This window comes from Lolium perenne, chromosome 2 (assembly GCF_019359855.2).
Source record: "Lolium perenne isolate Kyuss_39 chromosome 2, Kyuss_2.0, whole genome shotgun sequence".
NCBI lineage: Eukaryota > Viridiplantae > Streptophyta > Magnoliopsida > Poales > Poaceae > Lolium > Lolium perenne.
The window spans coordinates 286,176,404-286,248,492 of record NC_067245.2 but is presented as its reverse complement, the minus strand read 5'-3'; the positions used below and the strand labels follow the sequence as shown (position 1 = coordinate 286,248,492).

The window sequence follows — 72,089 nt, the reverse complement described above, 5'->3', positions numbered from 1 at the left end:
TTCTCCATCCAACGGTGCGTCGATTCACCGCACCTCTACTTAAGGTCGTCGTCTTCCTCCTTCCACACTTTCGCTCGCACCGCTCCTCTGCTCTCCTCTGCAAAATCTGAAGGAGATATGCCCAAGAGGCAATAATAAAAGTGGTTATTATATATCTTTATGTTTATGATAAATGTTTATATATCATGCTATAATTGTATTAACCGAAACATTTGTACATGTGTGATATGTAGACAACAAAGAGTCCCTAGTATGCCTCTTAACTAGCTTGTTGATTAATGGATGATTAGTTTCATAATCATGAACATTGGATGTTATTAATATCAAGGTTATATCATTATATGAATGATGTAATGGACACACCCAATTAAGCATAGCATAAGATCACGTCATTAAGTTATTTGCTATAAGCTTTCAATACATAGTTATCTAGTCCTTATGACCATGAGATCATGTAAATCACTTATACCGGAAAGGTACTTTGATTACACCAAACGCCACTGCGTAAATGGGTGGTTATAAAGGTGGGATTAAGTATCCGAAAAGTATGAGTTGAGGCATATGGATCAACAGTGGGATTTGTCCATCCCGATGACGGATAGATATACTCTGGGCCCTCTCGGTGGAATGTCGTCTAATGTCTTGCAAGCATATGAATAAGTTCATAAGAGACCACATACCATGGTACGAGTAAAGAGTACTTGTCAGGAGACGAGGTTGAACAAGGTATAGAGTGATACCGATGATCAAACCTCGGACAAGTAAAATATCGCGTGACAAAGGGAATTGGCATCGTATGTGAATGGTTCATTCGATCACTGAAGTCATCGTTGAATATGTGGGAGCCATTATGGATCTCCAGATCCCGCTATTGGTTATTGGTCGGAGTGAGTACTCAACCATGTCTGCATAGTTCGCGAACCGTAGGGTGACACACTTAAGGTTTGATGTTGAAATGGTAGAACTTGAATATGGAATGGAGTTCGAATATTTGTTCGGAGTCCCGGATGAGATCCCGGACATCACGAGGAGTTCCGGAATGGTCCGGAGAATAAGATTCATATATAGGAAGTCATATTCCAAGTTTGGAAATGATCCTGTGCATTTATGGCAGGTTCTAGAAGGTTCTAGAAAAGTCCGGAAGAAATCACCATGGAAAGTAGAGTCCCGGAGGGACTCCACCTTGCATGGCCAGCCAACCCTAAAGGGGAGGAGTCCAAGGTGGACTCCCCAAGGGTGGCCGGCCAACCCCCCTCATGGAAGGGGGGAATCCCACCACAAGTGGGATTCCCACCTTGGGTAGGTTTCCCTACACATGGAAGGTTTTTGGCTCGGGTCTTATTCGAAGACTTGTAGTCCAACACTTGGGGCTTCCACCTATATAATGAGGGGCATAGGAGAGGGGGCTGACCACCACAAGCCCATAGCTTGGCCGCACCCATAGGTGGCCGGCCACCCCCTCTCCCAAACCCTAGCCGCCCCCTCTCTCCTCCTCTTCTCCCGCACGCTTAGCGAAGCTCCACCGGAGATCTCCACCGCCACCGCCACCACGCCGTCGTGCTGCCGGATTCAAGGAGGAGCTACTACTTCCGCTGCCCGCTGGAACGGGGAGAAGGACGTCGTCTTCATCAACACCGAACGTGTGACCGAGTACGGAGGTGCTGCCCGATTGTGGCACCGTGATCAAGATCTTCTACGCGCTTTTGCAAGCGGCAAGTGATCGTCTACCGCAGCAATAAGAGCCTACTCTTATAGGCATTGGAAATCTTCAAGGGTTAGTCTTGATCATCCCCTCGTTGCTCCCGTCTTCTAGATTGCATCTTGGCTTGGATTGCGTTCTCGCGGTAGGAAATTTTTTGTTTTCTATGCAACGAATCCCTACAAAATCCTCCATTGCGCCCCACAGCTCTTGAGCTCAACCACGCTCACGTTTTTCTCCTCCGCTCTCGTTGATGCCACCGCGTGCGTGGCTCACCAGGCACAGCACACCCGAGTCCAAGATGGCCGCTGAAGATCTGGAGTGGGAGAGATCCAAAATCTCCAATCAAGATATGAACCTGCTGAACAAGCTCGGGTTCACGAAGAAGGAAAACGCCCTGCGCTTCCCCAAGGAAGAAAGCTATCCATCGCCTCCAATCGAATACCGGGTCAGTTTTGTTGACCATATCATCCGCGGTCTTTCTCCCCCTATCCACGAGTTTCTTCGTGGTCTCCTCTTTGTCTACGGGCTTCAGCTGCATCAGCTGACGCCCAACTCCATCCTTCACGTGTCCATTTTTATCACACTTTGTGAATGCTTCCTCGGAGTCCAACCTAATTGGGCTCTATGGAAGCGCATCTTCTGCCTCCGCCGCAATGGCTCTCACAATGTCGCCTATAACATCGGCGGCGTTGTCATTTGCGTGCGCTCTAATGTCGAGTACTTCGACATCAAGTTCCCCGACTCCGTCCAAGGGTGGCGCAAGAGATGGCTCTATGTGCACGAAGAAAGCTCCGACTCAGTGGAGTACAATATTGCTCCTTTCGACGGAGGAGCCAAGATTCTTCGCCGCCGTTCCTGGGATGCTGAAGCCACCGAAGAAGAGAAGTTGGCGACAGAGGCGCTGATGACTCGCATCCATGAGCTCCAGAACACCCGTGGCAAAGAACTGTCGGGTATCTAGATCACAGCCTACTTCCTTAGGATTAGAGTGCAGCCTCTCCAAGCTCGCAAAAATCCCCTTTGGATGTACGCTGGTGAAGAAGACGTCGACAGGCTCTCCAAAGACCTTCCTGTGAAGGATTTGGAGAAACTGATCCGAAGAATCTCGTCGCTCAGCAAGAAGGATACTATTCCATCCTCTTGCCGCATTAAGCCATATAGTGGCACCAATGCCCTTCCCGAGGTAATTTTTCTCTTGACTACTATCTTGTCTTCTCGATTTTTTAATATTTGTCGACTACTATCTTGCTAGCGTCTTTTGCATAACTTTTCGTCGACACTCCTTGTTTTGTGCAGAACCACCCTGTTATGGCTTCTCTTCCTCCTCTTCCTGAAGGTGGAGAAGTCGAAGAACGTACCGTTGTCACTGATGACAACTAGGGTACTTCTCGCCCTGACAGTGAAGTCGTGGGTTCTCAAAAATCCGCGGCTTCCTCTGAAAAAGAAGCCGAGTCTGAGGCCACTGCCTCGAGACGTTCCCTTCCTTCCGTTGTTTCTCCAAGGAACAAGAGGAGAAGGGACGAAGGTGCCGATTCTAGCACTTCCAAGGCCGGCGCACCTCCTGCCGAAGAAGTTGGTCCTTCTGAAAAGAAGACAACTTTCAATCCTTACGAGGATGCCCTTGTCAGCTCGTAAGTTCTCTATTGCTCTTTGTTGTTTGTTCTCGATGTTCTTGTCTATATTGATTCTTATATTGTCGCCTTTATTGTAGCGGTGACGAGGATGAAGATCAACCTATTGACGCGACTGCTCGAACGAGTACGTCGCGCACTTTAGTTGTCTCTGAAGCTCAGCCTGATGGAGATGAAACCTCGCCTCCTCCGCAAAACATCGAGCATCCTACTCCACCTGCAAGCCCCCGTGCCCCTTCGCCAAAGAGGGCAAGGGTCGAGCCAGCCAAGGAGCCTACCTTACTACTTGGTAGCTCCACGACTCCTTCTTTGGATGATGTAAGTTGTTCACTTCTTCTCTTTTGTGCCGAATATTTCAATGTTGTCGACTTTTCTTTGTTTTTTGCTTCTCTTTTACTTTTTGCTGTCGAACTTTTTTACCTTATTGATGTTTCTTTCTCTATCTTTCCTTGTCAGCCTTTGATGAAGGAATTCATCCATCTCGGTACCCAATTCGTCGGGTACCGTGACCATGCTAAAAAAGCCGAAGGTACTATTTTGCTGCTTCTTCTGGTAAATGATCTCTCCATCATTTCTTATCATGACTTTGATTGTTGTCGACTATTTTGTCAGAAAATCTCGTAGAGGCCAACAAACATGCTGATTCACTTGCTCGTAAACTGGAGCAAAGTGAAAAGGCTCGTAAGAAAGCTGAAGAAGATGCTGCCGCTGTCGAAGATCTTCGACAAAGACTTCATGACAAGGAAACTGCTTTGAGCGACAACATATCCGAGCAAGCTGCTCGTGAAAGAGAAATCCTCAGTCGTTTGCAGTCGCAGAGTCGATGTTTTGTTAGTAAGTACTCAAATCTCTGCTACTTCTTCGGGTTGTCAAATTTATCCTTGCGTAATCTTTGACGAGCTTTCTTTTGCTTCTTTGTAGGGAAGACACATCAGGATTTTGACTTGGAATGTCCTGAAGGTGATCAGCTTCTTGACGAGCTTTCTCTTCTTGAATTTCATGGAGAGGAAGCACGCGAAGGCCTTGCTGAAGCCAGAGCAGGTATGTCGCGTCTTTTTCCTTATTTCTTCCCGAAGAAAGAAGAGCCCAAGATTTTCACAACTCTCGCCAAGTGCTTCAACTCTCAAGAAGATCTTGGGCTTAAACTTCGCCAAGAAGGCCTGAAGATTGGCGTTGAAGGCACCATTGCTCTGGTTGCGGACAGCCAACAAGACATCGACTGGGCTAAAGTTGGCGATATAAAGGAGATGGAGACGAAGAAATGGCAATCTTTGATTAAGGCTGCCAAGCCCAACTCAAAGCCGATCCTTGCCTTCCTTGGCTGCAAACCAACTCCTGCTCCTAGCTCGTCGAAGCCGGAGGTCAAGTAGACCACCTTGTCTTTCTTTTGATGTTGTCGCCAGAATAGCTTTGGCGACACTTATCTCATTAGTTTGATAGGATATCCTCCTTATGTAATGCCTTGTAAATATTTTGAGAATCAATGGAAATCTATTTTGCTTGATGATTGATGTCGAAACTTTTATTTTCAGTTGATATTTGATAACTACACTTCAACTCCTCGTCCCTCCGATGTTTTTCCTGCGTCCTCCCACTTGAAGAAAACGCATGTTGATAATGATTTTGTTGAAGATTCTTCGAGTAAGGGTTCAGCACAAGACTTGGAGGAACTTCGTCAACAGCTTCAGTATATGAAGAAGCAAACACTTATTATAATGGACCAGTCTCGAAAGTCATCCGAAAAGGAGAAAGTTGCACTGCAGCAGGTTCAAGAGGCCATAGCTGCCAAAGAAGCCGCCATTTCTGAAGCTGCAAAGGCTACCACCCGAGAGAATTTTATGCTCGAGTTGATGACTGAAGCAAGTTTGGATATGACAGGTATGCTCTGTAAACCAAAACTTCCTCTGTTTTTTCCCTGTTTCCTCCTTTGAAATTCTTGTACTGTCACCAAATAGGTTCCTTTCTCGACAGTGCTGCTGAGGACCAACGGGTAGACACAAGGACAAATCTCCTTGTTAATCTTTCACTTGACCATGGTTCTCTGTTCTGGGCTACTCCAGAACGCACCCGACAAATTGTCAGATTGCAGGACCGCGCTTGTCAAGTTCGTGAGTTCCTTGATTTCTGTACAAGAACCTTGTCGCTAGTTTATAGTACCATGTTTCCTCGGAACAAAATACCGGACACTCTTCCTGCTCTGATGGAGAAATTTCGGGATGCCCCTCGTATCCATAATTTTGTGCGAGCTCAACTGTCTGCTGGGGCAAGATTCGCCATGATTATGATACAGATCTTCTACCCGAAATTAGATCTGACGAAGATTGTCGCCAAGTGTCTGGCCAAGCAGTCGAAGCGAAAGAGGAACATTGATAAAATTAATGACACTGTAACTCCTGTAGCCGAAGAAATGATGGATGAACTTCTTCGGATGGACTCAGAGTTCTTTGTCAAAGGTAGCTATGCTGAACATACGACTGGTGCTGCAGACAACAAAAGTGTAACCATAGATGATATATTAGGTAGCAACTGAGTTGTACTATATTGCGGGAATTCATATATATTTTTTGTGTCGAATTTATCTTTGATGACGAAGTTGTCTATATTGTGAAGTATAATCTATATTGTAAAGCCCCCGAGCCTTTTGCCGGAGCTCCAAGCTATTTTTACTTCTCGATGAATTTACTATTTTGCGAGAATATATATATTTGTTGCCACGGGTTATGAGCCCCCGAGCCTGTCGACGAAAGAAGATGTATGTCACCAATATCTTTTACTATATTGCAGCACTGCAAGCCCGCCTCATTAAAAACCTTCCAGCCCCACTCGGTGCCCTGAAAGGAAAAGAGTACGTCTGAAAACTCGCGGGCGTTTCAGTACATTGTATTTTTACAAGGAGGACTATATTTCGATTCTAGGCGTAAAAATGCCTTAACTGCGCCACGTTCCAGCGGTTTTTCTCGGGAGCCCCCGTCTTCTTGTCCTTTATCATGTACGCTCCTCCTTCGATTACTTCTGTGACGATGTAAGGGCCAAGCCATGGCGACTCGTGTTTTTCAGTACTGTTTTGATTAAGTCGTAGAACTAAGTCTCCAACTTGAAAGGATCTTTGCCGCAAACGTTGACTGTGGTAGTTTTTCAAGTCTTGCTTGTACTTAGTGACCCGTGATAATACTTCGTCTCGTGCTTCGTCAAGTGCGTCGACATCGTCCTCTAATGCTCTTCTGGAAGTTTCTTCATCGTATTCCGTGACTCTTGGAGAATCATACTCTATTTCTATCGGCAGTACTGCCTCGGCTCCATGGACCAGAAAAAATGGAGTCTCCTGTGTCGCTGTATTTGGTGTTGTTCGAATACTCCATAATACACTCGGCAACTCTTCTGGCCAAGTGTGTCGAGCTTTTTCCAGTGGTCCTAACAAGCGCTTCTTGATACTGTTGCAGATGATGTCATTGGCTTTCTCAACTTGACCATTGGTCTGCGGGTGCCCAACTGACGCGAAGTGCAATTTGATGCCTACTTATGCACAGTATGCCTTGAATTCCTTGGATGTAAAATTACTGCCATTGTCCGTGACGATGCTATGAGGTACTCCAAACCGAAAGACAATGCTTTTTACGAACTTTATTGCTGACGCTGCGTCTGGTGAATTTATCGGCTTTGCTTCTATCCACTTGGTGAATTTGTCGACAGCGATGAGCATATACTCGTATCCTCCTGGCGAGGCCTTGTTTAACTTTCCCACCATATCGAGACCCCATTGAGTAAAGGGCCAAGACAACGGTATTAGCATCGGCTCCGTTGCCGGAGAGTGAGGCTTCGCGGAAAATCTCTGGCACGCGTCACAAGTTCGTACTATCTCCTTCGCATCCTCGATTGTTGTCAACCAATAAAATCCAGCTCGGAAAACCTTGGCCGCAATAGCTCGACTGCTTGCGTGATGACCACATATTCCCTCGTGTACGTCCTTCAGAATTATCCTTCCTTCTTCGGGTGTGACGCACCTTTGTAACACACCCGAAATACTTCGCTTGTATAACTCGCCTAATAACTCGCCTTGCTTTGGATCGTCTAATAACTCGCCTTGCTTCAACTGGGTCGTCGGGTATTTCTTTCCTTAAGATGTATGATATGTATGCTTGCATCCATGGGACCTGCACCATCATCACTAGCTCTTGTTCCTCTTCCTCTTCTAGTGCTTCTTTAGAAGCCGTCGAGGTTTTCTCATCCTTCTTCTTCTTCTGTGCTTTCTTCGGCTTTGTAGACCTCTCGGTTATCTCTTCCCAAAACACACCTGGTGGAATTGCGAGGCACTGCGACCCGATGTTTGCAAGAACATCAGCTTCATCATTGCTCAGCCTGCTGATGTGATTTACTTCGCATCCATCAAATAACTTCTCAAGCTCATTGTACACTTCTTTGTATGCCACCATGCTATCATTGACTGTATCACATTGGTTCATGACTTGCTGAGCCACCAATTGTGAGTCGCCAAAGATTTTTAGTCGAGTTGCACCACAAGCCTTTGCCATCTTCATCCCGTGTATAAGAGCTTCGTATTCTGCCTCATTGTTAGACGCGTTTGGGAACGTCATCCGTAAGACATAATTTAATTTGTCGCCTTCAGGTGATATGAGTATCACACCTGCTCCAGCTCCCTCTAATCTCTTGGACCCATCAAAGTTCATAGTCCAAGTTCTCGATAAATCCGGGGGTCCTGTATTTTGTAGCTCCATCCACTCTGCAATGAAATCTAGCAGAATTTGCGACTTTATTGCTTTTCTTTTTTCATACGTGATGTCCCGAGGGGAAAGTTCTATTCCCCAAAGGAAGACACGAACCGTAGCTTCTGGATTGTTTAGTATGTTGGATAAAGGCGCCTCGTTGACCACTATTATCGGATGCGCCGAAAAATAGTGTCGCAATTTTCTTGCGGTTGTAAACACTCCATACGCTAGCTTCTGGTACTGCGGGTACCGCTGTTTTGAAGGCGATAAAACTTCACTGATGAAATATACCGGCCTCTGCACTCCATGGAGTTTTCCTTCCTCCTCTCTTTCGACAACGAGTGTCGTGCTGACCACCTGAGGTGTAGCTGCAATATATAACAGGAGGGGTTCCTTCTCTTTAGGCGCCACCGGGATTGGTGGTGTCGAAATTGTGCGCTTGAGATCTTCAAAAGCTCTATCTGCCTCTTCGTTCCACTGGAACTTCTCTCCTTGCTTGATTAAAGCATAGAACGCTAACGCCTTTTCTCCCAGCATGGCGAGGAATCTGCTTTAAGCTGCGACTTGCCCAGTTAACTGTTGTATTTCTTTCAACTTTATTGGCTTCCTCATTGTTACGATAGCTTGAATTTTTTCTGGATTAGCTTCAATCTCTCTTGCTGAGACTAGGAACCCGAGAAGTTCTCCTGCAGGGACGCCGAAAGAACACTTCGTCGGATTTAGCTTGAGACAAAACTTGTCGAGGTTGTCGAAAGTTTCCTTCAGGTCCTCGATTAGCGTTGCCCCCTTTTTTGATGTTATGACGACATCATCGATGTACACTTGTACGTTTTTCCCAATCTGTGTTGCTAAGCACTTCTGCATCATCCGCTGATATGTTGCTCCCGCGTTTTTCAGACCAAAGGGCGTTGTTCTGTAGCAAAACACGCCATAAGGTGTAATGAACGCTGTTTTGACATCATCCTCTTCTTTCAACCTGATCTGGTTATAACCAGAGTATGCGTCCAGGAAGGAAAGATGTTCACATCCTGCCGTGGAGTCGATAACTTGATCGATCCTCGGGAGGGGAAAGTGATCCTTTGGACAGTGCTTGTTAAGACACGTAAAGTCGACACGCATGTGAAGGACTTTAGTGTTTTTCTTCGGGACCAACACTGGGTTTGCTACCCACGTGGCCTCTGTATGCAGCTCTTTAATGAAACCAGCTTCTCTGAGTCGATCAATCTCTGACAGCATAGCTTTGCGGTTTGGCTCCGAAAAACGCCGCAAAGGTTGCTTAATTGGTCTTGCTATTGGATCCAAGTTTAGGTGGTGCTCAGCAAGTTCCCTGGGTACTCCTGGCATGTCAGCTGGACACCATGCGAAGATTTTCCAGTGCTCACGGAGGAACTCGATGAGCGCGCTTTCCTATGCGAGGTCCATGTCTGTCGCGATGGACGTCATTTTCTTCGGATCTGTCGGGTGAATCTGCACCTCCTTGGAATCTTTCGCAGTGTTAAAAGTTGGTTCTTTGTTAGGCCTCCCTACATCTGGCAGCACATCATAATCAGTCGTGAGCCTTGACGCCATGTATTCTGCTTGCATCCCGAAAGTTTCTGACAGTCGATGAAAATCCTTATCACATTTATCGGCTAACGCGAAGCTTCCTTTGACTGTGATTGGTCCCTTAGGTCCAGGTAACCTCCATAACAAGTATGTGTAATGTGGTACCGCCATAAACCTGGCATATGCTGGTCGTCCCAACAAAGCGTGATATTGCGACAGAAAATCCACGACTTCAAACTCCAGCCTTTCTATTCTGTAATTTTCTCGGGTCCCAAACTGAACATCGAGATTGATCTTCCCCAATGGATAACTTGGCTTCTCCGGTGTGATACCGTGGAAACGTGTGTCGGTTGGTTTCAGATTTGCTAGGGAGATGTTCATTTTCCTTAGCGTATCTGCGTACATAAGGTTTAGATTGCTGCCACTATCTATGAACACTCGAGATACGTCGAATCCTGCAATTACTTCTGGTAAGATAAGTGCTGACTGCCCTAGTCGAGGAACTGATGTCTACTCACGCTTCTTTTCCTGTAGACAGTGTTGGGCCTCCAAGAGCAGAGGTTTGTAGAACAGCAGCAAGTTTCCCTTAAGTGAATCACCCAAGGTTTATCGAACTCATGGAGGAAGAGGTCAAAGATATCCTTCTCAAGCAACCCTGCAATTACGATACAAGAAGTCTCATGTGTCCCCAACACACCTAATACACTTGTCAGATGTATAGGTGCACTAGTTCGGCGAAGAGATAGTGAAATACAAGAGATATGGATGAATATGAGTGGTAATAACAATCTAAAATAAAGATGGCAGCAAGTAAACATGCGGTAAAACCGTGAATAAACGGAGATTCGATGTTCGGAAACAAGGCCTAGGGATCATACTTTCACTAGTGGACACTCTCAACATTGATCACATAACTGAATAGATAAATGCTACTTTCTCTACACTCTCTTGTTGGATGACAAACACCATTCATTGTGTAGGGCTACAAGAGCTCCCTCAAGCCGGAGTTAATTAACAAGCTCCACAACATCCGGTGTTCATATTTAAGTAACCTTAGAGTGAATAATAGACCATTGCAATTATACCGAGTACTAACATAGCATGCACACTGTCACCGTCAGGCTATGAAAGGGGGAATAGATCGCATCAATACTATCATAGTAATAGTTAACTCCATAATCTACAAGAGATTACAATCATAACCTATGCCAAGTACTACATGATGCACACACTTTCAACATTACATCATGGAGGAGGAACAGAGTACTTTAATAACATCACTAGAGTAGAACATAGATTAATAGTGATACAAAGCTCATGATCACATAACGATCACATGGGAGAGAGATGAACCACATAGCTACCGGTAGAGCCCTCAGCCTCAGAGGAGAACTACTCCCTCCTCATCATGTGAGACAACAGCGGCGATGAAGATGGCGGTGGTGTCGATGGAGAAGCCTTCCGGGGGCAATTCCCCGTCCCGGCGGCATGCCGGAACAGAGACTTCTGTCCCCCGAATCTTGGCTTCGCGATGGCGGCGGCTCTAGAACTTTTCTCGTATCGTGGCTTATTGGTATCGAAGTTTTAGGTCACCAGGGCTTAAATAGGCGAAGAGGCGGATTCGGAAGGGTCCTGGGGGCCCACACAGTAGGGGGCACCCCCCTCTGGCCGCTCTGCCATGATGTGTGGAGGCCCTGGGCCTCCCCTCTAGTCCCTCTTCGGTGTTCTGGAAGCTTCGTGGAAATATAAGATCATGGGCCTTGATTTCGTCCAATTCCGAGAATATTTCCTGTGTAAGATTTCTGAAACCAAAAACAGCAGAAAACAGGAACTGGCACTTCGGCATCTCGTTAATAGGTTAGTTCCGGAAAATGCATCAAAACGATATAAAGTGTGAACAAAACATGTAGGTATTGTCATAAAACAAGCATGGAACATCAGAAATTATAGATACGTTGGAGACGTATCAGCATCCCCAAGCTTAGTTCCTACTCGCCCTCGAGTAGGTAAACGATAACAAAGATAAATTCTGAAGTGACATTCTACCAACATAATCTTGATCCAATAATGATGTAAAGCATGTGAGCTGAGATCAAATTATTCAAAGCAAATGTCTATATTGATATAAGAGATGATAATGCAAGAGTTAAACAAGCTAGAAGTTTTCATGAACTATTGCTTTAAAGACATGAAACCATACAAAGTTCATTAAAGATGTTTTAAGTATCCAGCATAGAAGTTCTATCCTTCATTCCAAGCATCAAGCAAATTTTCACAACAAAGAAGGATTCAGTCAAGTAAAATTAAACATGAACGTCATGAATCAACTGTTTCGAAGTCTACTCAACCGGTGAGCGCAAGCATTTGGTATTGGCACCAGGATGTTATGGCAAAAAGAATGTTAATGGGGGTTTGGAAGGCCAATGAAAGAAAGTTTTACAAAGCTATAAGTGATCATTAGACAAGAGGAAGTCTTATGATCGAAGCTATGCAAGGAGTAGTGATTGCCATGCAACGGATGCACATAGAGCTATATATGTGTATGAAAGCTCTCTAATGGAACTAGTGGGGGTGCATCCAACTTGGTTGCTCATGAAGACCTAGAGCACTTTTGAGGAAGCTCGTCATTGGAATATACAACCCAAGTTCTATAGTGTAAATTCCCCACATAGTTATACTAGTAAAACATGAAAACTCTCTCATATGGAGTGTAGGTGCTAAACATGAGCACAAATGATAAATATGAATACTGCAGGTGCTAAAACATGAGCACAAGTGTGGATAAAAGATAGTAATGTTGCCCCCTTTTTCTTTTTTTCTCTTTTTTTTCTTTTTTCTATTTTTTTCTTTCTTTTCTTTTTTCTGTTTCTCTTTTTGATGGCCTCCATGGCTCTTTTCACTTTTAGGGGCAACATCCTAATATGACAACACACTTTTTGGTACAAATAACTCATAATGAATAAAACATGATGTATAAAACTGTATGCCTCTGCCAGTGTAGCAGGATGTGCAATGATCTAGCGTAACATGGGTAAACCAGACATCAGCTGTATAGGATCATGCAAAGCAATATATAAATAATAAATGACAACAAGTCATGTAATGTAAAATGGAAGTTGCATGGTAATATATCTCGGAACAGCTATGGAAATGCTGTGGTAGGTAGGTATAGTGGCTGTTTTGAGGAAGATGTATGGGCTTATGTGTAGGAGAACAAGAGAAAGTCCTCCCACGGGTTTGGATGTACTGGCGAAGTATGCACAATTCTCAATGTGAGCAAAAGGCAATGCACAGTACCGAAGAGGCTAGCAAATTTGGATGGTGGAAGTGCCAAAAACCGTAGCTTAACATTAGTCAAAAAGAACTCACAAGCTTATTGCAAACAACTAGCAGGTTCATCATTAAGAGCATGATTAAAATGTAGGATAACGTTGCATAGAAAACAAAAATTTTCCTACCGCGAACACGCAATCCAAACCAAGATGCAATCTAGAAGACGGTAGCAACGAGGGGGTATCGAGTCTCACCCTTGAAGAGATTCCAAAGCCTACAAGATGAGGCTCTTGTTGCTGCGGTAGACGATCACTTGCCGCTTGCAAAAGCGCGTAGAAGATCTTGATCACGATCGGTTCCGGCGCCACGAACGGGCAGCACCTCCGTACTCGGTCACACGTTCGGTTGTTGATGAAGACGACGTCCACCTCCCCGTTCCAGCGGGCAGCGGAAGTAGTAGCTCCTCTTGAATCCGACAGCACGACGGCGTGGTGTCGGTGGCGGTGTAGAAGTCCGGCGGAGCTTCGCTAAGCTACGCGGGCAATATGGAGTGGAGGAGCAAAGCTAGGGTTTGGGAGGGGGTGGCCGGCCACTCAAGGGGGGGCGGCCAGCTTGTGGTCTTGGGGTGGCCGGCCCCCTCCCTTGGCCCCTCATTATATAGGTGGATCCCAAGTGTTGGTGTCCAAGTCTTCGAATAAGACCCGAAACCAAAACCTTCCATAGGAGGGGGAAACCTAGCCCAACTAGGACTCCCACCCAAAGGTGGGATTCCCACCTCCCATGTGGGGGGTGGCCGGCCCCCTATGGTGGAGTCCACTTGGGACTCCACCCCATCTAGGGCTGGCCGGCCATGGTGGTGGAGTCCCATGTGGACTCCACCTTCCTTGGTGGTTTCTTCCGGACTTTTCTAGAACCTTCTAGAACCTTCCATAGAACCTTCCGCGACATTTTATTTCACATAAAATGACATCCTATATATGAATCTTATTCTCCGGACCATTCCGGAACTCCTCGTGATGTCCGGGATCTCATCCGGGACTCCGAACAAATATTCGAACTCCATTCCATAATTCAAGTGCTACCATTTCAACATCCAACTTTAAGTGTGTCACCCTACGGTTTGAGAACTATGCGGACATGGTTGAGTACTCACTCCGACCAATAACCAATAGCGGGATCTGGAGATCCATAATGGCTCCCACATATTCAACGATGACTTTAGTGATCGAATGAACCATTCACATACATGACCAATTCCCTTTGTCTCGCGATATTTTACTTGTCCGAGGTTTGATCTTCGGTATCACTCTATACCTTGGTCACCCTCGTCTCCGGACAAGTACTCTTTACTCGTACCGTGGTATGTGGTCTCTTATGAACTCATTCATATGCTTGCAAGACATTAGACGACATTCCACCGAGAGGGCCCAGAGTATATCTATCCGTCATCGGGATGGACAAATCCCACTGTTGATCCATATGCCTCAACTCATACTTTCCGGATACTTAATCCCACCTTTATAACCACCCATTTACGCAGTGGCGTTTGGTGTGATCAAAGTACCTTTCCGGTATAAGTGATTTATATGATCTCATGGTCATAAGGACTAGGTAACTATGTATCGAAAGCTTATAGCAAATAACTTAATGACGAGATCTTATGCTACGCTTAATTGGGTGTGTCCATTACATCATTCATATAATGATATAACCTTGTTATTAATAACATCCAATGTTCATGATTATGAAACTAATCATCCATTAATCAACAAGCTAGTTTAAGAGGCATACTAGGGACTTCTTGTTGTCTACATATCACACATGTACTAATGTTTCGGTTAATACAATTATAGCATGATATATAAACATTTATCATAAACATTAAGATATAAATAATAACCACTTTATTATTGCCTCTAGGGCATATCTCCTTCAGTCTCCCACTTGCACTAGAGTCAATAATCTAGTTTACATTTGTAAAGATATAACACCTTGGCCTTCTGGTGTTTTATCATGTTTCGCTCACGGGAGAGGTTTTAGTCAACGGATCTGACAAGCTCAGAACCGTATGTATTTTGTAATTCATTTGTGTCTCAACGCATCACTCATTTCCAAATGAGTCGGCATTAAATAAGTTTGGTCTTCTGGTGGAACCTTAATTCCGCGGTCTGAAATATGTCACTAATATTGTCACATACAATATAGCTTCAAAGTTCTGACTCTGTCGGAAATACACCAAGTTCTCAAAGAACCTCTTGACTTAACATCCTTTGTCATTGTCAAAACAATGACATACTCGCCTTCTTGAGTAGATTCCGTCACAATATTTAGAACTCTTCTAAATCTAGCATAGACAACTTCTAGCTCATTGTGCTACTTTTAAAACAACACTTAGTCTAATTTGAGATTGAAATTATATTTTATATATGACAAAACCAATATCGGTGTAACACCTTACAGCGATTTGTTTGTCATTTCTTCATACAAAAAAATATATATATCCTTAGTTCTTCTAAAGTACTCAAGGATATTCTTACTGTCGTCCCATGATCATCTTATGAATCATTCCGGTATATGCTCAAAACATTTTATAGCACATGATATCTGATTGTGTACATATTATTCGTGATCTATAATCACTCATGTGTTTTTACTCATTGAGTGTCAGATACACTCAAGTCTTGTTAAACCTTCACATGACAAGAACATTTTCTTAATATTTCTATATTGAACTATTTCAATATCCATTCTATGTACTTTGACTTAAACTTATTATGTGTTTCAATCTATCTTCATAGATCTTGACACTAAATATGTTTTAGTCCATATCCTTTCATTGAAGTTAATTTCAATGAAACATTTTAATCAAGTATATAATTACATTATTTATAACCAACTATATGTCATCTACATAAAGTATTATAAATATGTCTCAGCGCTCCCACTTAATTTCTTGCAAATGCAAGCTTCTTCATCGTCTCTGATGAAATCAAAAAACTCTTTGACTATTTCATCTGGTGAAGATTCCTACTCCGCAATACTTACTTCATCCAATTGAAGTTCGTATACCTATCTAGTATTCCACAGACCAGCAAAACTCTTGGTTGTATCTTGTATACACCTTTAATACATACTTCTGATAAGTAATGTATTTTGCCATCCTACTAGCATATCTCCTAAAAGAAATATGTAGTGATTACTAGAATAATCCACATAGACTATAAGCATTGCTACGGAAGATCTAATCTTATCGTAGTCAACTCTTTGAACTTTGTTGTAAACTATTTTTCAACAAGTCGAGCTTTCTTCAAGGATATTTCATCCAAGTCTATAGATCCATTTACTTTCAAAAAGTATTCATCTATTATGGATTTCAAGGCGCATGGCCATTTTAACGGAGTCAGGGCCCATCATAACTTCTTTGTTTGTAGTTGGTTTATCATTGTTCAAAATCAATCCTTTGTCCACAAATCATTTATTTAATCACAAAGTAAACCATACCTACAATAGGTTCAATATGTACTTCGATCTCCATGGCTAAAACACTTTGTAGTCATGGGAGCCATGATCGTCGTGGCCGCTTCCGAAACCAATTCCGATGCTGCGCTACTCTGATCATTATGCTCAGGTTCATAAACCTTATCAAATTATATTGTCCTCCCACTCAAATACTTCACTAGAAACAATTTCTTGGAAATAAGAACATTGACAAACACTTTTGTCTTTGTCTTGTGGGAAGAATTCCCAATTAAATCTCTGGGATAACCAACGAAGACATTCATCCGATTTTGGTTGTAAACTCTTAGACCAAAATTTAAAGAAAAGACTATTAGGGTTTATACCCATGTCATAACTTGTATGATGTCATTTCATCGGATCATGATGATGCTCTATTCAGTGTAAAAGCGGTAGTCACTAAAGCATAATCCACAAAAATATAATGGCATCAATATTTTATCTCATCATTGATCCAACAAGATTTGGATACATATCTCGGATACTATGTCATCATTATGATACTCCAAGAAATGTGAGTTGTAGAATAATTTCATAACTCTCTTAGATGTTCGCTAAAACTCGTAATTCAAATATTTCCACCATGATCCAATCATAGATATTTTTCTATTACGTTGATTTCCACTTCATGTTGAAATTTATTTGAACCCATTCAAATGTTTCAAACTTCTTCCTTATCGAATATATCCATATATATACTCAATTCATTGTTGAAAGTTTTCATGAAGTAGAAGAATCTCCCGCACACAACTATGCTCAGTGAACCATATACATCATTATGTATTTTTCCACTAAGTTTGTTGCCCGTTCAACTCTTGGCCTATGAACGGTATTTTAATCATTCTCTTTTAGAAAAGATTTGCAAGCGTCAAATGATTCAAAAATCAAATGACTCCAAAAATCCATTTGCATGGAGTTCCTTCATGCGTTCCTTTCTAACATGACCTAAATGGCGGTTCCACAAATAAGTGGAATTCAAATCATTTGCCTTATGGCATTTTAGCGTCGCTTTATGTATGTGTGTTTCACCATTAAGATTTATAATAACTTATCCATCGTACATGGAGTAATGTCATAATTTGAACAACTCATTGTTTTCATTTGACCAGAGCAAAATAACAATTATTAAGTTCTTTATTATAAATTCTAAGGGCTAGATAGAATGCCAACGACGAACATAATAACACTTTATTTTGTTCCAGACGTGCTTTTCTATCATATTCCTTGTCAGTCACTTAGGCCATTGTATTCTTGTATTGCGTTGTTTTGTATGACACTTCATACCAACCAATATGGTACTAATACCCAAGAATTTCATTGTGTGACTTAACTAGGAATACAACCATAACATGTATATCATTTATATACACCTGAGCTAGACTTTCTAGTCTTTTCTTTTCTTTTTGCCAAAATATCTTTTGCAGTTTCTCTTTTAGCTTTCCTCATTATTCAGAAAAACACTTCAACATTAATAACTTCTAGGTTTGTTGGTCAAATACCAATAACCTTGAGGTTCTTACTTTGAAGTTGATCATCATATGACAAGTGTTCCAGATTTCACTATTAGTAACTTTGTAATATGATGAACAATTTCACTCATAATTTTATCCATCATATCATGACGACTTTTCGAGACCATGTCTGTACATGCTAGGCTCGTAAAGTTTTAACCTTGGTATTTGCATGTGCAAATCTAGCTTGCACCCGTTGTATGCACACGTAGAATCTATCACACCCGATCATCACGTGATGCTTCGAAACGACGAGTTTTAGTAACGGTGCATATTAAGGATGGTCACTTCATGGATATGCGAATATCGTTAGTGCCCCAATAGTTGGAGGATTGTGACGCCTTGCGTCTTCAACCTTCGTACATTCCCATAAAACTTATGAGTTCATGTAGTCTCACCAAATTATATTCTATCATCTTGCAATAAGGTCTTAGATATCACATATATCTCATACCTTGATTATTTCTGAAAACTAAATTTTCAGCTCCTTACTTTTCAAACAGATTTGAACTTCAAGTTTCACGGAGACAAGATAACTTTAGGTACTAATTGAAACCATAGCTCTTTGAATCAACAATGTGAGGTTTACTAAAAGTTTGCAATAGGACTTAATTAATTCTTGATTCTTTAACAATACGGTACCAAACCGTAAAGTTTCTTGTCGATTTTTAACAAGATTTCTATCTCAATTACAAGACTAGCGCATAGTAGTAAACGGATGCCAATACTACAAAATTAATTCAAAATACTACTCAGACTATGTTTAAGATAATTAGTTCATGGTTTAATCTAATTACTAATGAACTCCCACTTAATACAACATCCCTCATAGTTGTTAAGTGGTACACGATCCAAATTCACTACACCAAAACCGATCATCACGTGAGATGATGTAGCTTCAATGGTGAACATCAACATGTTGATCATATCATCCATATGACTCGTGTTCAACCTTTCGGTTTCGTTGTCCCGAGGCCATGTCTCGTACATGCTAGGCTCGTCAAGCAAACCCAAGTATTCCGCGTGTGCAACATGGCTTACACCGTTGTATGTGAATCGTTGAATCTATCACATCCGATCATCACGAGATGCTTCAAACGACGAACTATTACAACGGTGCATACGAGGGGAGAACACTTTATTATCTTGATATTAATGTGAGGGATCATCTTATAATGCTACCGTCGCGATCTAAGCAAAATAAGATGCATAAAGGATTAACATCACATGCAGTTCATATGTGATATGATATGGCCCTTTTGTCTTTGCGCCTTTGATCTTCATCTCCAAAGCACGGACATGATCTCCATCATCTTTGGGCATGATCTCCATCATCGTCGGCGTAGCGTCAAGGTTCATGGCGCCGTCTTCATGATTGTCCTCCATGTAGCAACTATTACAACTACTTTGAAATACTACTCAACATGAAAATTAAAGACAACCATAAGGCTCCTGCCGGTTGCCACAATACAATAATGATCATCTCATACATATTCATCATCACATTATGGCCATATCACATCACCAAACCCTGCAAAAACAAGTTAGACGTCTCTAATTTGGTTTGCATATTTTACGTGGTTTAGGGTTTTCGGGAGAGATCTAATCTACCTACGAACATGAACCACAACGGTGATACTAATGTTGTCAATAGAAGAGTAAATTGAATCTTCACTATAGTAGGAGAGACAGACACCCGCAAAGCCTCTTATGCAATACAAGTTGCATGTCGAACGAGGAACAAGTCTCATGAACGCGGTCATGTAAAGTTAGTCCGGGCCGCTTCATCCCACTATGCCACAAAGATGCAAAGTACTCAAACTAAAGATAACAAGAGCATCAACGCCCCACAAACCATTGTGTTCTACTCGTGCAACCATCTATGCATAGACACGGCTCTGATACCACTGTAGGATAACGTTGCATAGAAAACAAAAAATTTCCTACCGCGAACACGCAATCCAAGCCAAGATGCAATCTAGAAGACGGTAGCAACGAGGGGGTATCGAGTCTCACCCTTGAAGAGATTCCAAAGCCTACAAGATGAGGCTCTTGTTGCTGCGGTAGACGATCACTTGCCGCTTGCAAAAGCGCGTAGAAGATCTTGATCACGATCGGTTCCGGCGCCACGAACGGGCAGCACCTCCGTACTCGGTCACACGTTCGGTTGTTGATGAAGACGACGTCCACCTCCCCGTTCCAGCGGGCAGCGGAAGTAGTAGCTCCTCTTGAATCCGACAGCACGACGGCGTGGTGTCGGTGGCGGTGTAGAAGTCCGGCGGAGCTTCGCTAAGCTACGCGGGCAATATGGAGTGGAGGAGCAAAGCTAGGGTTTGGGAGGGGGTGGCCGGCCACTCAAGGGGGGCGGCCAGCTTGTGGTCTTGGGGTGGCCGGCCCCCTCCCTTGGCCCCTCATTATATAGGTGGATCCCAAGTGTTGGTGTCCAAGTCTTCGAATAAGACCCGAAACCAAAACCTTCCATAGGAGGGGGGAAACCTAGCCCAACTAGGACTCCCACCCAAAGGTGGGATTCCCACCTCCCATGTGGGGTGGCGGCCCCTATGGTGGAGTCCACTTGGGACTCCACCCCATCTAGGGCTGGCCGGCCATGGTGGTGGAGTCCCATGTGGACTCCACATTCCTTGGTGGTTTCTTCCGGACTTTTCTAGAACCTTCTAGAACCTTCCATAGAACCTTCCGCGACATTTTATTTCACATAAAATGACATCCTATATATGAATCTTATTCTCCGGACCATTCCGGAACTCCTCGTGATGTCCGGGATCTCATCCGGGACTCCGAACAAATATTCGAACTCCATTCCATAATTCAAGTGCTACCATTTCAACATCCAACTTTAAGTGTGTCACCCTACGGTTTGAGAACTATGCGGACATGGTTGAGTACTCACTCCGACCAATAACCAATAGCGGGATCTGGAGATCCATAATGGCTCCCACATATTCAACGATGACTTTAGTGATCGAATGAACCATTCACATACATTACCAATTCCCTTTGTCTCGCGATATTTTACTTGTCCGAGGTTTGATCTTCGGTATCACTCTATACCTTGTTCAACCTCGTCTCCTGACAAGTACTCTTTACTCGTACCGTGGTATGTGGTCTCTTATGAACTCATTCATATGCTTGCAAGACATTAGACGACATTCCACCGAGAGGGCCCAGAGTATATCTATCCGTCATCGGGATGGACAAATCCCACTGTTGATCCATATGCCTCAACTCATACTTTCCGGATACTTAATCCCACCTTTATAACCACCCATTTACGCAGTGGCGTTTGGTGTGATCAAAGTACCTTTCCGGTATAAGTGATTTATATGATCTCATGGTCATAAGGACTAGGTAACTATGTATCGAAAGCTTATAGCAAATAACTTAATGACGAGATCTTATGCTACGCTTAATTGGGTGTGTCCATTACATCATTCATATAATGATATAACCTTGTTATTAATAACATCCAATGTTCATGATTATGAAACTAATCATCCATTAATCAATAAGCTAGTTTAAGAGGCATACTAGGGACTTCTTGTTGTCTACATATCACACATGTACTAATGTTTCGGTTAATACAATTATAGCATGATATATAAACATTTATCATAAACATTAAGATATAAATAATAACCACTTTATTATTGCCTCTAGGGCATATCTCCTTCATAAAATTCACTCCAAGGAGGGCCGTTCACGGTGGCACAAGTACCCCGCTAGCTCCCTCGACCTTCAGCACAACTTAGTTATTACGATGAACTCTTAGACATGGAAAGCTATCAAGTCCAACTACACCTTCAACTATTTAAGTAGAGTTTGTAGTACGGCACAAGCTTAAATACAACAATCCACTACTAATTTTAACTTACTTATCCAGCAAGCCTTACCATCTAAATACCTCAAAACGTTTGCAAAGAATCAAGTTATCAAAGCTCAATGATCTACAAGATTATGCAAGTATTTCCTTATACCACTACCACATGCAACATTTTCTGTTTCCAACCCTATAACAATTAACGAAGCAGTTTCAACCTTCGCCATGAACATTAAGAGTAAAACTAAGAACACATGTGTTCATATGAAACAGCGGAGCGTGTCTCTCTCCCACACAAGCATGAATTTATTCAAAGAATGAAAATAACAAAACGAAAATAAAACACACAGACGCTCCAAGTAAAGCACATAAGATGTGATGTAATAAAAATATAGTTTCACTAGAGGTGACCTGATAAGTTGTCGATGAAGAAGGGGACGATGAAGAAGGGGATGCCTTGGGCATCCCCAAACTTAGATGCTTGAGTCTTCTTGAAATATGCAGGGATGAACCACGGGGGCATCCCCAAGCTTAGACTTTTCACTCTTCTTGATCATATTGTATCATCCTCCTCTCTTGACCCTTGAAAACTTCCTCCACACCAAACTCAAAACAGACTCATTAGAGGGTTAGTGCATAATCAAAAGTTCACATGTTCAGAGGTGACACAATCATTCTTAACACTTTTGGACATTGCTCAAAGCTACTGAAAGTTAATGGAACAAAGAAATCCATCAAATATAGCAAAACAGGCAATGCGAAATAAAAGGCAGAATCTGTCAAAACAGAACAGTCCGTAAAGACGAATTTTTCTGGGGCACTTAACTTGCTCAGATGAAAAAGCTCAAACTGAATGAAAGTTGCGTACATATCTGAGGATCACGCACGTAAATTGGCAGAATTTTCTGAGTTACCTACAGAGAACCCTGCCCAAATTCGTGACAGCAAGAAATCTGTTTCTGCGCAGTAATCCAAATATAGTATCAACCTTACTATCAAAGACTTTACTTGGCACAACAATGCAATAAAATAAAGATAAGGAGATGTTGCTACAGTAGTAACAACTTCCAAGACACAACAAAACAGTAGCAAAAATAAAAAAACATGGGTTATCTCCCAAGAAGTGCTTTCTTTATAGCCATTAAGATGGGCTCAGTAATTTTAATGATGCACTCCCAAAAAATAAGAGTTGAAGCAAAAGAGAGCATCAAAAAGCAAGTATGGAACACATTTAAGTCTAACCCGCTTCCTATGCATAGGAATCTTATACACAAATAAATTCATGAAGAGCAAAGTGACAAGCATAGGAAGATAAAACACGAGTAACTTCAAGATTCTCAACATAAAGAGAGGTGTTTTAGTAACATGAAAATTTCTACAACCATATTTTCCTCTCTCATAATAATTTCCAGTAGCATCATGAACAAACTCAATAATATAACTATCACATAAAGCATTCTTATCATGAGTCTCATGCATAAAATAATTACTACTCCCAACATAAGCATAGTCATTCTTATTAATTGTAGTGGGAGCAAATTCAACAAAGTAGCTATCATTATTATTCTTATCACCATAATCATCAAATATAGGATGCATATTGTAATCATAATTAATTTTCTCCTCAATAGTAGGTGGACTGAAAATATGATAGTCATCATTGCAATCATCATATATAGGAGGTAAAGTATCATCAAAGTAAATTTTCTCCTCCATGCTTGGGGGACTAAAAATATGATGCTCATCAAAACCAGCTTCCCCAAGCTTAGAATTTTCCATAGCATTAGCAACAATGGTGTTCAAAGAGTTCATACTAATATCATTGCTACTAGCATGCAAATAAGGTTCCATAGGTTTTTTAATTTTCGCATCAAACAATCCATGTCTTAACTCAGGAAATAGATTAAAAAGCTCACTGTTGTTTTCCATTATGCCTAACTAGTGAAAATAAAAACAAGAAACAAAAAGATGCAATTGCAGGATCTAAAGGAAATATCTTCGAGCACTCACACACCGGCAACAGTGCTAGGAAATAGCTTAGTAGTCGGAGGATGCGAATACCTTTTACCTTACCTCCCCGGCAACGGCGCTAGAAAATAGCTTGATGTCTACTGCTGGCGCGCAGTTGACGTGGGAGGTAGAAATCTCTGTGGTGTAACTTTCCTTCGTTCCCCGGCAACGGCGCCAGAAAATAGCTTGATGTCTACTCACGCTTCTTTTCCTGTAGACAGTGTTGGGCCTCCAAGAGCAGAGGTTTGTAGAACAGCAGCAAGTTTCCCTTAAGTGAATCACCCAAGGTTTATCGAACTCAGGGAGGAAGAGGTCAAAGATATCCCTCTCAAGCAACCCTGCAATTACGATACAAGAAGTCTCATGTGTCCCCAACACACCTAATACACTTGTCAGATGTATAGGTGCACTAGTTCGGCGAAGAGATAGTGAAATACAAGAGATATGGATGAATATGAGTGGTAATAACAATCTGAAATAAAGATGGCAGCAAGCAAACATGCGGTAAAACAGTAACTAAACGGAGATTCGATGTTCGGAAACAAGGCCTAGGGATCATACTTTCACTAGTGGACACTCTCAACATTGATCACATAACTGAATAGATAAATGCTACTTTCTCTACACTCTCTTGTTGGATGACAAACACCATTCATTGTGTACGGCTACAAGAGCTCCCTCAAGCCGGAGTTAATTAACAAGCTCCACAACATCCGGTGTTCATATTTAAGTAACCTTAGAGTGCATAATAGACCATTGCAATTATACCGAGTACTAACATAGCATGCACACTGTCACCGTCAGGCTATGAAAGGGGGAATAGATCGCATCAATACTATCATAGTAATAGTTAACTCCATAATCTACAAGAGATTACAATCATAACCTATGCCAAGTACTACATGATGCACACACTTTCAACATTACATCATGGAGGAGGAACAGAGTACTTTAATAACATCACTAGAGTAGAACATAGATTAATAGTGATACAAAGCTCATGATCACATAACGATCACATGGGAGAGAGATGAACCACATAGCTACCGGTAGAGCCCTCAGCCTCAGAGGAGAACTACTCCCTCCTCATCATGTGAGACAACAGCGGCGATGAAGATGGCGGTGGTGTCGATGGAGAAGCCTTCCGGGGGCAATTCCCCGTCCCGGCGGCATGCCGGAACAGAGACTTCTGTCCCCCGAATCTTGGCTTCGCGATGGCGGCGGCTCTGGAACTTTTCTCGTATCGTGGCTTATTGGTATCGAAGTTTTAGGTCACCAGGGCTTAAATAGGCGAAGAGGCGGAGTCGGAAGGGTCCTGGGGGGCCCACACAGTAGGGGGCGCGCCCCCCCTCTGGCCGCGCCGCCATGATGTGTGGAGGCCCTGGGCCTCCCCTCTGGTCCCTCTTCGGTGTTCTGGAAGCTTCGTGGAAATATAAGATCGTGGGCCTTGATTTCGTCCAATTCCGAGAATATTTCCTGTGTAAGATTTCTTAAACCAAAAACAGCAGAAAACAGGAACTGGCACTTCGGCATCTCGTTAATAGGTTAGTTCCGGAAAATGCATCAAAACGATATAAAGTGTGAACAAAACATGTAGGTATTGTCATAAAACAAGCATGGAACATCAGAAATTATAGATACGTTGGAGACATATCAGGAACTTGATGCGGGTGGTCCGCTATTGTGAAGCCAATGTCTTGCCCTGACCAATTTAGGTACTCAATCGTTGGTGGAGGCATCTTCTCTGCCATGAACACCTGTCGCGAGATTACTTTCTGAGCTCTATTAGACGGCCTACCCTTCTGAATCATCGTGACCGCACCGTTGGAGTTAGGATCAACGTATGGAGGTGGTTGTGGTGCTGCCGCTATTCTGAGCTGGTGTCGATTTTCGTCTGTAATTGCCGGAGGAGGTGGCAAGTGGATCTCAGTCCTGGGCCCTTGAGGATTTCTATTTGTCGCCTGAGCATTGGCTTGCCCTGCAAACCTTAGCATTGCCTGAAAATTTCGACAGTCCTTCTGCAGGTGTCCTGACTGTCTCTTCCCATTGCTGTCGAGATAGAAGTGCATCTGACACGGCCCGTTCATCATATCCTCGGGAGACACGAAAGGTCTCTGAAACCTTGGCCCACTATTTTTCCTGTTATTTCGGGAGTCATCTCTATTGTCGCCTCGCTACTCGTTGCTCCTTTGATAGTCATCTCTATTGCCTCCTCCAGCGCTTCCTCGGAAACCAGCCGAGATTTGGCCGGGAGCGTCATAGCTCGAATACTGTCGAGGAAATCGTCGTCTATTTTGGAAATTTCGACCACGGTCCTCTTCAGGCGACCTGTGCCGCTTATTGTGGATAGCATCTTCTCCATCTGCCCACCTGTTTGCTATCTCCATCAATGCTGATACTGTCTTTGGGTTGGTTCTCCCCAAGTCTTCGACAAAATCTCCTCGTCGGATTCCTGCGACAAACACATCTATCGCTCTCTCGTCAGATACGTTCTCTGCCGAATTTTTAATGATGTTCCACCTTTGGATATACTTTCTCATTGATTCATCCTGCTTTTGTCGACACGCTCTCAACTCTTCTAATGATGCGGATTTTTTGCAGGTGGATCGAAAGTTCTTGACGAATACGTCCTCGAAACTGTCCCAGCTGTCGATGGAACCCGGAGGAAGCTTCTTTATCCAAGATCGCGCAGCTCCACTCAGATGTACTTGGATGCTCTGCATGGCTGTTGCTCTGGTTCCTCCTATCAACTTCACCGTCTCGAGATAATCAACTAGCAAATCCTCTGGATCTTGCAGGCCGTCGATTTTTTTTGAAGTTATCGGGTAATTTAAACCCTGAAGGAACTCGAGTTTTCCGGACCCTCCTTGTAAAGCACGGCAGCCCACACATATCCTCGTCATCTATCTCTGGGGAGTGCCGATGTTCCCTTCTATTTTGTCGTGCTCTGTCCACCTGTGCTTGTGCTGTTGTGTCTCTTGCTCCACTTGTTCTCTCGGGACCTGGTGCTGCTGCAGTAGGTCGTGGACTATTTTTCCTTGCTGATCCTTCAGGAGGCGAAGTTACAAACGTCGTTCCCATGGCTCCGACTCCTGCCATGGCCATATTGTACAATGCTTCTCTTGGATCTCCGGGAGGTGGCTTGGATGCGAGGATGAAGGCTTGTGTCACCATATACCCAGCTTCCGGTGTCTTAGGGATGATGCTCCCCCTCGTGTCTATCGACATGAAGGACATGTCGAGGTTTTGAACTAGATTTTCTCTGTCAGCCTCAGGTATGTTTTGCAGCCGAGATCTTGCTCTGTTTCGAGCTTCTCTGTGACTATCTCCCGAGGTTCCTGAATGTCGACTTAACTCTGCCCTTCGCCTGCTTGATGCGGAAGCTGCCTCCCTTCTTCTGTTTAGCGCAGCTATCTGTTTTTCCAATTCTCTTCCGACGCGGGCGAGTCTATATTGGTATGCTTGCAATTCTTCTGACGTAGCAGTTGTAGTCATTGGTTCTGAACCATCCATAGCTCTTGCGGCTCTATCCCACGCTTCTTGTGGAAGTTGAACCCTTAAACGCGGTGTAGGCCCAACATATTTAGTGCCTAGACCTCGCCTAAGGTCAGCGGGATCGACGTATGGATTTCCCAAATCGTCGAAAGCCTCTGACGTCTCCTCCTGATCGCGACTTGGTTCTCCGATGGCATAAATCTGATGATATTTTGGATTCTGAACCTTGCTGGGTTTGGTGACACAATCATAGAGATTGGTGAAGACCTTTCCAACAGTAGTGGATATGTCGATGAAGTTGAAGCTGTCGATGCTGCTCGAGTCATCGCTTATATCGGAGTCCGGAGATGACTCGAAGGACATGTCGCTGAAGATCTTGGCGAGTTTTTCGCTTGCCCTGGTGCTGATGAAGCATGGCGATGAAGTCTCCTCGTCGCCTAACTCGGTTGACGATGTTGAACTCGAAAAATCGGAATCGACCGCCGATAATCCCGACGAGATCGGAATTTCGAGATGATACGCTCCTTCTTTCTCGACGCGGAAGTGGAACTTTCCGAACGTCATCTCCATAGGCTCCTCCAGATACGCATATGCATCCAAACGGGAGGGCGGGTGAGGAACAAAATTGACTAGACCAGTTTCGATCTGTTTACCTCTGTCCATTGCGTTGCTTGCAGTTGACGAAGTCGATGATCTTGAACGTGCCATTGAGATCAGATCCTTGACACCTCTAATTCCCACAGACGGCGCCAATTGACAAGGGATTAACTTATCAATGCCTACAAGTTGTAGACTAGGGTTTTAGTCGGAAGTAGAGGGCAAGTAGATCTCGAAGGTTTTAGCCGAAAAGTGCTCGACGATATGAAAACTAGGGTTTTGTGAGACAATGAATCGATGCTTTCTTTGTCCCTCAACTCCCCCTTATATAGGAGGTGGAGCCGAGGGATTCGTAATACACAAGTTACAGTGTCCGGGAAGGTTTTTCAACTCATCCCGCAAGATTACAAGTATTATTTCCTAATACAACTCTAGCTTTCCTTTATAGTAACTTGGGCTTCCGATTCTTCTTATTCTTCGAGTCGTGGGCCTTCAGTAAACCCCGGGTACCATCTTCGTCAGGCCTATTGGGGATGCCTATGTCACTTAGACTTAATCCTCGTATCAATGGTTGTCCTAGTGTACAAGGCCTGGATATCCATATCAATCATATAATCCGATCTCCCATCAACCACCTTGAGACCGGTAAAAGGAAAATCTATCAAGGCCATACCTTTACCTTGCGCATCCCGCTTGATCTTGATGATAACTCTTCAAGCTCCACTCAAGCCGGAATGCCTCACTTGATCATTGTTGCTTCGTGAAGACTCACAAATGCTCCCCCATACACCATGATGGGAAAGCTCCATTGATGCACATATTCACATGTCCATTATCACCAAATGGACGGCAAGCTTCAAGCATATGATCCTCTTGAGATGCTCAACTTGAACTTGCCCAACTCAACCTTGATGACGATCACCACTTGACGTCATCCTCTCATGGGCTATATGAGATCTCACTTTTGATGCATGCCCATTAAAGATACCTAACCCATATAGACAACACAATGGAACATATATGATGGGTTAGTTCATGAAGCATAATTGACACGGCTTACCATACCACATGACTTCTCGTGGCACATTCTTCATGCTTCATGTGTTGACCAAACTTGAATCTATTCTTCACTCTTTGTATTGGTCAACCTTGTATCTTCTCATGCTCTATCATACTATCTTGAGGTGTATAAAGAATTCTTCAATTGTTTGCATGCTCTAAATCTTAGTCAATCATAGCTCAACTAATGAGACTATCATGACACCGACTTAGAGCCATAACTTGAATTCTTCACGTGGAATCAAGCACTCAAGATCTTGATCATTCACTGCTTATCACATAAGCTAGAGCATGGCTGATATTGAGTTCCACATAAGAACTCCATCTTCATTTCTTCTTTTTGATCATATCACATATATGTCTTCAAATCGATGATCTTGATGCCAATACTCAAGGTATATCTTTATCTTCATGGCATCCATACTTGAATCCAACACATGGACTACAAGTAGTACCTTTGGAATATTCCTTCATATAAACTCAATGAAAACATTAGTCCATAGGGGTTGTCATTAATTACCAAAACCACACATAGGGGCAATGTACCCTTACAATAAGCAACTGTCTCAGGGGAGTCTCTTAACGGTTATGAATAGAAACCGCCTCGAAGACTGGTTGTCCTAAGACGACCGACACTAGAAACTGTTGCCTAGGTCAAATCTGAAAGCAGCTCGGCTCACCCGCCAGTTCGAGTGACCATACAACGCAGTTCTTCCTCCTTTAGATTTCTCCAATCCTCTCTACATTTCTTCATACGATGAAATAGATTGTGTTGCTACATTTCGTTCTGTCTAGTTCGCATCCTTGGTTAATGTGAGATTTGTTCCTCTTTGTTTTTTCCCTATTTCATTTAGGGTTTTCCAGCTCGTGTTTTTCTGTTTTTCTCACAATATTGTTCTGAATTGATGTATTTTGTTGTATTTCAGCGATGGAGATTTGTCATGCATGCAATCAGCCAGAGGGAAACTGTCATCTGTCAAAATGGAAGGCAGATTTGTTCGCCATGGTCATGAATCACTCACACTTCCACAACATTGCGGTGAGTAATTTGATCATAACTAGCGCCCCAAGTTACTCTAATATGTGCAATTTAGGTCGTATTTATTTTAGCGACTTAGCTTAACCTAGTTCATCAAGTCGATGATCCCTATTTAGTGGCTCTATTCATCAGTTTGTGTCAGGTTACTAAAGTTATTCTTCAGTTCGTCAGACTATATGTATTTTACTTTATTTAGCTCACTTGTATGCTCCAAATGCTTATTGTATACCTCCAGTAATTTATGTTAGAATATTATTAAATTAAAATAAAATATGCTTCTTCATTTTAACTTGTTAGTTTTCCACAACTGCAAATGTACATATGTTATTTCAATTCATTTAGCTTTGATACATTTGGCTTCACTTTAATATTAATCTGTGTGTTAAATATGTATAGACATAAACACGTGTTTTTATTTTCTCTTGTCAGACTGTTCCTTGTCACTTCAAGGCAAGACTCGACTACTATGCGGATAAGTGGCTACCTTATATGGACGCAAATCATAGGTTTGAGCTTTTCCTGGTGAAAAGAGAATATGTTACATACAAAAGAGGCCCATTCTGGAATTTCTTCGGTACGTCACACAATATTGCTCACCATGACGTTGTGACCTTCACATTAATCAAAATAACTGAAAAATATGATCAAGACGAGGAAAATGTGCAGGAAGAAAAGCCTGTCATAGAGTTGAGTATGTGTTCCAAATGAAAGCACATAACAAGAATGGTGACATCAAAAATTCTGTTATTTTCCTGGTATGTGTGTGGTTTCCCATTAAATATGGCTGCCATCTGGAATCATCCATTTATGTTAATTGCATTTTACAGGATTGACTTTGCCACGTGTGGATTTCAACATTAGAGAGGTTTTTTACATGAGTGTGTTCACAAATATGCATCTCATTACTGTGCCAGACATGTGTGCCATTACTTTTGAGATGATGAAGGAAGTAAGAAGGCTGAGATTGCTTCATGATGATGAACTTTACCATATGTCTGAACTCCAGTACTTTGTTACATGTCTTCCTGGAGGAGATGATGTAGCTAACACCATCTTTGTGAGTAATTATTATAGCTGAACCATTTTATGGGAGTATTACTTGTGTGTTTACTAATGGCTTTTAGTTAATTCTTTATTTCAGGTCATGCCATCAAGCTTGGCAAATGGTTACAAGATCATACGCAAAGTCAGAGCTCTGTTTCTTACATATGGCATGGATGCACCAATTCCTGGGAAGTACGGTATCTATCATGGCAACATTAATAAGATAGAGTTCAGTAATGGCTGGACCAACTTCTGCCACATGAACCAATTGGAAGTTTGTTCACTGGTTGTTGTGAGAGTGGAAATGAGGGAAGAATGCATCGGCTTTTTTGTGGTGAAGATTCACTAAATACCCCTCAAATAGTTCTGAAGAAGATGCTTTTGCATATACCTATCTAGATCTTAACAGTTTAGGACCAAGTGTTTAATGTTGGCCTGTGAACTACTATATGTTTGTATTGTAATATATATACACTTATATGCATGTCAATTCCGTTGGTCATTAATCTGAATCCTTGGAATATCGATCATGTATGAACTTTCACATAGAATAGGTTCAAATTCGTCTTGGTACTAAAAAAATTAGCAGAACAAACAGTAACTAGAACCGTCTCAGAATGGCACGCTAGTAGAGACCGAGGCCTTGAGCCGGATAGCGGAACCGTCTGAGGACGAAGGGCCAAAACCGGCTCTAAGTAGCAGGTCGGTACTAGTGGTGGTTGTTATATTAATATAGCAGGGGGAAAGCCTATTTCGAGAAAATCAGTGTTTTAAAAAGCCAAACTTGACTATCTTTTGGACAAGGTCCGTGAAAAAATATCAACATCTAAAACTAAATAAATAAAATATGAAAAAAATCATGATAAATCTGAAATTTTGTTTTGTATTGTAAGAACATCTCAAAGAGCATGACTAAAATTGCTCTTAATTAGTAAAAAAATGTTATTTTAGGAAGTGTGTGGCATGGTCTTGTACGTGTGTACGATGACGAGTTGTGCTACTAAATGTAAAGTTTTACCATGTTGTTTGAAAAAAAAACAATTATTAGCATGTACAATACAAAATCAATATCGCAAGATACATCATAAAATATACTTTCATATGATATCTATCATCTACTATAATTTTCATATACATTAGGGAGTATGTCCCTAACTATACGTTTTGCTAGGCTATAACAACACATAAAATTATCGTATAATTAAGAACGGAGGTAGTACACAGTTAAAAATCATAACCAAATAAAGTACTCCTAAAGATGACAAATTTTGTACAGCACAATCAACATCTTACTAGTCCCTCCTTTACATAATTCTTGTCGTAAATTTAGATATCTATATATGTATATATTCCATAAATAGTTGCATCTGAATCTGCAACAAGAATTATGGAACGAAAAGAGTACATTGATCGGTAGTCAAAGCATGAACATCCTACATTTTGAGATGGGAAGTGGCATGGCAATGGATCTTCTCAAACGTTTATGCTTCCTTATTATCGCTTATATCGACGACAACTACAAAAAAAAACACTAACATGTTTACACATTATTATCACTCATAATAGTTGTGAAGTGTATTCAATGTACTAGTACGTACTCTCTCTGTCTTAAAATAAGTGGCTCAATTTTCTCTAAATATAAATATATCCTGTTTTCCAACTAGAATTCCAATAATCAAAGAATAAGAACAATCAAAAGAATAGGAAAATTCTGGTTTCAAATGGTGTGCAAAAGCACCGCTTTCCTTTCCAGATCCTCTACAACTAATATGCGTCCACATACATCTATATATAGACAAAAATGAGACAATTATTTTTTAAAGAGGTAGTATGTTTCGTGCTTTGTAGTAGTCCATCCAATTCATATTATTTCCCACTAGTATAGATGTATCTAGAACTAAAATATGTTTAGATACATTCATATTAGTGACAAGTAATATGGATCGAAGGGAATATTAGTATTACCGAAATATTCTCACTGAAATAAATATTCTCACTAAAAAATGGAATATTCTAAATGGAATATTCTGTAGAAACGTTAGCGCCTCTTTCAGAGCTCAGAGGAGTAGAGGCTACGAAAAGTTAGTTGAAAGGGTGTGTGAGTTACTGCAGCTCCTACTGCTTTGCTAGCGTACTTCTCTGAATCACCGTGAGAGAAAGATAATGGTAGAAGAAAAACAAAACTAAAAAGAAACGCGTTCTTTCGAAGCGGGAAGCGGAGAGAGGGCTTGGCGGGAAAACGCGAAAAGCGAGGGGAAAGGACTACATGAGTTTGTCGCCACGTGTAAAGCCCACCTTTCGGCCCGCGAGAAACCGTTCGGATTTCTCGAGAAGCCCACGTGATCAGTGATCCATCTCCCTTAATTGACATTTCGCGGACATTGTAATACAATCACAACACAAAAACTTGCCGCGCAATATAACATGCCAAGAACACTATCCAGGTACAGGTAATAAGATTGTACTGTACCATCGATGATCACCTCTACAAAGCAGAGATGACTACCGCAGTCCCGCTCCTAACCTCGAAAGTGTTCTCCTCGCAAGGGTACGGCTTCTCCAGGATATTTTGATGTACTCCATCTGGGCGTCAAACCCTAACCATACCTGTAAGTCTATTAAACAGATGTCCCCACCGGTTAAACTAGAGCCGCTCCTTCCCAGAAATGAAATGCGCAGTAACACAAGGGTACACACAATTTAACATAATATCTTGTGTGTACGATCAGGTAGAAGCGTTAAGGCAACGACATGAGCCTTAAGTTACATGCGAGCAAAACCAGCCTTAGCTATCAGTTTGGTATTACACTGACGCGATATAAAAGTTTCTTCCAATCCAGGTAACCACGGGATACTCCTTTAGCAGCATCTCACTTCCTGCGGCCTTTAGATTTCTTGGATTTCTTCTTGTTCTTCTGCTTGGGTGCCGCCTTCTGTGAGCCTGAGGCTGCAGCTTTTGCCTCTTCCATGACCGGTTCCACCTCGTTGCCTCCAGTTTCAGGTTCATTATCTGAGCATCCATTCAAATCATCTGCTCCGTCAGACTGCTGTGGCTGGACAATGGCTGCGGCTTCATTCCTTCTGCCGTCTTCCTTCATGGATGCCCTCTCGTCACACATATAGTTGATGATCATCTGCAGTTTGCTCTCACCGTCTTCCCATATTGAGTATAGATCCTCCACAGTCGCCTTCTCCAACCTGTGATGACAAACAATTTCACACACAAAACCGTAAATTTCTACAACCTCCCCAGATAACATACTCATGTCTTGGATTAAACAGAAGTGCGTACAATGCCGAAGAAGAGGACGTTATCACAAAACGTAAGCATAGTTAACAGTAGACTGCAAATACTGGAGTCGGTAATAATCCAACATTATCTTACCTTGCACAAGGTTTTTCTAGCTCACTGCAGACACGCCTGACCTCTTGCAATAATTCTGTGCTATTTTTTTCTGGAGAGCCTCTTTGCTCAAGCCACAAAATGGCGCCTCTAAGCAATTGAAAGACAACGGTTGCATCATTCTGCAAAGACAAGCTTTTAGAACTTGGCAATTTTCTAAGCACTCTACAAACAGAAAAAAGATGAGCAAACAAGCATTAGAATGTATGAGACTCACCTGGCCTTGCTTGCTGGCTTGAAAAGCCTCAAGCTTTTCCCAGAAGGAATCACTCTCATCACATAAATCTGCTTCACTTTTACTCTCCATCTTATTAACTTGAACCACCTTAGGAATGTTTCCAGTAACGTTGCAGACTTTGTTACCATCAGATTTTTCTGGCAGTGCAGTCTCTTGCTTTACAGGACTTGGCTCTTCAGGACAAAGAAGAGCCATTACCTTTGGAACGTCAGACAAATCCGCTGTGTTAATCGTATGAGCTATGCTTCGACAGATTGCTGGGCCTTTCGCTTTCGGTGAACCCATAATTACCATACGATCTCCAATTGCGGCAAGTGCACCAGCAAGAGCCCTTATGAAGTTGCTCAGTGTGCGATTCCTCAACTGTAAAGCCGGTACAATCTTCTGAGCGAACTCCTTAGGTAGATCCATAAACACTCCACACTTGAGAAGAGTATTTGTGACCTCATAGCAATTCCCCAGATCATGAGTTAGGATCAGTGGATAAAGTGTGACCACTAGTCTCAGGAGGACTTCAGGGGGTGAACTACTAGGTGTTGAAGTCTTCCGTGCCCACTCCCACAGCATATTCTTGTCTGTCAAGATAGCCATAATTATCTGAAATATGAAACGCCCAGATAGGTATGCCATATGATCAAGATCGGAATCTGGGCTCGAATTAGATACCAGGCAGGTGTCAAGATAAAGCTTGCTGGTACGGCACTCCAGCATATTGACCAACAGAGATTTCGTGCAGTATATACGACCTTTCTGTAGAAGGTATGACGAAGCCAAGAAACCAAGGAACTCCAAAAGACCCAGATAGCACATTGGGGATATGTAGTCCAGTTCATCCCTCCACCTCACACCATTGAAGGTAAAGTCCAGAGCAACCTTAAAGTTCAGGATCAAGGAGGATCTATCAAGACCAGTGTCAAGAAAGCTCTTCAAAAATCCAAAAAAATCTGCCCACCCAGAATCATTGTCCACGTACTGTAGTAGCCTTGAAAGTAATGCATCGTCCAATCGCCCTGCATGGAGCAGTACCATGGTTGTTTTCCCAAGATGCCCATAAGTCAATTTTTTAATTTTTGGCCGAAGGTTTTCACCAAGGGAATCAGCAATCAGACCATAGGCAGCTGGTGAGTCAAGTATAGCAGGCAAGAGGCTCCTCATTGTCCTATCTCTCCACACAAGATAAACTAACTCAAAGAAGTGACGCACACATAGAGCAGAGAAGCTTCTTAACTTCGTGGTACTTTTCTGCAGGCTGAACTCTGGTTCTTCCAAAAATTTAGCTATCTCATTTATAATGAGGATAGTTCTCACCAGGGCATATGAAGATGCCGGCTTCGGAGGAATTTGAACGATGGACTCCAACTTTCTAAGTACACTCAGACCAACAGAAGACAGCTCATTCATCAAGAAAGACTGGGCACATGGATGAAACTGAAGTACTTCCAGCCAACATCTGTTGCCATCTTGCTGCAAAGAATTTCTGCCTGTGTTAGAGAGCCAACTTGAGTTCATGTTAAGCACGACATATCGATCATCTTCACCATCTTTCCTCAACCCAAAGTACTTAGCACAAAGATCTTCATACATAACTTCATAATCATTTAATTCTGGGCCAGCAGTGTGTCGAAGATGAGATAGTACGTTGACTATGATTGACTTCCAGTTGTTCCAGGCATATGCTAGAGTATGGGGTGATATCTGGTTACGAGCCACAATATCATTAAAGCTACTTTCATCTTCAGATCCTGGCCCTAATTCCAAATTGTATTCAGATGCTCGAGACTGAAGATGAACATCAAGAATCAAACGGGAAGCAACAAATTCAACAAACAAGTTTCCACATTTTCTGCCATCAAGCAATGTACAGTTTAATCTGGAAAGGGACTTGCCCACATCTGACAGTGCATCAGCTTCCAGGCTAGCAAAGAAGTAGAAGCATTCAGAGACATTCGTCGCCATTTCTTTGACTTTTGCAAGCAACCGTTCCTTCTCTGCATATTTTTTCGGAGGCCAGCCTCTACTATTTGAAGACCACATGGAATCTACAACGATATGGAGAAGGAGAAGCTGCGTTGCATCCTCAAATGAACCTGCCTTCTCGAGCATTTCTACCTCCAGCAAGACATCTCCTTTATGCTTTGCTATTCCTGCAACTTCAAGGAAATTCCCCTTTTCCATCTCTAAACTTAACAGTTCATCAACAAGATTCCTAGAGTTCAAGAATGCTCGTACATGATCCATAGAACTGAAAGCCTTAACAAAAGGCATCATATGCTTTATGTCACCGCGCTCAAAATGATGCTGAGCACAATTCTCAAGATACGTCTTTCTAATTGCAGAAACCTCCAATTTTGAATTCTCAAACAAATGTTCCTCCTCCAAATGTTTAAGGAACTGCAGGCCAAGATTGAATAATTGCTTTTCTTTCGAGCACATCGAGAAACAGTCGGTGTAACGTTCAGATCTGAAGTACACTTCAGCTGCCTCTGACCAGCACTCAGCCTTGGCAAAACAGTCACCAGCATCCTCAAGCCTGGAAGCACCACATTTTTGCATATAGACCATACCTATGACAATGCAGGGAAAATAATGTTTAGTCAGGCAGAGCTGCGTGGAGTTCATGTATACAGTAACTCTTCATGGATTCTTAAAAATTTGATAACTCTTTAGGAACAAGTTGTTTGCAAAACGTTGTGGAGTTGATAAATGTCAGAAGTATGGAGAGTTGACAGACCTGCTCTTTTGAAGTCATGTAATTTGATATAGCAGGCAGCAGCTTTCTCATGCATCCCTATGGACTCATAGATTTCTGATGCTGTTTGCAATGAAGCATTGCGCTTCTCCAAATTTGTGGCCATAGCACGGTCAGCAGTTGCTACAAGTCCGGCAGCTCTTGCCCACTTCTCTCTGTATGCATCACCAGCCTTTTCAAAACACATTGTAGCCATTTCGAACTGCCCCTCGTTGAACAACTACAAGAAATAAACATTTCTGAGATGGAATAACAACTCCGAATTTGTGTGCATAAACCCGTTGTTAGACCAAAAAAAAGGCGCATAAATTTCATGAAAATAAAAAGTCCAAAAACATACCTTGGTTCCCCGTAGCTTCCAATCATCAGTACTACTTCCTGTCCGCATTGCTTGAACGAGAGAAGAATCAAGTAATCTAACCTCTACAAGACACAACTTCTTCCAATAGTCAAACATTGGTCGACAGTAATCGTCAGTATTTTCACATATCCAAAGCCTTTGTCTAGTGCGTGTGATTGCAACATAGAGTTGCTTCAGCTCTGAGCAGAGAAGATGATGCTTGCTTCTGTCGAAACCCGGATGAGATATCTCCTCAGATTGTGCTATAATATCTTTATCTTTCATGTAGCCATACAGAACTCTCCATTTGTTTTTTAAAGGCGATGAGCCGAAAAAGTTGTACAACAGCACATCCTATACAATGTCTTTAAAGTTAGTAAGAATACTCAAAATTCTAAAGCATGGCATCGCATGTTAATTTATTTATTTATTGCAGAATGAACACAAATGGAGTGAATTTATATGCTCATACCTGGAACTCGAGGCCCTTACATTCAACAATGGTCAAAATAAGAGCCTGTTTACCAACAAGATCAACAATTTGTTTTTTTGTAGCATCATCACGAACTAATATGACTTGCTCAGCACCAAACCCATGCATGTTACCATGCTTACTTTTGATTTCTCCAAATATAGTCATGATTGCATTTTCATCGTTACCAGACTCCAGCAGCACAGGAGCTTCGCCATATACAAGTCCAGTCTCTGGATTAAGTTTGTCAACACTTGACGGGAAAAAGAAGTACAAAAGGCACATGATACTTTGTGCCATATGAAGGATGCCACAATGTGTGCGGAAATTTTGAGTAAGTTGGAACATATCAGAAAGTTGGACTTGTTTTCCATGTCCTTGATTAGACGCTTCAGTTTCTGAGAGAAATGCAGTATAGAAAAGCGAACGGATATCTTCAAACCTGAAATCGATACCCCTTGCTATAGTCTGTGCAGTGTCACCAGCAAAAAGGAAGCCTTCCTTGAAGTTCCTGCAGACATACTTAAGAAGTGCTATTTGTGTCATAGTTAGATCCTGCACCTCATCTATGTAAACAAAATCCAGCAGATCTCCATTGTAGCCCTCAGATATAAGACTGATGTGAAGACTATTGACAAAATCTGACAAGTCAAACTCCCTGGCAATCAGTTTCATACTCTCGTAAGCAATGAAAATACTGTAAATCATATCTCTCTTCTCACTGTTCAGTGATGAAAATCTTTTATCTGAGAGCATCACATAATCATGTCTTCCAAGCTTGCTGGTATAAGGCCTGCTTGCTTGATATCTACCCTTTATATGAGAAATTATTTCAGTAAAGACAATGGATGCATCAAGATTCTTGGTCAGGTCTGCATTAAAATGAGGCCAATAGGAAGCAGCAAATTTCTCATAGGTGACTTCCTTCAATTCAATAAATGTTTGCAGTGCACGAGATTTTGATTGCCCTCTCTCGGTGCTATTGTTCATTTCAGCATAGAACACATCAAAAAATGATGTACGACATGTTCCATCAAGCATCATCAAGAATTTTCGATATGTTATAGTAAGAGGATAGTGCTCATGAGGTAGATTGCTAAAATTGTCAGGTATTTCTGTAAATTCTTCCTGGTCATCAATGACGTCATGCATGTGAAGAATGCTAGGCTGATCAGAGACATCGCCAGAGCCAAACCTACAAAGGGTTGAAATAACTTACAACAAATATGATGAACATGGTTGATATAATTCATTAATAACAAAATATCATTCGAAGAGTGTAAATTACAAAAAAATAAAACTCCCCCAGCCCAACCAAGCACATCTTTCAAACCTTCTACCATCTAGGATTTTAAAAGATTTTGGTAATTGGGTGGCCTGTGTGGCCTGGTAGCCCCAGCATAATGTTGTTACCGTCTAGCCATGGGGCTTTATTAACTTAAAGCTCTGTGCCTTCTATCTATAGTCATCATTAGGATAATGCTATTTACAATTATTAAAGTACATTAGAGAGAAAATGTACTCCCTCTGTCCCAAAAAGGATGTGACAGATTTTTCTAAATTTGGATTATCTAGACGCAATTTAGTGTATAGATACATCCAAATTTAGACAAATCTGCGACATCCTTTTTGGGATGGACGAATACATCAGATGGATAAAACCGTTAACCCTTTGAAAGGGCATGCCAAAGGAAGCATCTGAAAAGTTTGAACTTAAAAACGAAGCACCCTCGCTAAAATGCAGTAGAATGGAGTGAGTACAGTGGGAAATAAATATTGAACCAACTTGCGCATGTATTTCTGTTCATTTTAAATATATGTAAAAAAAAATGAAAATGCTAAACATGTGTAAAACTTCTAAACGTGGCTCTAGAACATACTTACTTTTTAAGTCCGGAAATGTGATTCTTTATGGCTGAACACAACTTTGGGCTTACAGTGATAAATACTTGTTTCATAAATCTTTCTTTTCCATCATTCAGTGGCATCATACTTTTGTCATCCAGTCCAGACAAATCATCTTCATTGAAATTTAGACCTTGGGAGGCAATCAATGACTGCTGCTCTTTTTGAATCAGTTTCATTGTCAATACAGTGGTTTTTCCAGTGCCTGACCTCCCAAGTATAAAGCTAGTGAGCGGGAACTGGATTATCTCCTTCTCTTCATCAGTCAGTTCAAAGGGGATATCGATTTCAGAACCATCAGAAGCTGTCAGCAAATGCTGTGCCACTCCAGAAGATAATGAATAGAATTTCATCAGCAAGAAGCTTTCGCTAACTTTTGAATTTTCCATAGCATATGATGTATCCACGAGATCAGGCTCGTCCTGAGCATCAACTTTACAATCCTTCTTATAGCGAATCATTTCATGATCAACATCCCAAACCATAGGAACCTCCAGTTTCCTGTTATCCACCAAAAAAAAGGAGGCAAAAATTAAGAAGAATGCTACAAGCAGCCCACTGGTAAGCATTTGTATTTACAAACAGTTCATTTTCAAGCATCGAAGGTGAAAGGACCCAAGAACCTGAGAATAACCAGTAACAATGAACAACACATACCCTAGTGTCTGCACTCTTCTGCAGTGATCCAGGTAATCATCTGTGTACATGGAAAAAAGGTACTCCAGACGGTGTACGGTTCTTTCAACATGTTGCTGTGACAGTAGGTCCCAAATTCTTATCATCTGGAAATACCTGTTTTCACTCTTCTCCACGTCGGTACTCCAAATAAGATGAAGTTCCCTGATCTTGTACACTTTTGCAAGATTGGAAACACCAGGCATATCTAAGTTCCTAACAGTTGTCCTCCAACCACCGCCAAGTTTGATAAGCTTTTGGAGTATTTCCCTCCTGAGCTGCGATGATTTTAGCTTGGTGAAGGACTTTCTAAACTCATCACTAACAATGACCTGTTGAATTTATAAATACACAAAATGGAGCCTGAGAAAGAAAGAATTCAAGAGAATAAAACAATAGGTATGTTTTAAACAAAGTTATAGAAATAACTATATATTGGCATAGCACGGTGCAAAGTAGCACATGTCCCCCTAAATTGTAATTACAAACTTCTCCATTTACAAACAGCATAACAGAGACAAGCAACCACAATTATGAATACAAAGAGTAAAGACACATTAATTCATCACAACGAAAAATCACATGCTAAAGAATTGTATATTCAATAATAACCGAGTACTCCCTGACAATAAGCATGAGTGCCATCACACGCGTGCATGTAGCTTGCATTCCAGCAAACTAAATGCTACAGAGTCCATGAATTTGTATATTGATAGAAGGTCGGCACAATTGGTGTAAAGCTACAGAGCTGCCCACGGTGGCGTGAACCCAACAAACAGGGGAAATTGCTACAAAACTAAACTACTAGCAAAAAGAAAAGGAGGAAAAGAAAGGTAGAATTAGAGGGGGCGCATGAAAGTACGGTTAAATTCAAACTGATTCAACATCACTATGTTACTTACCTTCCATCTGGTATTGCTGAAAACGGCTGAATCAGCATTAAGAAGATCATCAAGTTGATCAAGCTCTTGCTTTACTTGCAAAACCAACTTACATATGGTCGCATCATTGGTGGCATCGAAAACACAATTACGTCTTCGAGCATCAGCAACAAGGTCTGTCCAGATAGTCCGACTTTTGTACAGTGTATGAGCATTCCCAACAATCCATAGACAGTGCCTGCATCATATAAAGCATCCATCAGATGATTTACATTATTAGTCTGACACACTTTGAACAGCAATAAAACAAAGGCCCGCAGAAAAAAAAATGCTCACTTCGCTCTGGTAAGAGCAACATTTGTTCTTTGGTTATCAGCAAGAAATCCAACAACTCCTTTGCCATTGGATCTAACAGTTGATAGTATTATTACATCATCCTCTTCTCCTTGGAAACCATCAATGCTCTTGACGCGCACATGAAAGCCATCACATTTGTCATATTTTTTGCCAACTCTACCTTTTATTGTATCAACTTGAGAACTATATGGAGAAACCACACCAACGCTGAGCCTTTGGCCTGTACTTTTCCAACCTGCAGAATAAACTGAACTGGTAATTTACTTATCTTTCGGGGTCGATTTTGCATAAGGCTAGTAATAGAAAAAAACTAGTAAACTTACGTTTATTCTATATCAGGTATCAGCTTGCAATTGGCATAGCATCACTTTTCTATTCTCAAGAAAAAAATTTACTAAGGGGCTCCATGTAGTGGCGAACAACTCTAATGGAGCAAGATGTGTCATCTTTCATGCATCTACTTAAATGTTCTCTGTTTTCTAAATAAAAATGTAATTTTATCAATTAAACAGGAAACTAAATGACAAAGAACTAGCTGGCAGACATATGTAGGGTAATGAATTTTCATAAACCCAGATTGATGGAGGCAACACATCAGAAGATACACACGAAGCTAGACCGTTGAACATATTTCTATCAGTGAAGGTTATGTAACATGTAAAACAAGAGAGGGAGACCCTATAAGCTACTAAAGATGTCATGTTATATCAGCCAAGTAGCTTCATAAAGCGTCTCTATCAGTAAAGGTTATGCAACATCTAAAACAATAAAGGAAGACCCTACAAGCTTCTAACGATGCCACGTTCTATCAGCCAAGTAGGTTCATTCAGAAACAAATTAATAACAACCAAGGATATCGAAGCAGGATATTATGGTTGCAAGAAAAGATAAGGTTCAGCTTTGACATACATCTAAAGATCGTTTGGACCAGATGTAGAACAACAGCAACTTCAACCATGTTTCTTCGACTATTTCCTGCGCCCTCTTTGTCTTCCCTTCCATCCGTGACATTTATAAAAGTGTAGCTGCCAAATGGGAGGCATGTGTAATCCTTATTATAGCTAGGAGACAGCACATTGGAGCCATCTAAAATCTTCCTCTCATAAAACTGAGCATTTGGAAACAAGCTGATACAGGGATTCATGCGATACTGTATATTCAGCAAATGTTTTTCGAATTTTAGCATAACCAATCTCCCAAAAAGACTTGTACCAAATCCAGCTTCTTTGCACACCTAAAGATTAAGAATGAAACGTACAAACTAAGATTATCATGAATAGATAAATAACAATAGAGTAAAAGATAAAGCCTTCAAAAATTTCATGCAAAATTTGTTGTTACGTATCACAAGTTCAGTATTATTTAAAGTCAAACTATGTCAAGTTTGACTAAGCTTTTACCAAAAATCATTAACATGCAAAATGCAAATTAAATATCATTAAATAGATAATGAAATATATTTTCGTGTGGCATCTACAAAATATTATATTTGTTGATAGATTGTTCTAAAAGTTTGGTCAAACTTTACTTGGTTTGACTTTTCAAAAAAATATAAGCCTTAAGCTTTGGGATGGAGGTAGTATATATAAACACCAGTTGGTAAATCCAGCACATCTCAACCATCAAACCACCTCAATCCAACAATGCCAAACGCGCTTCCCGTTGTTCCCATGAATGATTCTTACTCTTAGAAGATTGGACTGATATATGCTTCCACTCTTGTATTTACTTCTTTTTTAACCATTTGAACTGTTTATGGGTCGTGTTTTCCATCGGATTTTGAAAATATCATTTGTGTTGACATCTCCAAGTTTGGATAATTTTGATGTTTGCTGTTCTTATTGTTTTCTCCATAGAATTTACAACGGCAAAAAAATGTACGGTTGTATGGTAAAATTGTATTTAAAAATAAATAAATTATGTAGACAAGAAGTGCATATGGAACTGCATCGATACCATATTGAATTGCACGCATCAGGCAGTTCAGCCAAAAATCCGAACTGATGGAGATGGGTGGGCTTATATTTTAACAGTGTGTTGCATGTGCATAGTTACTATTGTTGTGGACAAATGCAACAATGGCTAAAAAAATTGATGTAACATATTTCTATCAGAAGTTGATGTTGTAGACCAATGCACCTATAACTATGGAATGACAGTATGACACCATGGATTATAAAAAAATGTAAGGTGAAACTTACTTGACTTTTAACCATTGCACTCAGCTGACAGTCATCTCCAACCAACACAACATGCTTCAGCCAATGAAGACGTAGCGGAATCACCAACTCACACTCCCGCACTTGAGCAGCCTCATCAACAATTAAGACATCGAGGGGTGCAATCTCCATGTGATGCAACCGGTAAGAGCTAGAGGTAGTACAGAAAAGAAGTGTAGCATTACGTATGCAGTAGCGCTGGACCCAGTTATTGTCTTTTCCAGTGGGTAAATCAAGCGATTGTTGCAGATCTTTAAGCAATTTAAGGCATGCAGACCTTGCACCATCTAGTTCTTTCTCAGTAGAAGACTGTGGACAAACAGAGTTTTCAGTTGACAGGCAACCAAGGACCCTTTTCAAGCCCTCATCTGTCAAGTTTACATTGCACAGAAGGGCACCAAAAATTTCCAGCATATTAAGCAATGTAGATAGATTTATGACACTATCATGAGAAAATTTACTTCGAGGGAGGTGAATACACAAATTCACTATACATCTCTTAAGAGCTACTGCTGTCACATCAAATTGTTTCTTCACGAAGTCCAGAAAGCACACAGGTTCACTTGTTTCATCATCCTCGAGAAGCATATCATACAGTGAAGCACAGTCGTCAAAAAAGGATACCATCGAAGCTATTCTGTACTTCCATCCAGACAATGATGAAAAGCACTCAACAAGTTCATCCACACGAAAATCCAAGAAAACGTCCTGGAGACCCTCAGTGATGTCCATGCTATACTTGTTCCCAAATAGCAAGACATCTCCAAGAGAAAAGGGTAGCCCATTTTCATCAATGTGTTCGCTGAAATCCTTCAAGTTTTGAAGGAAACGAGTGCAAACTCCAACGACAGCAACATTAGTGGGAGCACAAGTAAGAGTTCTGCATTTCACACATGCCAAAGCCCACAGTAAAGCACTAACAGTCTTGGTCTTCCCAGTACCTGGTGGACCCCATATAAGCTTCATGAGGTTTGTATGCCTACATTGTACAGCTGAGATCACATACTCGATAGCATCCACTTGAGATTGATTAAGTTCAATCGATAGTAATTGCTCTGACAAAGAAGGAAGACAGCCCCCATCTTGTTTAACACAGATGCCACATGCATCTTCACCCTGTAACAGACCCAACAAAGAGGAGCTCAAAAAAGACCATATAATGGTAATGAAAAGAGCAATTAGAACTAAAATGCAACTATCAATGTTATATTACCAAACTTGTGGGGGCTAAAAGTGACTTAATTATTGTGAAATTGTTGCCCATGTCCGTGTCAAAGGAAAGTGCTTGCCATATCCTTTTGTTTGTCATGATATTATTGAGAAATATTGCATGTGTGAGTTTACTCAAGTCTTGTTCGGAACCAATATCCTTTGTAACTTTAACTCTGAAGCCCTTCTGGTATTCATCATCCAAAGAAACCTCAGTAACCATTGCCAAGCAATATGTCACACCATAGCGGTTCAAGTCCTCCACAGCTCCAGGTCTCAAGCTAGACAGGATAAATATATCACCATTCCTTGCGGTATATGCTTCAGCAGAAAAACCAGCCCCATTGTCCCAAAAGTCCACATCCATGTAGTATAATCCTGTCTTTCCTGCCCCCTCCATCGAGAGTATTTTCGACGAGGGTGCTTCATTGATGAGTTCAAGGCATGAGGACAGATCTGACCTTGTTTCTTCAATCAGAGGCACGCGAAACGCCTGGAGATAGTGATCAACTGACTTGAAGTTGCAGGGAATAGTCTCAACCTACACAAAAAGGTTATATATGAAAATATGATTATAGCTACCGAAACATTCTTTAATAATGCGGTATCTACATTTTTTTCAGAATGAGACAGGTTTGATCATGCTACAACAACCGTAACCCTTCACTAATGTGGTGTATCATGGGCAGAGCAAAAGTAAATAGTGTGTCATTATTTTGAGCAGCAGTGGACTGACACCCTCCATGGGCAATATGAAAATCATGCATTACATCTATGATATGAATGGGTCACAAATGGCAGAAACAAGCAACAGCATGGTATCTACTGACAGCAAGTACAACGATTGCTGGATCAGATTGTCCAGCCATGCCAACTGCATTCGTCCGACTACACATGAGCAGAGAGTGCACTACAGGCGACTAATCAATCGATCAATCACCAAATCTAAGCGCAAGTAAAAAACCTAGCCCACGTGCACGTGCATACACTTGGCCAGTTTGGAGTCCGTACGGACGCACAGATTCGAAAAAAAGAAAAGAAAAAAACAACCGCCGCCCGCGGCCGCAGAAACCATCATTCCGGAACTAGCGGCGCGGGCCGAGGGATCGGTGACGCACCTTCCCCCTGTAGAGGTCGTCGTCGGTGATCTGCTGGATCGACCAGGAGAGCACTATGTCACCCAAATCCATCTCGTCCGCCATGTCGCCGCCTTGCCTCGTGCCCTAGCCGTCGTTCACGCGCGAACACCGGAGAAAGCAGACGGCATTTGCGAGGAGGAGGTGGTGGTGGTGGTGGTGGTGGTGGGGGGGGGGGGGGGGGGGTGGTCTTCGTCTCGTGGAGGACGGCTGGAGGAGTCGCTTCGAGTCAAGGCGGCTGTGCTGTGTGGAGAGAGGCGAGAGGCGAGAGTGATCAATGAATGGAAGGTAAATACTAGTACTGCGCAGAGAAATGTTTTGCTTGTGCGGAGGGAGATGATGGTGGTGGACAGCTACAGAGTCTGGGGCTTTTGGGGTTGGGAGTCGGGCCCCTTTTTACGGGGAAGGTAAAGAGACCGGTGCCGTGAATGCTTGAATGGACTGCACACTGATCACGGGTCGTGGGAGAGTGGCTCCCGTTTTACGGAGCGTCGGCAAACTGCAGTAAATTTTTCGATGATGGTAGTACAAAATACGGATAGGCCGTGCTCAGGGTCTGGTCTTCGGCGGGTCGTTTCTTTTTCTCGTCACGGCCAGGGTGCAGTGCACGTAACCATCACCCATACTAGATACTACTCCCTCCATCTCAAAGCATAGTGCCTATATATATTTTTCAAAATTTTCATCGTAGAATAAGACACGGGGTCTTGTTTACGCGTATCCTTCCAAAATTTCCCCGCGCAGCCATTTAAGTCCACCTAAATTATCGGAGCACAAACTTTATTTGTGCGGCCTTCGTTGCTTCACGGCGTATGCGCGAGATTACCCAAAGATTTAGGAAACTAGCAATTAATGAGGCGTAGCCATTGGTCATGCAAATGCATGCGGAGAGGAGAGGGCACTTATCGTTCTGCGCTGCGTGCAGGAGAGATACACGACGAAACAGCTCATCATGAGTAAATTAAACGACAAATCACATAATTTATTGGGGGTATGTAAGATTGGAAAGTTTTGTTATCGATGGATTCGCCTTAATAAACGAGCCAGATAATTTACGCCCTATGCTTTGAGATGGAGAGAGTACAGACTAAGGGCAAGAGCATGACACCCACGCCAGCATCGACACCAACCGGCAGTGCCTAGTGGTTACAGGCTGGCCTTTTTTCATTTTCCTCGACTTACACAATGATTCAATAAAAATTATAGAAAATAAATGAAAAATGATGGCGAATAATTATCGCTAAACGGTAGTACATTAATACGACGAGTCGGCATACCCCACGCCAACACCCGGTTGGTTCCAGGCTGGCCATTTGAGATGCGGCATGCACAAGAAGCTGGTCGCGCCACCCACCTCTGTTCACCCCTCGATCATCCGATTGCCCTAATTCTTTCGTCCACCGATGTATTTTTCCCTAAAAACGACTATATATATGACCCCGAAGAGTTCTCGGGAGGAGAGCGCTGCAGAAAGACAGAAACACCAAAACGGAGGCTGCTGCGGAGAAGATTGGAGGGGAAACTCCGTCGGGATCACCGTCGGAGGGATTCTCCGCCTTCTCCAACTTCTTCATCATCATCACCATGACCAATAGGGAGTAGTCCACCTCTGGACTACAGGTTTGTGGCAGTAGTTTGATCTATTTCTCTCATGTTCTTCATTATACTTAGTGCCATATGAGATGTTGTAATACCTATGTGATGGATCCTTGTTCTATGTTATAGTTATATGAGATCTGATCTTATTATATTTGTGAGGTGTATTGATAGATGCATATTATGTACCACGTTCTTAAGTTTATGTTCTGATCCAACATCTATGCAAGTGCATGTTGTTCGAGATATGCCCAAGAGGCAATAATAAAGTGGTTATTATATATCTTTGTGTTTATGATAAATGTTTGCATACCATGCTATAATTGTATTAACCGAAATTTTGATACATGTGTGTTATGTAAACAACAAGGAGTCCCTAGTAAGCCTCTTGTATAACTAGCTTGTTGATTAATAGATCATGGTTTCGTGATCATGAACATTGGATGGTAATAATAACAAGGTTATGTCATTAGATGAATGATATAATGGACACACACCCAAATAAACGTAGCATAAGATCACGTCATTAAATTCAATTTGCTATAAGCTTTCGATACATAGTTACCTAGTCCTTCGACCATGAGATCATGTAAATCACTTATACCGGAAGGGTACTTTGATTACATCAAACGCCACTGCGTAAATGAGTGGTTATAAAGATGGGATTAAGTATTCGGAAAGTGTGAGTTGAGGCATATGGATCAAGAGTGGGATTTGTCCATCCCGATGACGGATAGATATACTCTGAGCCCTCTCGGTGGAATGTCGTCTGATTAGCTTGCAAGCATGTGACTGGTTCACAAGAGATGATATGTCATGGTACGAGTAAAGAGTACTTGTCGGAGACGAGGTTAAACAAGGTATGGACATACCGATGATCAAACCTCGGACAAGTAAAATATCGCGTGACAAAGGGAATCGGTATCGTATGTAAATGGTTCAATCGATCACTAAGTTATCGTTGAATATGTGGGAGCCATTATGGATCTCCAGATCCCGCTATTGGTTATTGGTCGAAGAGGAGTCTCGACCATGTCTACATAGTTCACGAACCGTAGGGTGACACACTTAAGGTTTGATGTCGTTTTAAGTAGATATGGAATATGGAATGGAGTTCGAATTTTGTTCGGAGTCTCGGATGGGATCTAGGACATCACGAGGAGGTCTGGAATGGTCCGTAGAATAAGATTCATATATAGGAGTTCACTTTCCAAGTTTGAAAATGATCCGGTGTATTTATGGAAGGCGCTAGAATGTTCTAGAACCTTCCGAAATAAATCACCATGGAAGGTGGAGTACCGGTTGGACTCCACCAACCCTAACTTGCCAACCAAGTGGGAGGGTGGAGTCCATGGTGGATGATGACGCGTGAAGCACACGTTCGTTGGGAACCCCAAGTGGAAGGTGTGATGCGTACAGCAGCAAGTTTCCCTCAGTAAGAAACCAAGGTTATCGAACCAGTAGGAGATGAAGGCCACGTGAAGGTTGTTGGTGAAGGAGTGTAGTGCGGCGCAACACCAGGGATTCCGGCGCCAACGTGGAATCTGCACAACACAATCAAAATACTTTGCCCCAACTTAACAGTGAGGTTGTCAATCTCACCGGCTTGCTGTAAACAAAGGATTAAACGTATGGTATGGAGAATGATGTTTGTTTGCAAAGAACAGCAGAGAACAATGATTGCAGTAGATTGTATTCAGATGTAAAATAATGGACCGGGGTCCACAGTTCACTAGTGGTGTCTCTCCAATAAGAAATAGCATGTTGGGTGAACAAATTACAGTTGGGCAATTGACAAATAGAGAGGGCATAACAATGCACATACATATCATGATGACTACTATGAGTTTTACTTAGGGCATTACGACAAAGAACATAGACCGCTATCCAGCATGCATCTATGCCTAAAAAGTCCACCTTCGGGTTAGCATCCGCACCCCTTCCAGTATTAAGTTGCAAACAACAGACAATTGCATTAAGTACTGTGCGTAATGTAAACAATACAAATATCCTTAGACAAAGCATTGTTGTTTTATCCCTAGTGGCAACAGCATATCCATAACCTTAAAACTTTCTATCACTGTCCCAGATTCAATGGAGGCATGAACCCACTATCGAGCATAAATACTCCCTCTTGGAGTTACAAGTATCAACTTGGCCAGAGCCTCTACTAGCAACGGAGAGCATGCAAGATCATAAACAACACATATATGATAGATCAATAATCAACTTGACATAGTATTCCATATTCATCGGATCCCAACAAACACAACATGTAGCATTACAAATAGACGACCTTGATCATGATAGGCAGCTCACAAGATCTAAACATGATAGCACAAGAGGAGAAGACAACCATCTAGCTACTGCTATGGACCCATAGTCCAAGGATGAACTACTCACACATCAGTCCGGAGGCGATCATGGTGATGTAGAGTCCTCCGGGTGATGATTCCCCTCTCCGGCAGGGTGCCGGAGGCGATCTCCTGAATCCCCCGAGATGGGATTGGCGGCGGCGTCTCTGAAACTTTTCTCGTATCATGGCTCTCTGTAATAGGGTTTTCGTGACGGAGAGAATAAATAGGCGAAGAGGCAGAGTCGGGAGAGGCTCGAGGGGCCCACACCCTAGGGCGGCGCGCCCCCCTCCTTGGTCGCGCCGCCAGGTGGGGTGGGCCACCTCGGCTCTTCTTCGTTTCCTCTTCAGACTTCTGGAAGGCTCCGTGGAAAATAAGACCCTGGGCTTTTGTTTCGTCCAATTCCGAGAATATTTCCTGTGTAGGATTTCTGAAACCAAAAACAGCAGAAAACAGGAACTGGCGCTTCGGCATCTTGTTAATAGGTTAGTGCCGGAAAATGCATATAAATGATATAAAGTGTATATAAAACATGTGAGTATTGTCATAAAACTAGCATGGAACATAAGAAATTATAAATACGTTTGAGACGTATCAAGCATCCCCAAGCTTAGTTCCTACTCGCCCTCGAGTAGGTAAACGATAACAAGGATAATTTCTGAAGTGACATGCTACTATAATAATCTTGATCAATACTATTGTAAAGCATATGAGATGAATGAAGTGATTCGAAGCAATGGTAAAGACAATGACTAAACAACTAAATCATATAGCAAAGACTTTTCATGAATAGTACTTTCAAGACAAGCATCAATAAGACTTGCATGAGAGTTAACTTATAAAGCAATAAATTCTTAATAGAAAGTTTTGAAGCAACATAAAGGAAGATATAAGTTTCAGCAGTTGCTTTCAACTTCAACATGTATATCTCATAGATAATTGTCAACACAAAGTAATATGATGAGTGCAAATAAGCAAGTATGTAGGAATCAATGCACACAGTTGACACAAGTGTTTGCTTCTAAGATAGAAAGAAGTAGGTAAACTGACTCAACATAAAGTAAACGAAAGGCCCTTCGCAGAGGGAAGCAGGGATTACTCTTTGTGCTAGAGCTTTTTATTTTGAAAACATAGAAACAATTTTGTCAACGGTAGTAATAATTCATATGTGTTATGCATAAGACATCCTATAAGTTGCAAGCCTCATGCATCGAATACCAATAGTGCTCGCACCTTGTCCTAATTAGCTTGGATTTCCATGGATTATCATTGCATTACATATGTGTTGCGGTCAGAAACCCACCGGCGAGCAGCGACGGGCAACACAGTAGAGCCGGGAACAACTTAGGGCTGCGGCTGGCCCTGGTCCCTCCGAGCGACGGCCCGCAAAGCCTCCGGCACGCACGTCCGATGCTGGTGCAAGGGCGTGCCACCTGACCTATACCTGGTCAGGAAGGTGATGGAGATGCCTCGCTTAGTTTCCTGCATGGCATACACGTAAACATTAAATACGAGCCTCGATCGGCTCTCAGGTCATCCTGTGAATCGGCTCAAAGAGCCGATCCACCCATGATTCGTACGAGGTGTACGAATATATGGTGGTCCTGCTTGATCAAGATAAAGCTAAAGCGATCTACGACGATTTAGGGTTTTCACCGCATAATCGGATCATCCTACTCACGATTGGGCCTCGCGGCCACGCACGGTGATCGTAAGCCGATCCTAGACAAGGCCTAAAAACCAACATGAGGTTGATCCCCGGAACATCCTGTCTAGGACTAGCAAACGACACCCTACGCGCCGCTGGATCCTCCAACCCTTTGTAAGGCCTAACTATTGCAGATATTAAACTAATCCTTGAAGAACAAGGAGCAACCGTAACGGATCGGATCTACTAAATAATGATCAAGCGGGGTGCTGCCCCTACACCTAAGATAGGTGTAAGGGCGGCTAGATGTATAAGGGTTGCACTACGATAGCATATGATATGAAGAACAATGCTAACCCTAACACACCTAAGATAACTACGTTGCTCGCCATCAAAAAGGCTTCAGTACGAGCAACGCATGAACAACGAAATAAGCTTATGCTGCCTAGATCGCAAGATGCGATCTAGGCAGCATGATGCTTACCAGAAGAAACCCTCGAGACGAAGGAGTTGGCGATGCGCCGAGATTGATTTGTGGTGAACGTTGGTTGTTGTTTGTTTCATAAACCCTAGATACATATTTATAGTCCGTAGACTTTCTAACGTGGGAATAATCCCAACCGTGCACGAGACAAATTCTAACTAACCAACACGTATCCTACTATATTACAGATACACGGGCTAACCAGCCCAAACTTTACATATAAAGGCCGATTCACGTATTTCTTCCATGTATATTCTTCAAGTCCATCTTGATCGCGGCCCACCTCTGACTCGGTCAAATTCTGGTGATAACAATATGTTTCAACCAAGTGTCACAAAGAGGTACCTCTATGCCACCTGTACAAAGGTCCAAGGAGATAGATCACATTTGATTTCTCGTTTTTGATAAATCTCAACTTGAGGACATCCATACCGGGAAAACATAGAAAACAGATAATGGACTCCTCTTTAATGTTTAAGCATTCAACAACAGATAATATTCTCATAAGAGACTGAGGATTAATGTCCAAACTGAAACTTCCACCATGATACAAGGCTTTGGTTAGCGGCCCAATGTTCTTCTCTAACAATATGCATACTCAAACCATTTAATCATGATAAATCACCCTTACTTCAGACAAGACGAACATGCATAGCAACTCACATGATATTCAACAAAAGTGTAATAGTTGATGGCGTCCCCAGAAACATGGTTACCGCTCAACAAGCAACTTATAAGAAATAAGATACATAAGCTACATATTCTTTACCACAATAGTTTTTAAGGCTATTTTCCCATGAACTATGTATTGCAAAGACAAGGAATGAAGTTTTAAAGGTAGCACGCAAGCAATTTACTTTGGAATGGCAGAGAAATACCACATAGTAGGTAGGTATGGTGGACACAAATGGCATTGGTTTTGGCTCAAGGTTTTGGATGCACGAGAAGCATTCCCTCTTAGTACAAGGCTTTGGCTAGCAAGGTTGTTTAAAGCAAACACAAGTATGAACCGGTACATCAAAACTTACATAAGAACATATTGCAAGCATTATAAGACTCTACATTGTCTTCCTTGTTGTTCAAACACTTTTACCAGAAAATATCTAGACTTTTAGAGAGACCAATCATGCAAACCAAATTTCAACAAGCTCTACAGTAATTCTCCACTAATAGGTTCAAAGTACATGATGCAAGAGCTTAAACATGATCTATTTGAGAGCTCAAAACAATTGCCAAGTATCAAATTATTCAAGATAATATACCAATTACCACATGAAGCATTTTCTGTTTCCAACCAAATAGCAATGAACGAAGCAGGATTCAACCTTCGCCATGAACATTAAAAGCCAAGAACACCAGTGTTCATATGAACAAGCGGAGCGTGTCTCTCTCCCACACAAGGAATGCTAGGATCCGATTTTATTCAAACACAAATAAAAAAAACATACAGACGCTCCAAGTAAAGCACATAAGATGTGACGGAATAAAAATATAGTTTCACTAGAGGTGACCTGATAAGTTGTCGATGAAGAAGGGGATGCCCAAGGCATCCCTAAGCTTAGACTTTTCACTCTTTTTGATCATATTGTATCATCCTCCTCTCTTGACCCTTGAAAACTTCCTCCACACCAAACTCAAAACAAACTCATTAGAGGGTTAGTACATAATCAAAAATTCACATGTTCAGAGGTGACACAATCATTCCTAACACTTCTGGACATTACCCAAAGCTACTGAAAGTTAATGGAACAAAGAAATCCATTCAACACAGTAAAAGAGGCAATGCGAAATAAAAGGCATAATCTGTCAAAACAGAACAGTCCGTAAAGAAGAATTTTTTCGAGGCACTTAACATGCTCAGATGAAGAAGCTCAAATTGAATGAAAGTTGCGTACATATCTGAGGATTACTCATGATTTTTCGCAGATTTTTCTGTTTTACCTACAGAGATATCTATTCAAATTCGTGACAGCAAGAAATCTGTTTCTGCGCGGAAATCCAAATCTAGTATCAACCTTACTATCAAAGACTTTACTTGGCACAACAATGCAATAAAATAGAGATAAGCAGAGGTTGCTATAGTAGTAACAACTTCCAAGACTCAAATATAAAACAAAAATTGCAGAAGTAAAATAATGGGTTGTCTCCCATAAGCGTTTTTATTTAGGGCTTTCTATTTTCGTGCCCTCAGGTCCTTAGTTGTACTCAATTTTCCCCAGCTCCTTAGTTTTTCCTCAGTTTTCCCTAAGCCCTTGTTTGAAACCCGCAGAAGCAGCTCAGACGGCAGGATTCCCGTTTAGTTGACCGTTCTGTCACGTGTGGGGCCGCGTCGTGTGGGGCCGCGTCGTGTGGGCCCGCGTCGCGTGGGGCTGGTAGAAAGGGACCGCGTGGGACAGGACGAGAAGCGTTTGGTTGCACGTGAGCAGGAGCTGGGTTCTGTCTCTCTCGGCCCCAAATTGGCATTATTAAGTGCACCTTTTCCCCCTCTTTCTCTCTGTCCTTTTCACCAAATTAGTATAAAATCTAGAGAAGCTTGCATTTCTGACTTTCTTCAATTATTTGTGCCTTTTGGCCCTCGTTGTTTGCCCAATATGGCAGCAAATCTAGTACTCCCTCTGGTCCATATGTATGTAGTTAAATCTAGAAGCAAATCTCCAGGATAATGTACGATAAATTCACAGTCAAAGTAAATCAAGAAAACTAAGTACGGCCAACAAAATATAGTAGACTAGGGATAGATAATCCCTAGATAATATGGATAGATAATAAGTCGCATACACGCAGCCAACATAGTAACAGGTTCTTAACAAAGCACCATCATACTAACATAACAACAAGGGATCCCTAGCTAACAACAAAGGGATCCCAACAACAAACTAGGAGGCAGCAGCAGCAAAGACACGTCCAGGACTCCGCCTACCCCATCTGGCTCTGCCTCCACTTGTTGCTCTTGCTCCCCTTGGGAGCCTTGGGCTTGAGCGGAGGCATGCGCCCGGCGGAGATCTCCACCCGCTGCAAGCTGCGGAGGTGCATGCCGAGCGCCCTGTGCTTGGCGCGGAAGGAGTGGACGTTCACCGTCGTGCCGACCTTGGGGAAGGTGGTGCTGATGTTCTCAGCATGCGTGACGAGGCGCTTGAAGTCCGTGGCGCCGAGTCTCCCGGTGCGTAGGGGCACCGTAGACCTCCTTGGCGAAGTAGGAGATGTATCGGCCGACCTGCAGCCTCCGCAAAGACTGGCGAGTCTTGACGTCCTCCTCCTCCTCGTCGCTGTCGACGTCGCTGCCAGACATCTGATCCATATCAAACAGAAACTAGTGAATGAGTTGCAACGATGACTAACGTACATGATAACAAAGTTAAGAAAAACAGAGTCAGCCTCAGTTAGAGTGGACATGATTATATATCTACAGGGAAGGTGTAAGCGAACTAAAGCTCATGCACAACAGATTTGTACACAGCAATGGTTCGCTGAACCCTCCCTGTAAAAATTTGTGCCCAACCATTCATCATAGGCAAAGAAATAGATTCTAGATCTGAACTAGATCTGAACTTGAACACATTCGAGATTATTTGCAAAATTAAACGGTTGATATCCTTTGATTAGTGCATAAAATAACTGATTGAGATCCCATGATTACTTGCATAAATTAACTGATTGAGATCCAATATTACTTGCATAAATTAACCGAACAGCCGAACCCCAAATCTTAAACGAAATCAAGAAGTGATCAAAACAAAATGGAATAAAATCGGCGCAAATATTAGCCCAATACTCATCCATCTACAGATCCATCTACACCAGCAAAAATAGGGTTCAAAAAGGAATGGGGAACAAAAAAGGAAGCAAACCGTAGTTACCTCGTTCCATGGGTCCTCCAGGGAGGTGTCGTAGGTGAAAGTGCATGGAGCCCCCATGTGTGGTTTTGGTAATTAATGACAATCCCTATGGACTAATGTTTGCATTGAGTTATATTTGTAGGAGTTGTCCATAGGCAATTCTTGAACCATATGTTGGCTTCAAGGTTGCAATAAGAAAAAATTGATGAAGGATATCAAGTGTCAAATATGTCTTGAATATGAAGATGAAGTGAGCCCTCAAGTTACTTCAAGACATCAACATGATGAAGAATGAAGAAATGATGTGCAAGTTCAAGATGAGCCATCTCGAAGAGATCCTTTGCTTGAGTCTTGCCATCCATATGGTGATCATGGATATGTGAAGATGCGCCGAAGAAGAAGCTCTCCCATGGTGGATTATGGGGGAGCAATCCACATGGTGGTCATGTTTATGTGAAGATGCGCCGAAGAAGAACCTCTCCCATGGTGGTTTATGGGGGAGCAATCTACAAGACTTCGTCAAGCAAGCACAAGCAAGAAAGGCGTTCCATCTTGTTGAGGTCAAGATCGTCGTCATCAAGCTCAAGTGGAATGCGCAAGTATAAGGTTTGCTCTTGATAGGGTTTCTTTCTCACCGGTCTCATAGTGTAGTTGGAGACCGGTTTATAGTTTAGTTGCCGTACTATCAAGAGGGCTCTCGAGTGAGTAACTCGATCGTATCATTCGGAGAGAGCTCAAACCTTTGCATCCTTGCATCATCTTTCTTGGTTATTATTTGGATCTTATCCATGTGATGATTTAGAGCTTGTGCTTATTCTCATGACAAGCTCCAGTTCATCAAGAATGGTTTTTGCACGGGCAACTTGTTGCATTTTCAAGATTGGAAGTTTTACCGGTATGTCTTTTTTAGATAGGTCAAACCTTTCATCATTTGTTTCTATCCTCCCTTGTTGGACTATGATGTTTTCCTGCATGATCTTGTAGAGCTTGTTCCTAGCTTTAAAACAAGCCCAAGATCATCAAAATCGGAGTCCGGATGCTAAAGTTATGCCCGTTTCAGTTTGATGTTTCTGCCAGTTTTCAGGGGGGCGGATATTCCGGCCCAAGTTTGGGGCGGATAATCCGGCCCCCCGGAAAAATCCGGTTTTTGGACAAATTCGGGCAAATATCTGGCCAAATGTCCGGCCCCCATCCTGAGAGCAGTTTTCTCATGTCCTTAGCCGTTTTTCGGGGCCCGGATATTTTGCAAATATCCGGCCCGGAAAATCCGGCCTGAGCTGACCCAAACGGTCATATTTCGATGGGAGGGGGTATTTAAGCCCCCCTTCTTCCTCCTTGGGCAGCTACCTCTTCCCCTTTGTGCTCTCCACCATTGTTGACCTTGAGAGCTTCCCTTCCCTCTACTCCTCCTATGCTTCTTGAATCTTTTTGAGGGAAAAGGAAGAGGAGATCTAGATCTACATTCCTACCAATCAAATCCCTCTCTTTGTGAGGGGAATCCACTAGATCTAGATCTTGGAGAAATTTGGTGTTCCTCCTCTTATTTGTTCTTCCTCTCTTATTCCCCCAATAGCTTTTGTAGCTTTGTTGGAATTTGAGAGAGAAGGACTTGAGCATCTTTGTGGTGTTCTTGCCATTGCATTTGGTGCATCGGTTTGAGTTCTCCACGGTGATTCGTGGAGGTGAAAGCAAGAAGGTTGTTACTCTTGGGTTCTTGGAACCCTAGACGGATTCTAGGCCTTTGTGGCATCTTAGTGGTGTTCTTGGGGACTCCAATTAAGTTGTGGAGAATCTTCAAGGGCAAGGCCTTTGTGGCATCTTTGTGGTGTTCTTGGGGACTCCAATTAAGTTGTGGAGAATCTTCAAGGGCAAGGCCTTTGTGGCATCTTTGTGGTATTCTTGGGGACTCCAATTAAGTTGTGGAGAATCTTCAAGGGCAAGGCCTTTGTGGCAATTTGTTGGGAGCCTCCAATTAAGTTGTGGAGATAGCCCCAAGCTTTGTGCGGGTTCGGTGACCTTCCTAAGGTCCCATAGTGGATCGAGGACATCCCTTTTGGTGGGAATTCTCGAGGAGAATACGGTGGCCCTCGTGCATTTGGAGTGACTTGTCCTCCACACCGCTCCAACGGAGAGTAGCACTCGCAAGAGTGTGAACTTCGGGCTACATCGTTGTCTCCGCGTCACTTCGGTTATTCCTATACCCGAGCTCTTTACTTATGCACTTTACTTTGTGATAGCCATCGTGCTTGAAGTTATATATATATCATGCTATCACATAAGTTGCTTGTCTTGCTTAGCATAAGTTGTTGGTACACATAGGTGAACCATTGCTTAGAATAAGTTGTTGGTGCACATAGGTGAACCATAGTTTATAGGCTTTGGGCTTGACAAAGTAAACGCTAGTTTTATTCCGCATTTGTTAAGCCCATCTCGTAAAAGTTTTAAATCGCCTATTCACCCCCTCTAGGCGACATCCGTGTCCTTTCAATTGGTATCAGAGCAAGGTCTCTCATTCTTAGGCTTCACCGCCTTGAGAGTAAAGATGTCGGCTAGAGGATTAGTGCACGATAACACTCTTATATTAGATGGCACAAATTATGATGTTTGGAAAATTTGCATGCTTAGTCATTTTCGGGACATTGACCCTCATATGGAGAAAATTGTAGATATAGGTTTTTCTCCTCCTATGGATTCACAAAATCTATCGTTAGAGGATGAGAAAAATTTATATCTCAATTCTCAAGCTTCTTATGTTCTTATGAATGCTTTGAGAGATGTAGGTCTTTTTCCATACTTGCCTTTTTGGAGCGCTCATGAATTATGGACAAAGATTCAAGATAAATATGATGTGTCCAATATTATTAAGGATGGTTGTATTGCTTCCACTTCCGGCCGCGATGAGGTCTCATCTTCTTCCACTTCACCAATGTGTGGCAAGACACAAGGTAATGATATGGTGAGTGGTGATGAAAATTGCGATGTTGATATTGAGCTTAATATTGATGATTCTTCATCTCTATCTCATTGCAATGCTTCATCTATGGACATAAACACATATAGCACTATAAATCATCTACATGCTTGTGTTAATAGTCCTTGCATATCATGTGTAAGTTTGTTGAATAAATCTCAAGATGATATGCTTTCTTTGTCTTGTGACCATGATAAAAATGCTTCTATTTCCTCTAGTTGTTATGTGACTAACAATGTAGAGGAAAACAACAATTCTATTGGTCAAGACAAGATCTTGAAATGAGCCTCAAGTAACTCCACATCTTTATCTCACGGCCCTCATATATGCCTTATGGCCAAGGGTTCCACGGTACCTCCTACCATGGAACCTAATATTTCTCGTGGTGATAAGGATGAGGATGAATATGAAGAAGAGGATTGGGTTGTCTCTCTACGCGATAAGGGTAAGAGTGTATTCAAGGTTCTTTACAAAGATAAAATTGCTAGCTCTCACTTCTTTGAAATCTTGACTACCGCTATTGAGAGCCAAAAACTTATTTGGATGCATGAGAACACCATTGATAAAAAGGGTGCTCTTGAACGAGAGTATGCCGATGATGTAGCATCATTAAAGAATGAACTTGAAGAAGAACAAACCATTAAGGAAGCTCTTGAGGAGACCTTTGCTCTAGAATTGTCTAGAGAAAAGGAAAACCATGATAGAGCTCTTGAGATGGCAAATGAACTAAAGCTAAAAAATGATAAGCTTGTGTTTGTTAATGCTAAACTCCTTGAGGATTTTGAGCAACTCAAAAAGGGCTCAAGGGTCATTGAGAGTGCGCTCACCAAACTCACCGAGTCGCATGAGCAACTTAAAGATTCTTATCTAAAAGAGCATGCCAACTTGCCTTCTCCTATTGCTATTGATAATGATGCTTGTGCTACTAACTCTACTTCTTGTGAAGCATTTATCTTGAAGGAGAATGTTGAGCTAAGGGCTAAACTTGAGTTGCTAACTATAAATTATGGGAAATTGGAAGAAAATCATGGAAAGCTTTCTAGCTCCCATGAGGATCTTCTAGCTTCTCATGATAGGCTAAAGTTAGCTCATGAGGCTATCATATCAAAGGCAACACCTTGTGAGCCTCATGTGGATACTAGCACTACTACCCAAAATGCTATATTGCCATGTGCTAGTCCTAGTAATTCATCCACTCATAATATTGCTAAATCTTGTGATGAATTATCCTCCTTGCCTTGTTGCTCTAACAATGAAGGTTCTACCTCCTCTAGTACTTGTGTTGTTACTAACCATGTAGAGGAAATCAAAGAGCTCAAGGCCCAAGTCACTTCTTTGAAGACCGACTTGGTAAAGAGTCATGAAGCGAAATGCAAACTTGACACGATGTTAAGTGTGCAACAATCCCCCAATGACAAGAGTGGACTTGGATTCAAATCCAACAACAAGAAAAAGTACAACAACAACAACAACAAGGGCCAAGTACAAGTCAAAGACCCGGCCAAGATTGTTTGCTTCAAGTGCAAAATTGAAGGGCACCATGTTAGATCTTGCCCTTTGAAGAAGAAGCAAAAAGGGAAGCGGCCTCAAGCTCAAACTCATATTCAACCTCAAGTTGAAGAAATGTCACTTCCCAAGAAGAATCAAGCCAATGCTCCCATTGTGGAGAAATCTAGTGAGAAGAAGGAGAAGAAAAGAACTTGCTACATATGCCGCGAGAAGGGCCACATCTCCTCCTTTTGCACTATTGGTACCTCATCCAACTCTATCACCGTTGATGATGTTTATTCTCTTCGTAAGGATGAGGGTGGCAATGTGTTTGCCAAATTTGTTGGTGCTCAAAGTGGTGTCAAGAAAAGAACCATTTGGGTTGCCAAGCCTATTGTGACTAACCTCTTAGGACCCAACTTAGTTGGGGACCAACAATCCAAAACTTGATCAATAGGTGCTTGTTGGAGGGCATTGGAGACTTGGCTACATCATGAAGAATTAAGGGATCTTCATCATTTATATTATCTCAAGCCAAGTCTTTTGGTTATCTTACTTCTATCATACACCCAATGTTCCTCCTTGCGGTAACATGTGCTCAACTCATTTATATTGAAAGTTACTCACCCCTTTGCATGTGTTAGTTTTGTTCCTAACATGTGTTTGTATATGTTGTGCATCCTACTTGTTTTTCTTGAGAAATCAAGTCTATGTATGTTAGGTTGCACACCATGTATTTGTGCTTGTGTTGGAGCCTCTTTGCATCTTGTTGTATCTTATATGGCTCTTATGAGAGATTAATGGACTATAACATTTTGGGGGAGTGATATGCCTTTAGGAATTTCACAATCCTAACAATGTGTGTACATGAGGAATATCACTTAGAATTGATATTGCAAGATTATCTAGTCTCTATGTGGTATGTCATCTTCATGAGAAATTCAAATTCTAATGTCCATTAATATCTCTAGTTGGATCTTATTTGCCTCTTGTGAAAATAAATTCCTTATCACATTATGGGAGAGTAATAAGCTTTGTGCATATTACAAGCCTAGGAAATGTGAACATTTGAGGTTGTGTCACATAGAATTGATATTGTAAATTGTCTCTCATATGTGACATGTTTTCTCAAACAAGTTCCAATTTGCTTAAATGGCTTCATTGCTAATATCTTTGTGGATCTTATTTGTGAAAGTTTTTCTTGGCATGGTTTTTCACAATGTGTCCCTCAATACATTTTTGGAAAACCATGTGCTTCAAGTCATACTATTAATTGCTTTGCATGTTGGTATGAATGCTATTAATTGCTTTGCATGTTGGTATGAATATTATTAATTGCTTTGCATGTTGGTATGAATACTATTAATTGCTTTGCATGTTGGTATGACTAATTGAAGCTATCAAGAAACTCTCTTTGCATGTTGGTTAACTCTTATCTTTTACCATATGCTTTATTTGGTGTAAAAATGATCTTACATATACTTACAAACTACCACCGGAAAATATTTCCTAATACCTCTTGTCCTAGGACAATTGGCAATCTATTATTGGGTAGAAATTTATTGATCATATTTACATTGGCTCTTGTGTTTAAATTGTCTTATTTATTGCCATGAATGTGTTGTGCTTTGACTCCCATGTGTCTTCCTTGCATCTTATGGATCTAATTTGTTTATTCAAACTTTCTTAGCATTTTAGTAGATTTAGGTAGCGTGATGATCCTAGTTTTGTGCATTTAGTATTCATATGCAAAATCCTAGATAATGCACTAATCTTGGGGGAGCTCTCCTATATTTGTTAGAATGCTTAACATCTCTTGATCTTTATCAAAAATTTGGCTTTGGGAGTCATAAATTTTCTTTTTGGTACTTTGTGCCATCATAAAAAGTGTCGAGGGTTTGGTTTATTTGTTGGAACCTTGCTCTCTTGGGAGTTGGTTATCTCATTCCTTTGTGCTTAGGTTTAATTAGCTTCTTATAATGAGATAAGTCTTTGGAGTCAATCTTGTGTTGATTTGATTCTTTGATATAATTTGGACAACCATTGTCTCTTGGTTTATTTGGTGTTTTGTCCAAATTGTATCTTCCTTTGGTTCTTGAAAGTATTGTGCATGCATATTTAATATATGTATATCTTATGGCATGTGTCACTTTCTTTGATCCAATATATAGGGTAAACTCCATCAAATCCTAATTTGACTAAGATGTGCATGAAATTCAATTTCATATCTATATGCACATAGAATTGTGGAGTTTGTCCTATATGTTGTAGTGTGTCTAACTACTTCGGACCCAATTAGTTTGGGGACCATTTTGTACTTACCTTTGTGTTAGGTACAATGGATATGCATTGAATGCTTGTCTCACTCTTGGAAAGAAGTGGTGACTCAATGGTAACGTGAGGCAAGCTAGGATGATCAACGAACACATATCTACTACATCCACACCAATGCTATCTTGGTAACAAGTATCTTCTCATGCATACTTTTCTTGTATCCAACCTTATGGTTGCATCTTGGCATGAATCTCTTGATTTGCAAATGTTGTGCTTCTTGCAAAAGTCTTAATGAAACCTCTTTATTGTGAATGTGAGTAATTTGAGATGAGTGCATTTGTTGGGAAGTATTTTAAATCATGCTCATGATTCATCCATCCCAACTATGCCTATCTAGCAATTTTGTTGCATATCAATTCCTCAAGGCTCTCACATGTGCAATATAGATGAAAGTGCAAATTTAGTTACTTCTTTTGGTATCCCCGTTTGTGATACTTGTTGCCTTTCTCAAATGCATCCCAACTATCTTCTATCCCTTGTTGATATTTGTGATGTATTTTAGTTGTTTGTGGTTGAAGTTCATGAATGTACAATAAGATAAAATTGAGCCTTTGGCCATTCTATTAAGCAAAAATTCTTATTGGTATATTGCATGACTTCATCTTGGATATCATACTATTTTTCTTGCGTATCTATTTTATGTGTGCATGTTTCTTTGTGGATAAATATCTTTGTGATATTGCCCACTTAGAGAAACTTATACACATAAGAGATGATACATCTCCTTTTGATATCTTATTTATTTATTGCGTGTTGATTGGTCATGCTAAGCAATATAATTCATTGAAGACTATGATGATGCTTTTTGCTCATCCTTGTAATAGTCTTATAATATGCTTTATCATGCCTTTCACATATCCTCTTGGTTGAGCCTTTTTATTATGGTGCCTCTTACTTGTTGCTCAACTATTTGTTTGTTGCAAGTGTTAAGCTTATTTATCTATCTATGATCTATTCCAAATGTTTGTGTTTTAAATGGTAATGAGGGAGTGAGGATTCCATGTTATGCATATTGTATTCAAATACAACATTTTAATTTATGCATGTACCTTGGGGAGCTTCCTCATTTAATTTAGAGCACTATCTTTTGGTGATCATTAGAGTTTGATTCACTTGTTATATTTTGTTTTTGAATGATATTATGGGAGTGATGATTCCATGTTTGTGCACTTTATACTCCAATGCAAATTGTCTTGTTTTGTGCACAAACCTTGGGGAGCTTCCTCATATTATTTAGAGCAATCTTCTTGATCTTATCATAATATCTATCTTTCTTTTGGTATCTTCTTTGTGGTTCATTTGGTTGCTTGCTTCATTTGTTGAAGCTTCTTGACTTTGTTATCTTTTTGCAATCTTTGATCCTATCTATGGTGTGATTCCTTCCGAATATTCGTAATTGGATATGTGCATTTGATTCCACTCAAATTATGAGAAATGCACACGCTATGGAGGAACTCTCACGATATTGGCCTTCTAAATTTTTCACCCATTTCGGCAATTGGTGCCAATGGGGGAGAAGTTTGGAGGGTTTAAGGGAATTTGGTTATGTCTTTGCTTTGTGCTTAAGCATGTGCCTTTATTGCATTGCATCTTGTTGCTTTGCATAGTTGAATATTTAGAGGAAACTCCACTAGGCTTTGAATGCCAATATATGCAATGAAAGTCAAGATCATTCACACATGCATATATTATGGGGGAGTTTGCTCTATAGATTCAACTTATTTGTTACTTAAATTCCTTATATAAACCCTCTCAAAGAGATTGTCATCAATTACCAAAATGGGGGAGATTGAAAGTGCATGGAGCCCCCATGTGTGGTTTTGGTAATTAATGACAATCCCTATGGACTAATGTTTGCATTGAGTTATATTTGTAGGAGTTGTCCATAGGCAATTCTTGAACCATATGTTGGCTTCAAGGTTGCAATAAGAAGAAATTGATGAAGGATATCAAGTGTCAAGTATGTCTTGAATATGAAGATGAAGTGAGCCCTCAAGTTACTTCAAGACATCAACATGATGAAGAATGAAGAAATGATGTGCAAGTTCAAGATGAGCCATCTCGAAGAGATCCTTTGCTTGAGTCTTGCCATCCATATGGTGATCATGGATATGTGAAGATGCGCCGAAGAAGAAGCTCTCCCATGGTGGATTATGGGGGAGCAATCCACATGGTGGTCATGTTTATGTGAAGATGCGCCGAAGAAGAAGCTCTCCCATGGTGGTTTATGGGGGAGCAATCTACAAGACTTCGTCAAGCAAGCACAAGCAAGAAAGGCGTTCCATCTTGTTGAGGTCAAGATCATCGTCATCAAGCTCAAGTGGAATGCGCAAGTATAAGGTTTGCTCTTGATAGGGTTTCTTTCTCACCGGTCTCATAGTGTAGTTGGAGACCGGTTTATAGTTTAGTTGCCGTACTATCAAGAGGGCCCTCGAGTGAGTAACTCGATCGTATCGTTCGGAGAGAGCTCAAACCTTTGCATACTTGCATCATCTTTCTTGGTTATTATTTGGATCTTATCCATGTGATGATTTAGAGCTTGTGCTTATTCTCATGACAAGCTCTAGTTCATCAAGAATGGTTTTTGCACGGGCAATTTGTTGCATTTTCAAGATTGGAGGTTTTACCGGTATGTCTTTTTTAGATAGGTCAAACCTTTCATCATTTGTTTCTATCCTCCCTTGTTGGACTATGATGGTTTCCTGCATGATCTTGTAGAGCTTGTTCCTAGCTTTAAAACAAGCCCAAGATCATCAAAATCGGAGTCCGGATGCTAAAGTTATGCCCGTTTCAGTTTGATGTTTCTGCCAGTTTTCAGGGGGGCGGATATTCCGGCCCAAGTTTGGGGCGGATAATCCGGCCCCCCGGAAAAATCCGGTTTTTGGACAAATCCGGGCAAATATCCGGCCAAATGTCTGGCCCCCATCCTGAGAGCAGTTTTCTCATGTCCTTAGCCGTTTTTCGGGCCCGGATATTTTGCAAATATCCGGCCCGGAAAATCCGGCCTGAGCTGACCCAAACGGTCATATTTCGATGGGAGGGGGTATTTAAGCCCCCCTTCTTCCTCCTTGGGCAGCTACCTCTTCCCCTTTGTGCTCTCCACCATTGTTGACCTTGAGAGCTTCCCTTCCCTCTACTCCTCCTATGCTTCTTGAATCTTTTTGAGGGAAAAGGAAGAGGAGATCTAGATCTACATTCCTACCAATCAAATCCCTCTCTTTGTGAGGGGAATCCACTAGATCTAGATCTTGGAGAAATTTGGTGTTCCTCCTCTTATTTGTTCTTCCTCTCTTATTCCCCCAATAGCTTTTGTAGCTTTGTTGGAATTTGAGAGAGAAGGACTTGAGCATCTTTGTGGTGTTCTTGCCATTGCATTTGGTGCATCGGTTTGAGTTCTCCACGGTGATTCGTGGAGGTGAAAGCAAGAAGGTTGTTACTCTTGGGTTCTTGGAACCCTAGACGGATTCTAGGCCTTTGTGGCATCTTAGTGGTGTTCTTGGGGACTCCAATTAAGTTGTGGAGAATCTTCAAGGGCAAGGCCTTTGTGGCATCTTTGTGGTGTTCTTGGGGACTCCAATTAAGTTGTGGAGAATCTTCAAGGGCAAGGCCTTTGTGGCATCTTTGTGGTGTTCTTGGGGACTCCAATTAAGTTGTGGAGAATCTTCAAGGGCAAGGCCTTTGTGGCAATTTGTTGGGAGCCTCCAATTAAGTTGTGGAGATAGCCCCAAGCTTTGTGCGGGTTCGGTGACCTTCCTAAGGTCCCATAGTGGATCGAGGACATCCCTTTTGGTGGGAATTCTCGAGGAGAATATGGTGGCCCTCGTGCATTTGGAGTGACTTGTCCTCCACACCGCTCCAACGGAGAGTAGCACTCGCAAGAGTGTGAACTTCGGGCTACATCGTTGTCTCCGCGTCACTTCGGTTATTCCTATACCCGAGCTCTTTACTTATGCACTTTACTTTGTGATAGCCATCGTGCTTGAAGTTATATATATATCGTGCTATCACATAAGTTGCTTGTCTTGCTTAGCATAAGTTGTTGGTACACATAGGTGAACCATTGCTTAGAATAAGTTGTTGGTGCACATAGGTGAACCATAGTTTATAGGCTTTGGGCTTGACAAAGTAAACGCTAGTTTTATTCCGCATTTGTTAAGCCCATCTCGTAAAAGTTTTAAATCGCCTATTCACCCCCCCTCTAGGCGACATCCGTGTCCTTTCAGTAGGGGTTCGGGGGCGGGACGTACGGCACGGGGTTGTAGGGGTCCCATCCCGCCGGGATCTGACTGCCACCGGCGGCAGCAGCCTCCGATGCACCAGCGACGGCGGCGGCGGCGACGTCCGTAGAGGGGACGGCGCCGAAGATGGAGGCGTCGCGCTTCGAGCCTACCTCGACGATGGGATTGGCATTCTCCTTGTCCATCTCTCCGGCGGAGGAAGAGGAAGAGGGAGAGGGTTTTTTGCTTTGGAGAAGATGATGGGACGTGAGAGAGTTGGCGATGCGTGAGCGAGTGAGAGTGACAGAGAGAGTGCGAGGAGGCGTCTATAAAGGCGAGGGGTGGTTAATGCGACCCGCGTCCTACGCGTGCACAGGTGCACGTCTGCACGTCTTGGACTTCTGCAACGCGACACGCGTCCACGATTGCACGTCTAGACTTCTCCACCGCGACCCGCGTCTACGCGTCAACAATTGCACGTGTCCTCGAGTCTAACCCTGGAAATTTAGATATACTCAGGTATACCCTCGAGTCTTATACTAGCATTTTTTGTGTGCTCAATTTTCCCCTCGAGTGCTAATACTGGCTAGTGCAATATACTCAGTTTTACCCTCAAGTGGCTGGTCAACAGAGAGTCAACAAATGGGATTAACTAGTTAAATGAGTCATTTAATGTGCAAAAAAATCCGAAAAAGAGTGGCACTTACTCATGGAGTCTTTACCACAAATTGCCACTTCTCAAATCATAGATAAATCGTAGATAAATCAAGTTTTACCACAAATTGCCACTTCTCAAATCACCTAGTAGCTATGAAGGTGCATGGTTTTCCACAATAAGCCCTTCCCAAAACAGCTTCCCCCAAATCATACTTTGTCTAAATGAGGCCACAATTCTCACACTGATGTATATTGGTATTGCAAATAGTTTGAGGTAGGCCAAGATGGGTTTCATTGTACAAAACACGCATTTTCCATTTTTTAAATCTCATATTTGAATCCCTTAGTCTATTTACTACTCAGATGCCCTTGGTTTCTTGATAGTACTCAGTTTTGCCCTCTCTCTTTACAAATTCTCGCAGACGTGCAACAGCGCCCTGATTGGTCTATCCCATGTCACGCGGATCGTGCCCGCCGACCGTTGATCGTATGATATAGGGAACGGGCAGGATAACCCCTCTCTCTCTCTGTTGGTGGTTAATTAGCTTCCACCCTCTAAGTATGCTGAAGGGCGGTTTTCTGTATTATTTTTCACGCGCTAAAAATTATAAACTCTTTTAGGCGTTATTTTTCACGCAAAAAATGATAAACCATCACCGATTTGTTGTTGCCATTACTTTTCACGCAAAAAAAATGATAAACCATCACCGATTTGTTGTAGCCATTACTTTTCACGCAAAAAATCATAAACCATCAACAATTTGTTGTAGCCATTACTTTTCACGCAAAAAAAATGATAAACCATCACCGATTTGTTGTTGCCATTACTTTTCACGCAAAAAAAAATGATAAACCATCACCGATTTGTTGTTGCCATTACTTTTCATGCAAAAAATCTTAAACCATCAACAATTTGTTGTAGCCATTACTTTTCACGCAAAAAAAAAATGATAAATCATCACCGATTTGTTGTTGCCATTACTTTTCACGCAAAAAAAATGATAAACCATCACCGATTTGTTGTTGCCATTACTTTTCACGCAAAAAATGATAAACCATCACCGATTTGTTGTTGCCATTACTTTTCACGCAAAAAATGATAAACCATCAACAATTTGTTGTAGCCATTACTTTTCACGCAAAAAATCATAAACCATCAACAATTTGTTGTAGCCATTACTTTTCACGCAAAAAAAATGATAAACCATCACCGATTTGTTGTTGCCATTACTTTTCATGCAAAAAAATGATAAACCATCACCGATTTGTTGTTGCCATTACTTTTCACGCAAAAAATGATAAACCATCACCGATTTGTTGTTGCCATTACTTTTCACGCAAAAAATGATAAACCATCAACAATTTGTTGTAGCCATTACTTTTCACGCAAAAAATCATAAACCATCTATCTTTGTATAGAATGATAAACCTATCACGTACGATTTTTGAGGTCATTTAGAGAAGGCAGAAAAAACCTAATTTGTTACAAAAGTTTGGCATACATGATGGCATACCTATAACAACAAGGAATATCTAAAAGGGAAAGTTTCAGAAAATTTGAAATTTAGGGTGAAAATGATGCCATACATGATGCTGTTTTTCGAGGTTTTGACCTGAAAATCAATTGGGTATTATAAAGGGAAATAAAAAGTTCGAAAAATGTAAAGACAAAACAATCTATCTATCTATGTATAGAAGATCAGCTGTATGAAATTTGAGGTTATTTAGAGAAGGTAGAAATAATCACCTTGTTAGAAAAGCTGGTTTCAGCGAGACGAAACGGCATGCGCTTAAGCAAAGTGATTTTTTCGAACATCTCCAAATTACCCCAAATTTTCCATACATGATGCCATACGTGTAACAACAAGGAACCCTATCTAAAAAGTGTCAAAAAAGTTTGCCCAACCGTATAGCTCTATCAAAAAGAACCTCACCATGGCGCTAGTATAATTTTGGGATAGTTACAAACTTTCGTTACCTAACCTTCAACATGAAACTTGTTTCAAATTCATTTTGGCCTACAAGAAACAAATCCCAACTTGATTCGAGCACCACAGCCTCCAAACGATGCCGATGCCGATATCGGCATGGTCAGAATGGCTATGCTCACCGCCACTGCTAGGTCAACATCGGGATGCACCCTCAATCCCGTCCCCTCATTCGATCACTGACACACCAGAGATACCGCCGAGGCCAATGCCGAACGTACATGCTGATGCCAATGCCGAACATGCATGCACGCCGCTGTGGGCACGGCCACGCTGACCCGCTATGCTGGACGCCACAGACCGCCGCGAGGTCTTTCCCTTCGCCACCACACTCTCCTAGCACCCACCTATACACGCCAGAAAGGAGAGACACTAGTTTTCTCTACATTGCTCGCGTTCGTGTCCGACACGGTCAGTCAAAGTTTTGAGGTGGTCGTCGATGTCGTCGACCATTTCTTCTCTTCTTTGCATGGTTAAACGCGTCTAGTTCATATCTATCTAATGCGTCTGGTCTCGCCTCATGCAGTTCTTTGTGGAGGTCGATCTCATCTCGGCACCCCGCATGCCACCTCCTCCGTGCCATCGCTGTAGAGCTCCGTTTAAAAATCTAATCCTACCCGTGTATTGCCCCTTGTATCAGCGTCATGGCCCCACTTGTGATTTGATATACCGAAGCCCCACTCATTCACGTTTTGGTCAGGGATACAGCGATGCTTACGGTCAAACAAAGATGGATGGTCTGACGTGTCTTTGCAGGCTCTACGTGGCCCCACTAGTCAGAAGATAACGGTCAACCGTCGGGCAACCGGCCGTTACATCACGTGTGATGGTTTCAGACAAATGCTTGGGTAAAACTGAGGAAAAACTAAGGAGCTGGGGAAAACTGAGCACAACTAAGGACCCGAGGGCACGAAAATAGAAATCCCTTTTATTTAACACCTTTCAGCTAGGCGCAGAAAGTGTAAATCAAGTATTATCAAGAGATGAAGCATCAACAGAGGGTTTGAAGTTTTCTCAACTCTGCATTGTATCTTGTCTATGTAAGGAACTCCTCTTTCGTTACTCTTAGGCTTACTATCCTCCTCAAACTAATTTTCTGGAACAATCCAAGCATAGTTATTTTCTAGAGCCTCATGCATTCATAAGAGCTTACAAGGTATTGGTACTTTAATCTCCCCCTCACAATTGACTTTATTAGTGCACTTTAGTCTATTGATGACCCACAAGTATAGGGGATCGCAACAGTCTTCGAGGGAAGTAAAACCCAATTTATTGATTCGACACAAGGGGAGCCAAAGAATATTTGTAAGCCTTAACAGTGGAGTTGTCAATTCAGCTGCACCTGGAAACAGACTTGCTCGCAAGAGTTTATCAGTAGCATCAGTTTTATAGCAGTAGCAGTAGTGAAATATCAGCAGCAGTGTAACAAAGACAGCAGTAATGAATATTTGGGCACAAATTGATTCAGGGTTTGGTCAGTAAACAATTTGTGTGTACAAATTTGTTGTGCATGATCTTTGGTTTACTCACTCAAATCCTGGATATAAGTGTGTCCAATGTAACTGAGGCTACCTCTTTTTTTCGAGCCCATATTATCATGCATGATCTTTGTTCACTCTCTGTTCCATGATCGTTTCAATTGACTCCGTGTTTTTTGCACGATCTTTGGTGCTACGTGACAGGTGCAGAGCAGCGACGTCGACAGCGACGACGAGTCCTTCCACACCAAGACTCGTCACGTCCTCAGGAGGCTGCAGTCCGACCATTACGATGGCCCCTTTGCTCGAGGCATTTACAAGTGCCCCTTTTGCAACAGGAAGCTCCGCGCCACCGACTTCAACTGCCTGGTGAACCATGCTGAATCCATTGACAGATGCGGCGCTAGAGTTGGAACGACCGTGAACGTGCATGCGTTCATGGCCAAACACAAAGCACTTGGGATTCACCT

At 41.8% G+C, this 72,089-nt stretch overlaps 1 protein-coding gene across 2 annotated transcripts; it reads right to left on the bottom strand.

Annotated features, from left to right (window-relative positions):
• Positions 1-33,663: 33,663 nt before the first annotated feature.
• LOC127336362 (uncharacterized) lies at positions 33,664-46,729 on the bottom strand. 2 transcript variants are annotated; one of them, XM_051363169.2, is made up of 14 exons: positions 46,551-46,729; positions 45,437-45,973; positions 44,206-45,339; positions 42,914-43,238; positions 41,984-42,251; positions 41,669-41,885; positions 40,749-41,098; positions 40,071-40,592; positions 38,187-39,381; positions 37,715-38,068; positions 37,357-37,594; positions 34,605-37,189; positions 34,370-34,509; positions 33,664-34,182 (listed from the first exon to the last, which is right to left on the bottom strand). In XM_051363169.2, the coding sequence occupies exons 1-14, from the start codon at positions 46,632-46,634 to the stop codon at positions 33,855-33,857; spliced, it is 8,277 nt and encodes a 2,758-aa protein (XP_051219129.1). In that variant the 5' UTR covers positions 46,635-46,729; the 3' UTR covers positions 33,664-33,854. The 2 variants fall into 2 exon arrangements, with proteins under 2 accessions (XP_051219129.1, XP_051219130.1); XM_051363170.2 differs by having other exon boundaries at positions 41,984-42,239.
• Positions 46,730-72,089: the final 25,360 nt, after the last annotated feature.

Bases quoted from the DNA above. Each gene is read 5' to 3' on its own strand.
- LOC127336362 (XM_051363169.2), bottom strand. From the start codon at position 46,634: ATGGCGGACGAGATGGATTTGGGTGACATAGTGCTCTCCTGGTCGATC. The intron at 43,239-44,205 runs GTAAGTTTCACC...CTTAATCTTTAG, and splicing joins GTGCAATGGTTAAAAGTCAA to GTGTGCAAAGAAGCTGGATT. The intron at 38,069-38,186 runs GTATGAGCATAT...GACATTGTATAG, and splicing joins GTAAGGGCCTCGAGTTCCAG to GATGTGCTGTTGTACAACTT.